Raw genomic sequence first — 59,853 nt, 5'->3', positions numbered from 1 at the left:
TCTTCTTTCGAAGATCTCTACCATCACTTGGACAGGAGTGCTGTATTCTGAATTACCGCGTCACCAACTCCCAAACCTCCTGCTTTTTTGGGGGCCTGTACAACTTCCCATTTCACTAGAGGCATCCCGTCCTCCTTACTCCACAAAAAGCGTTTCTATAAGGATATTTTTTTTTCTGCTACTTCCTTCGGCATTTTGTACAAGCTGAGATAGTAAATAAGCAGGCTATTAAGAACAGATTTAATGAGAATCAGCTTACCCGCTTTATTCAGAGACTTTGCTTTCCACAGACTTAGCTTTTCCTCTACCTTGTTAATCGCTGATTTCCATGTCTTGACCAACCTCGGATTCTCCCCCAAAGAAATGGCAAGATATCTGACAGGTAAATACACCTCTTTACACCCCAACAATCGACACATCTGTCGTGGCCAACTCTACTCACAATTAGCCGGGATCAAGCTGGACATGTCAAAATTAATACTCAGCCTTGACATCATCACAAAGCAGCCCAGCAACCACTTATAGTTTCTGAACGTCTCTTATTCAAAAGGGCAAAAAAGTATAGTATTATCTGCAAACTACAAATGTGACAACTCAATGTTATCCATTCCAACCAACAACGGAGCAATGCGTCCATTCTGCACCGCCTCTTTAATCATCCTATGTAGAACATTCACAACAAGCACAAATAGGAAGGGAGAAAGAGGATTCCCTTGTCGTAGACTCCTTTCCATTTTGAAGGGCTTAGAGGGGAGCCATTTATTAGGACCGGCATAGACGCAGAACACACACACTCCTTCATCCACTCCCTCCATCTACGACCAAACCCTATCTTCTGTAAAACAATATCCACTTGACTTGATCATAAACCTTTTGGAAGTCTAATTTAATAATTGCCGAGCTCTTTTTCCTCAACTTCAGCCACTGCACAATTTCACATGCAATCAAATTCCCATCATGTATCTTCCTACCCTGCACAAAAGCATTCTGTGTTTCTCCTACGAACCCTGGCATTATCTTTCGCATCCTCTGAACCAGGATCTTTGATATAACCTTATAAACACAACCCACCATACTAATCGGCCTAAGGTCCTTGATTTCTTTTTCCGACAAATTTCGGCGCTAAAGCCACCCAAGTAACATTCACATTCCTAGGTAAAACAGCTGACTAGAAAAATCCCATCACGGCTGGAGTGAACTCCCCACCAACATCCTCCCAACACTTCTTAATGAAATTCATATTATAACCATCACTACCTGGTGCCTTACTTGACTCACAATCCCAAACTGCATCCTTAATTTCCTCATTAGATGGCATCCATTCCAACTCTGCTGCCTCCTCCTCAGTTATTCGGTTAACCAGCTCATCACGGAACCCTATTACCGGCGAGGTCTCCTGATAATATAAATTCTTATAAAAGTCTCTGATAGCAACCTTAATCCTTGCCTGATTTCTCACTATCCTCCCATGAATCAGTAAGGACTCAATCCGATTGTTTCTCCTTCGAGTTAAGGCTAGATTGTGAAAATAGCAGGTGTTCTTATCCACAATCAATGGATAGTGGTTTGATAAACCTCTCGGACCTCCTCTAAGCCTTGTTTCAAGAAACTTTTCCAACCACTTCAAACTAACCAGAACTCTATTAATGCGGCTACACGACTGACCCCTAAACCATATAAACATACGATCAGCAAGTGCAAGGTCCAAAAGCTCCGTATCTTAAATCCAAGATTTAAACTCAGCTGCAGTCACGGTCAAAGTAGTAGCTCCTTTCATCTCTTCCACTTGAACAACCTCGTTAAAGTCTCCCAAATTATTAGGGAGAGTGGCAAAATTGTATTTTAGTAAAAAATTTTATGATTAGTAAAAATAAATATACGTTAATAATTTTATAAATTATTAGGGAGAGTGGCAAAATTGTATTTTAGTTTTCTATTTTTCATTCAAATTATTATTAAATTCAAAATTGTAACGCATTATCCATTTTTCCTCTATATATTATGTTTTAGTTTATAATGCTACACCTTAATTCTCTCTCACATTTTTAGCGGGAAATCATCCTAGTCTCTCTCGTTAGGTATCTCTTTTCGTGCTTAAACAAGTAACTTAATTAATATTTTTTTTTATATTCAATTATATTTTGTAATTTCATTATCCATTTCTTCTTTTTATTTTTCTTACTTTTGTAAGTAAAGCAACTCCATATTTTAATTATTACGAGCAATGATGTGTCATTTATTAATTTGAAGAAAATGTATTTCTTTCTTTATAAACTTTTTTAGTTTCCTGTAATTCAAATAATAATGGCAGAGATTACCCTCAGATGTTAACTCTGCAAAGTATGTGGTCACCGGTTTGACTACCATTGCGCATGTCAGAAATATATTTGAGTTGAGGAACCACAGTTGACCCTTTGTTTTTGTAGATGACATAAATCATCACAAGTCGGTCGTGATTATTCATGTCGTCTACAAAATACAGGGTCAACCGTAGCTCACGTATGTTCTTCAATTCAGATACGATGTTTTTGACATGCGCAATGGTGGTCAAACCGATAACCACATACTTTGCGGTGTTGCCATTGGGTCTGAACGGTGCCATTTTTATCTGAGTGACAGTATACGGAAAAAAAACGGATGAAAAAGGAAAAGAGATTTCATTTCAAATTAAGAAGTGATGCATTATTTTGCTCCTAATGATTAAAATATAGAGCTGCTATACTTATAAAAGTAAAAAAATAAAGAGAAAATGGATAATGGGGTTAAAAATATAATTAAATATAAAAAAAATATTAATTTACTTGTTTAAATACAAAGAGGGAGATACCTAACAGTGATTTCACCCAAAAATCTAGAAAAACGAAGACGAGTTGAGACTTCGGTCTGAGCCATTACTAAACAGAAAAAGAATGCATCGAGTTGAGACTTCGGTCTGGGCAATCATTAAACAGAAAAAAGAATGCAATTAACACGAAAATAGAAACGAGAGAGATATCTAAAGATGAGACATTTTTTAAATTCGTCCCTAAAAGATTTTTTTAATCAAATTGGTCCTTCAAAGATTACGGATTAATTATATTTGTCCTTTCAGTGACTTCATTGCAATTGCTTTTTTGGGTATGATGATGCTTGATCAAGGTGGTGGACATACCAACATTGACAATAAAACAGCTCAACTTTTTATATTAATTATTATTTATTACAAAATTATTTTACACAGTCAATTAATTATAGCATAGATAATATATAGTATATTTTAGGGTTTGGCGTTAAATTTTTATGAAATAAATATATTAGAAATTCAAGTTTGTTAGCCAAATCCTCTGCATTTTTTTATATATAGTGATCAGATATAGACATATAGTGTATTGGTTTTAGAAAATTTATCTAATTTTATTTTTCTCTATGAAAAAGTCTTTAAAGTTAATATTGCACAATTAATAAAGTCAATATTTAATATAAAAGAAAAAAATTAAAATTCTAATTAGAAAAAACATCTAAAATCTAAACACATCAAAATTTTATTTAGTACATTTCTTATTCAATTTATTTGACAACTTGCTATAATATTAATTAAAATTCATTGTTATAGTGTTGCTTTCTTAGAATTATTCTATTTCTTAGATGTTCTTTTTAAGAACATAGATATTTAAAACTTATGTTAACAGGTATTACAAATTAAAAGCGTTATCTATATTTTTATGTAAAATAACTAATAACTACTATGCAATTTTAGTCGAAAGTACAATCAATCTGTTTTGAATTTTTACTCATACAATTTACACCATATCCTTTTGTTATATATTCAGATCCAAGTCCAATCATAAATTTATTTGCGAGTTGAGAACATGTCTATCTTTACTTCTTTTCTACTCACGAGTGTCTAACTGTATTTGCGGGTTAGTAAATAAATTCAATATCATTATATAACCTGATGAGCATGCAAATTAAAAATTTAACATAAATAACACTATTATCTCACAAATAACACAATTATAATACAAATGTAATATCAACCGTCAATTCTCAAGATTAAAACTCTTATAGTTTGAAAAGGCTCTTCAAATAGTTGAGCATTAGTAGTTATAACCCATAAGGTTTTTAGGAATTTGTTGCTATAGATATAAATGAAGAGATAATGGACGTATTTATATATTACTAAATGGAATTGATTTGTATATAAATAAAAGCATTAAAGTATTAATTTATAACTTTGGATTAGTAGTTAAAACTTTTTTACATTAAGTGAGAAATCCTTGGGTTATTTTTTATTTCTGACATATATATATATAGGGTAGAGTAGGATTGAAACTCAACTCGCACCCTACCCAATCTGTACAAGAACCCGCATTCAACTTGACTTGTAACGGATTGGATTGGCAACTTTTTTTTTTCAAAGATAATAGGTTATATTTCATTAATTATTAAAAAATGAAATACAAAGATGTCCAAAAGCAGGACAGCATAATAAAAGGTGGGGATTTCCCAAAAACACTACATTGAAGGTATTCATCCAACGGTGTGTGGTCGAAAAACGAAGAAAAATCTTAAAGAAGAAATAATGATAAATCAAATTGAATGCACCTAAGAGCTTGTCTCATGGAGATGACGACCTAAACTGGAAATTCTTTGGATTTCACGGAGCAACTTGACAGAGCTTGCTAGAATGGCAGACGGTATAGAAGTAGAACCTTCAAAAATCAACTGGTTGCGAGCTTTCCAGCAGTTCCAGCAAATGATGGCAAGCAATTGAGGATTACGGTCAGCATTCTTCAACGGGTTAAGTATCTCTGTTGATGTAGTCCACCATGTCCAAAAGTCGTTAGAACCCTGAGGGGGAAGACAGTCACGAAGATAACTCTGAGACCATATGTCTTTACTTCTAGAGCAATCGATCAAACAATGAGTGACTGTTTCCGTTGCTTCATGACAGCAAGGGCATATTGGTGATATAGATGGGATGCGGTGATGAATCTGAGCAAGCACCGGAAGTCGGCCATGGAGAGCTTTCCAGATAAATAGCTTAATTTTGTGAGGCAATTTCAACTTCCATAGATCAATCCACGGCTTTTTCTGTTGCATATAATTAGGGCAAAGCTCCAAAGGCGGATGGTAAAATAAATAGCCAATTTTGTAACCTGAAGCTGTATCATATTGCTTGGATTTGTTCAAATCCCATTGCAATTTGTCCCTACTCTGCTGAATTTTAACTGCCAAAATCCTGTTTGCAACGTCTTGGGGAAATAATTCTTGAATGAGATTATGATTCCAATTTCTATCTTCAGTAATTAGATCTTTAACTCTTGGAACTAACTCAGAAATAGCATGTCTATTTGGCATGTCAGAAATCATTAAAGGATACGGAGGAGGCAGCCAAGGATCCTCAAAGGTTCAGATATTCTCACCAGTACCCACAGCCCAATTAAGACCTTTTTCAACAATCTTTCGGCCTTCCAGTATGCTCCTCCATCCCCAAGAAGGTAAGACTCCAATTCTGCCGTTATAGCATTACCATTGCTAAAGTATTTACCTCTTAAGATTTTGGATAATAAGGAAGTAGGCTATGTTACAAGTCGCCAAAACTGTTTGCCTAAAAGCGCCAGATTTTGGATTCTGAGATCTTTAAATCCAAGGCCTCCTTCTTTTCGTGGGCGAGTCATAGTGTCCCAGCTAATCCAAGCCATCCTCCTTTCAGAACCTTTTTGTCCCCACCAGAACTGAGAAAGTAGAGAGTGAATTTCCGAAATTAAACCATCAGGCAACTTGAAGCAAGACAATGTATAAATAGGAATAGCTTCTCCCACTGCCTTAAGCAATACGTGTCTACCACCTGATGAAAGAAGATTGTGCTTCCACCCTTGGATTCTTTTCCGAACCTTTTCTTTAATCATACTAAAAGAAGCCTTTTTCGATTTAGAGACTGTAGAAGGCAAACCAAGGTATTTATCCTGAGCCTCAATATGATTAATATTCATAGAGTTAGCCAGTAGTGTACGAGTAGTGGACGGAGTGTTGTGGCTAAAGAATACAGCAGATTTATTAAGATTTATCCTCTGGCCACTGATGCTTTCATAAGAATTCAATAAATGCAGGATATTTGAACATGCTTCAAGATTAGCCTTACAGAATAAAATGGAATCATCAGCAAACAGGAGGTGGTTGACCTTGGGACATCGCCTATGTATCTGAAGACCCTGAATTAGTCTGTTTTGTTCTGCCTTGTGTAGCAAGAAGGAGAGACCTTCTACACAAAAAAGAAAAAGATAGGGGGATAGAGGATCTCCTTGTCGAATACCTCTATTTGGTTTGAAGAAACCATAAGGTTGTCCTTCCACAATAACAAAATAAGAAACAGTTGTCACTAATTCTCGAATCCACATGATCCATCGGGAGTCAAAACCAAACTTCTCCAATATAAACCAAAGAAAGTGTCATTCCACCCTATCATATGCCTTACTCATATCTAATTTTAGCGCCATTTCATTTTCGAGACCCCTTTTTTTGTTCTTCAAGTAATGCATACACTCGTGAACAATTAGGATATTATCAGAGATTAATCTGCCTTTAATAAAAGCACTCTGCGTAGGGCTAATTAGTCTATTCATCATACTCTGAAGCCTATGTACAAATACTTTGGAGATAATCTTGTAAAAGACTGAAGATAGGCTTATTGGTCTTACCTGAGTCATATCTTTAGCATCAGAAATCTTGGGAATAAGATAGATTTGAGTGTGGTTAAAACCCTTCAAGATTCTGCCCCCAGAAAAGAAGCTCTTAACTGCTCGAAACACATCACCACTAAGTATGTTCCAGAAGCTTTGAAAAAATTTTGCTGTCATACCATCATCTCCTGGAGCACTTTGAGGATGAATGCTAAATGTTGCGCGTTTCACTTCCTCCATAGTCACTGGTCTTTGAAGCCTACGGTTCATGTGAGCTGTAACCTTAGGTTCAAAATCAGTAAACAGAGGTTCAGGGTTCTCATGACAAGTGGAGGAAAAGATGTCCTTGAAATAAGATTCAGCCACAAAAGCAATACTAGCATTTGAAGTAGCCACTTCACCATCACTGCCAGTTAATTGCCAAATTCTATTCCTTTGGGTTCGATTTCTAAATTTCTGATGGAAGAAAGCTGTATTCTGATCACCAGATTTGAGTCATTTGACTCTAGACTTATCTTTCCAATAAGATTCCTCATTTTGCAATGCTTTTTCAAGTTTGTCCTCTATTTCTGAAATGATGTCGCCTCCATGAATTCCTGCTAAACGAAGTTCCTCTAATTCCGACTGTAGTAAATCAATCTCCACCTTCGAATTAGATCTGTGTTCTTGCTGCCATTTGACAATCTTATGCCGACAACGCTTTATTTTTTGAGCTAGGATATACATGGCTGAACCATCAATCTGTTCATGCCAAACCTCTCTAACAATCTGCCTTATTTCATCATTGGAACACCATCTTTCTTGGAATTTGAATCGGCGTTTAGATCTCTCAGTTCTCGGATTAGAGTCTAAGAGAAGAGGGGCATGATCCGAGCTTGATTCTGACAGTCTAAGAACCGTTGCATTGGGATAGAGTTGCTGCCAATCAACTCCTACCAGGAATCGGTCCAGTCTTTCCTGTATCAACTCATCACCCCTCCGTCTATTTGACCAAGTGAATGGTCTTCCGACCATACCAATATCAATCAGGGAATTATCATCAATAAAACTATTAAAGGTTTCAATAGAAGAAGGAGATTTAGCACCCCCACCTTCTTTCTCCAATTGATTAGAAATGGCATTAAAACCCCCCATTAACACAACCTTACCATCGAACTGTTGGGTGACTGAAGTTAATTCAGCAAATTGAGCCATTCTATGTTGATCATTTGAACTGAGATAAACACCTAGAACACCATAGGGATCATTAGAACTAGCTGTCAGAACTGATGCCGCAATGAAAAATCTACCATGCTGTAAAATCTGAACAGTGCAACTATCCCTCCATGCCATTGCCAAACCCCCTGATAATCCATCCGGATCTACAATAAACCATTCCTTGAAACCACAAGATCTTAGTTTTCCTTCAACTTGTCGAGATTGATTTTTTGTTTCACAGATAAAACCAACCTCGGGGGAGTAGGATTTGCAAATCCCTTTAAGATTGTGGATTGTCAGAGGTCTTCCCAAACCCCGACAATTCCACGAGAGCAATTTCATATTTCTTTGGGTGCCACTTGAAGGCTGGCACCCTCCACCGTCATAGCAATTATATGAGGGTTCCGAGTCTCTGATTTGTTGCTCATGGTGTAGAGAAAATCAGAATTGGTATTCAATGATTCCAAACAAACATAAGATATATGGAATGAGTGAATTAGAAAACGGAATGAATTAAAAGAGGAATGAATTGGGAGAGAAAACGAAAATTAGGGAGTTAAGTGGAAAAGAAATTAAGAAAAAAAATAGAAGAAGATGGAAAAGAGTTTGACGAAGAAAAGACAAAGAAAGGTGTAACCATGGAGGCGGCGCAGTGAAACCCTAGCAGTCGGGCGCTAGATGAGGAGGACGTACTCCCACTGATGCTTACTTTTTTTTATGTGTAAAATTTGGAAAGATAGGAGCCTCGAACCCGCAACATCTTAATTGAGTATGGGGAGTCTATGCCATTTGAGCTATTACTCATTAGCCAAGTTCACTTATGCACACAATACAATGAAATTCAACATTTACTCCCAATATTTTTTACCCTTAATTTCTTTTTATTTAATCTCCGTCGTCACACAAAAACACACTCCATGGTGAGAAAGTAAAAATTTGGAAAGATAAGAGACTCAAACCCGCAACCTCTTGAGTATGGGGAGTCTGTGCCATTTGAGCTATTACTCATTGGTAATTTTATTCAATAAAAAAGTATTATTTTTATTATTAATATTTTTCTCATATGTGATTACAAGGTTCTTACCAATATATAGACCAAGAGTACACTAAGAGTACGCTCGTTATAAAATAATATCTTAATAAATTACATTGATTTTTTTCTAATTCTCTTTGATATTTTTCTAATTTTATTTCCTAATTATGATATTCTAATAATGAGTAAATTACAGTTGGAGCCTAATTTTGTAAACGACATGAATGATAATGGTCACATTCCTTTCGATCTTGGCCTTGAGCTGTGGACACTTGCCGCTATATTTGGGCGGAGATTGTTGTGTTTCCATCTCCCGGCCCCACCTCCGGAGACATATGCTTGCACTGTAGTTGTCTCCGTATTTTGTAGATAATAGGAATAATCACACTCCCGTTGATCTTGACCTTGAATTGTGGACACCTGTCACCGTATCTGGTCAGAGATTGTTGTGTTTCCATCTCCCAATCTTCATCCTCGAAGGATGTCCTGAAGACCATCTGGATGGTGGCGTATCTGATTAATTACAAAGATGTCTTGAGGTATAATTTTGCAAAAGAAGCTCCTCTATCATTTACTTTTAAATGAACTAGTCTAGAACTCGTGCTTCGTCCGAGTCATGTATATAATCTATTTTATTATATTTATAAATTATTTACTTACAAAAGAGAGATTTTTAATTTTAATATTGGATTTATAATAGTATTTTTAATAACATGTAAACTTAAATAAATGGTTTATTAAAAATCATCTATATTAGTAGAAAAAATCTTAGTAAAAAAAGAGTACGTACTCCGTACTCAAGAAGAATGAGAGTAGGAGAGAGTGGAGACGAGCGGTTGAGGGTGAATATAACAACTCGAATTTTTGAAAATCAAATAATGAGTAATTTACGATTTATTATATTTGTTAATAATTTTACTTGATAAAAATTATTTTTCTAAAAATAATTAAATTAAATTTTATGATACTTTAAATTTAAAATTCATTAAAATTTTAAAATAATTATTATTATAATAAAATACTTTAAGAAAAATAATAAAAATTATTATTATTATTATTATTATTATTATTATTATTATTATTATTATATAGGAAAGTTTCCAACGAAATCATTTGATAACAAAAGGAAAAGAAACATGACTTAATGTATATGTATACATGTATAACAAGGATACATGTTCTCTTTCATATTATTAAACCATGACACCTAATCCTATTACTAAGCAAATCCCCTTTTCTAATTATAAACCACCATCAGCCACCTCATTAGCTAAATTTATTATTCTTAATTCCATTCCATTGTGCCGAACCATTAAAGAAAGAAAGAACCATTAAAGAAAGAAAAGAACGGAAATGTGAATCAAATTAAACCTAAAGCGCCTTAATTAGGATTATTATTCAATGAATAATTTCCTTGTTCCTTTCTTCACCGAACTCAGAAGAAAGAAAATAAGAAAAGGAGAGACCGAAGGTTGCATGAAGAAACCGTAACCCCACTAAAATTTTCGACTTCGATTTCTTGCGATCCGTAACTCCAACAAAAAATCTAATCCGATAAAAGTGTTCGTATCTTCTTCTTCTACACGTTGGCGTCATTTTTGTTTGATGGAAGCTGGCGGTGACGTAGCTCCCCTTCCCCTTGAGTTCGACCAATTGGAGTTCTAGAAGACACAGACAATTTCTGACGCTTTTCTCTTCAGCAGTTTAGTCAGAAAACTTCTCCAAAGCTTTCGTTGATTTTGATTTCATACGGAGGTAGGGGTTTTATTTTAAAATTAATAGTTTTCAATTTAAGAATGTCCAAAATATAGTAAATAATTACAAATATGTTAGTAATCATAATATTATTGAGTTTGGATTTTTAGCTGTGAATAATTGGCTGAGTTTATGATTGAGTTTTTGGTTATGAAGGTGAATGGAAATTGATTTTTAACTAGAAGTAGTAATTTTGAGAGTTTATGAATGATTTTACTAGAATTGGAATCATATGTCGATTATTGAGAAAAGATTTTTGTTTTAAGTTATAATTGAGTTCGGTTTACTAAGAAAAAAGGGTTTTTATTAAGCATTATGAAGTTTGATTACCTAGAAACTGATTTAAGGGTATGATAGATGAGTGGATAGATGGTAATGCAGATGTGTGATTGATTATTTGGTGATGCGGAGGTATGTGTAATTAAGCGGTGATGCGGAGGGACATTTAATAATGTAGGTGATGCGGAGGCATGGATATGTAATTGGTGATGTGGAGAAATAATAAAAAGAAAGGAAATGAGAAATAATGAAGGAAATAGATACTTAAGAGGAAAGAAATGAGAAAGAATGAATATGATAGATGCTTGTGTATGTTAAATGAACCTTTGTGCCAAAGTGCTAATGCGGAAGTGCCCGCCTAACTAATAGCCTAAGGTTGCTAATGCGGGAAGGTTCGCCTAATTGATAGCCTGTTCTTACCGTGATGCCAAGATATCCTGACTGACATAGGTTCGCCCATGATGATAATTGTGCCTAACTGACACGGTAAATGAACCATATTCGGGGTTCTCCCCGAGTAACATCGGGTTACGGGTAGACAACCGACGCGTGAGCTCATGGCCTGCTTAGGACAAACATGCATCATATTGTTTGCACATTTGCATTTAATTGTGGTTGCTTATCTTGTTTACTTGTGATTGTGCTGTTGTCTTGGTGACTTGCTTGTGTACCTGACTAGACATTCTACTTGTACTGTGGACTTAATAATGTGGTGGGGGCTGATGTTTGTGGATTGGGTTTATGTATATTATTTGCGATGCTAGCTTATTTAGATATTGCGCCAATTGAGGAATATTGTTTAGGGATGAGGAATTGTTATTGTAACGGAGATTTTGTTTAAGTAATGTGGTTTAAAGAAATGAATTTACCCGGCTTTAGGTAAAACTTAAGAAGGATTTCAAGGGTTCAATAAAAAAAACTGTTTTGGGGTTATGAGTTAACTATTTGTATATTATTCTGTATATTTTTACGGCATTCGTTATCCTTAATGAGAACATGCGAGGACGACGTTCTCACCTCCCTACAGATCTTCTGTTTCAGCAATAGGTTCAGAAACCCTTGACGCGGAGCCACGACTGAACTACCAAAATTTGTGTACATATGTATTTGCATTTTCCGTGTTTGGTTTATTCTTAGATTTTATTTTTCCCTCGCCCTTGGTATTTTAAAGTGTTGTATTTTTTACAGAGGGGTAGGTTTATATTTGAGTCTTGCATGAATAGTTATTATGTTTTAATAGTAATTATGTGAGTATATGTTTATCGGACATAATTGAGCTTAAGATATATATCAAAATAAAAGGAATTTCGTTTTTCTTAAAAATTATCGACAAATTAACGTGTAGAGGCTCAATATTAAATAAATTTAGTAGGAAACTAAAGAAATAGAGGTAAGTAGCGCTCGAACTTTTAGTACGGTCATGAGGTGCTAGAAGTTAGGGTGTTACAGTGAAACACGGTGAGAAAGATGATCATGCCATCGGAAGAGATAAGGGGGGAGAGCGTGGGTGGGTGTGTATCTGGTGTTAAGGAGGGTTCTTCTCGAGAGGGTTTAGAAAAGCCATCCAAGCTCTCTTTTAGAGATAAGGTCATTGGTGCAGAAAAGTCTAAGGCCTTTGCATTAGTAGGTTTTACTAAGGAGGCAAAGAGCTGTCTAGCTGAACCTTATAAAGAAGCCATCATGATCAAGGTGCTGGATAAACATTATGGCTACACGGCTCTTATGCATAAGTTTCGGATAGTATGGCGCATCAAAGGGGGTTTTGATTTGTTGGATGTGGGGTTTGGGTATTTTTTGGTTAAATTTGATATTGCTGCGGATCGTGAGAATTCATTCTTGGTGGCCCGTGGTTGATACACGGCCACTATGTTGCAGTAAAGCCATGGGACATGAATTTTAGGCCATGCAAAAAATCCTTCGGATCAACGCTGGTATGGATTCGAGTCTCGGGACTTCCAATTTAGTGCTACCAGGATCAAGCAATGCTGCGAATTACTTCTGTAATAGGGGTTCCGGTGAAAGTAGATTTGGCCACTAAGCTTGTAGAAAGTGGAAAATATGCCCGAGCTTGTGTTCAAATTAATCTTGGGTTGCCTGTAATCAAACATATTATAGTGGAGGATATAACTCATGAAGTGGAGTACGAGAGTTTACAGCTGATTTGTGCTACTTGTGCACGGTATGGGCATGATAAAACGTTGTGCATGGAGAAGGAGTCCTTGGAAGGAAACGGTGATTCTTTTGGTGATGGAAAAAATAATAAAGCCCCGACACTAATGCCACACAACAATCATGAGATTCAAAAAGAGGCTGAATCGGAAGTTCGCAATTTGAGTGAGAATTCTCGTAATTTGAGTGAGAAATTACCTGATAGTCATGTTAATGAGGCATGCATGGATGATGGAGAGGGCTGGCAACAAGTTCTGCATAAGGAAAAATTCACAATGGGCCAGCCATCAGGTTTGAAGGACCAAGATGGAAAGTAGCACAAGTATGGTTTGAGAAGGATTTCAAGGCCCAATTTGCATGATGATGGAGGCAAATCAATTGGCATTAGGATGGGGAAGCAAGAAAAACATGAAATTGCGCCATCTCCATCGCACAGAACTCCTACACGTCGTGGAATTTCTCTACGGAAGCGTCCGCGGCCTTCCTACCTGCAGAACTCGCCAGTTGATAAAAATGGTGGCGCAACGGAGGAAACCTTGGTAGATGAAAGCATGGCAGGTGCAGTGCTAGGGGGTCCGAAGGTGGCAATTATTGAGGATCAGAGTGTGCCAGTACCGCAGGACAAACCACCTATTGAGGTTGGTGATTCTATTTAGAGTTTATGTTCTTATTTATTCTGTCCCTATTTTTATGGATAGTTTAAATATGATTATTTGGAATATTAGGGGTGCTTCTAATAAATTAGTCCAGGTGCATTGTAAGGAACTTGTTAGAAAATTCAGACATGTTTTCTTTATTGTGGTTGAAACTCACTCCACTTTTCAGCATTTAAAATTGTTTTGAAAAAGGTTGGGATATCACTCTGTTGGTATAGTAGAAGTAGAGGGGCATAAGGGAGGTATTTGGTTTCTATCCTCTATGAAGGGTGTATGTTGTAAGTTCATTGATGCTTTTGATCAGGGTGTTACTGTTGAGGTTCAATTTGATAATTTAATTTGGAGGTGTAGTGGTATTTATGGCAGTCCTCAATTTAATAAAAGGGTTCTCCTTTGGGATTATCTTGTTGCACAATCCATAATTTTTCAAGGATCTTGGATTGTTCTTGGTCATTTTAATGAAGTCAAATTTTCTCATGAATCTAAGGACTGTCAATTTTCTCATCAAAGAGCAGACATGTTTGCTACTTCATTAGAGGATAGTGGTTTGTTTGATCTGAAGACTATTGGGAGGCAGTTTTCTTGGTACAAGAAGGTGAAAAATTATGTTGACGTGGCAAAAAAGCTTGACCGAGTCTGTATAAATAGTAGTTGGTTATCTATCTTTCCAGAGGCTTATGCAAAAGTTTTAAATAGGCTTCAGTCTGATCATTGTCCTATTCTGTTGCGTTGTAAAGGTCGTCCTCAGCCTAAAGGGAATCGACCTTTCCGATTTGTTGCTGCTTGGGCTACTCATCCTGGATATAGGGATATTGTGAATCAGTCATGGTGGTCTGGTCATAGAGGATTCATGGCAAGCTTTCGGAAGTACAAAAGAATTCACTAGAGTTTAACTCGAAGGTATTTGGTAACATTTTTGTTAAGAAATGTGAATTAGAGCAGCATATTAATTATTTACAAAAGCATTTGGAAGTGGTGGATAGTATTTATTTGTGTCAGAAAGAGCAACAGTTGCTTGATGATTATAATAATACTTTGTGCAAGAAGAGCTCCTATGGTTCCAAAAGTCCAGAGAGCAGTGGGTAAGGTTCGGGGATAGGAATACAAGATTCTTTCATATTCAAACTCTTGTGCGAAGGAAGCATAATAAGATTCATGGCCTTTTTCTCAAGGATGGAGTGTGGAAAACTGATCCAGAGGTTCTGAGTCAAGAAGTAGAGTTTTTCTATAAAAGCTTATTCTGTCGTTTGGATGATGTTGATTTGGGTTGCCTTGGTGATGTGCCTCTTCCTTCTCTGAATGAAGAAGCTTGCAATAATCTTACGACACCAGTTACTATGGAGGAAGTCAGAATAGTTGTTTTTCACATGAATTCTTTTAAAGCTCCGGGTCCTGATGGGTTTCAAGCTTTTTTCTTCAAAGAATATTGGGAGATCATTGGTCTTGATGTTTGGAAGATGGTTAAGCAAGCATTCTCTGGTGTTACTCTTGATCCGAGAATGATGGAGACTTTACTGGTTCTTATTCCAAAGGTTGAGTCACCGGTAATTATGAAAGATTTTAGACCGATTAGTCTCTGCAATGTAGTTTACAAGATCGTCATGAAGGTCCTTGTTAATAGGCTTCGTCCTCATCTTGCGGAGATCGTTGGCCCACTTCAAGGAGGATTTATTCCGGAACGAGAAACTCCTGACAACATCATTATTGCTCAAGAAGTCCTCCACTTTATGAAGAAGACTAAATCAAAGAAAGTCACACTGGCCTTTAAGATTGATCTGGAGAAAGCTTATGACAGAGTTGACTGGAGGTTTTTAGCTCATACACTTAAAAGCTTTGGTTTTTCTACTCCTACAATTAATTTGATTATGAATTGTGTCACTGCTTCCTCCTTATCTATTCTTTGAAATGGGAATCATCTGAATGGCTTTACTCCTAGCCGAGGTCTTAGACAAGGAGACCCTATGTCACTCTATCTTTTTGTGTTGTGTATGGTGCGATTGGCATGCTTTATTAGTCATCAGATTGATTTGGGCTTGTAGGAGCCAGTTGCTATTTCTAGAGGGGGACCAAGAATATCCCACTTAATGTTTGCGGATGACTTACTTCTATTTTGTAAAGCTACAAAGAGACAAGTGCAAAATGTGATGTTAGTTTTAGAGACTTTTTGCAAAGCATCTAGGATGAAGATTAATGTGGAGAAGTCTAAAGCGCTTTGCTCCAAGAATGTCTCTGTAACAAGGAAAGAAGTTTTCACTGGGGTATCCTCTATATATTTGTCCAGGACTTGGGCAAGTATCTTGGAGTTACCCTTAGCCATTCTAGGGTGACCCGTTCATCTTTCAATGGTGTCTTGGATAAGATTCGGATTAGACTAGCAAGCTGGAAAGGGAGTTTACTCAATCGGGCTGGTAGACTCTGCTTGGTTAATTCTGTTGCAGCCGCTATTCCCACGTACCAGGTGCAGGTCTCTATTTTTCCCAAAGGAATCATTAGTAAATTGGAATCTATGATGAGGAATTTTCTTTGGAAAGGACAAGTTGATGGAAGAGGATTGAATCTTGTTAGTTGGAAGGTACTGGTTACTCCAAAAAAATATGGAGGTTTAGGGATTAGAGATCCTTATTGTGTAAATATTGCTTTTCTTGGAAAACTAGTTTGGACTTTTTCCAGCAGCCAAACAAGTTATGGGTCCAATTGTTGGATGCCAAATACCGATCATCTCTATATGACTGTTTTAGTTATCCTAAGAACAAGGACTCTCCCATTTGGAGGAGTCTTTGCAAGGTTTGGGAAGTGTTGAAGGATGGGTTTACTTGGTGTATTGAAGATTTGAACCAGAATTTTTGGTTTTCTAGCTGGAGGAGAGAAGGACGATTATCTAATGAGATGGATTATGTTCACATTTCTGATTCAAATCTCCGGATACAGGATATTTGGTCGGTTGGTAGGTGGCATTTGGATACTCTTTATTCTTCCTTATCTCAAAATTTGAAAGGTAATATTCTCTCTTACAATCCAGATGTGCAAGTAGGTGCGGAAGTGGGTTGGTATTAGTGTGGGTCTATTGCCAAAGTCTATGACTCACACAATGGTTACTTGTGGTTGTGTATGCAGCTGTTTGGTTGGGAGGAGCGGGAGAATTGGCTTTGGCTTTGACTTTGGCGTCAACTTATTCCGGAAAAGCACAAGTTTTTGGCTTTGTTGTGTCTTAATGAGGCTCTTCCTACTGCAAGTTTTCGCTTTAGAAGAGGGATGTCATCATCGGATAGGTGTCCAAGATGTCTTTCTAGCCAGGAATCGGTTTTACATTGTATTCGGGATTGTCCAAAAGCTCAGCTTGTCTGGCATAGGTTGGATATTTGTTGTCATCCTTTGGATTTGAAGAACTGGTTCTTGTATCATAGCAGAGAGCATCCGTTCAAGTTCTTTTTGGGATTTTGGTGGATATGGCGAGCAAGGAATAATGACATATTTAATCCTCATGAAACTTGGCTTCCGGAAAAAGTGATTTGTCTGACATTAACTTCAGAAAAGGAGCTTAGGAATATTTTTGAATTACAACGTATGTCCTTTTCCTCTACTCTAAATGGTTTTTGGAATCCCCATCCATTGGTACTTTTAAGATTAATTATAATGTTAGTTATTTTAGTTCGGGTGATAGTATTGGTTTTGCTTGTGTTATTAGAGATTGTAATGGGAGTTGGCAAAGGGGGTATTTGGGAATGATTGAGAGTAATAGTATTCTTCAAGGGGAATTGTTTGCTATTTGGAGAGGATATCTCTTAGCTTGGGATGTGGGTCAACGAGATATTATTTGTGAGACGGATTGTGTGGAAGCATTTAATCTTGTTACTCAAGATGGTTTTGGGTTTATTGATCCGTTGGTGCTCAAAATAAGAGATATCATGCATTAGAATTGGCGTGTTGACTTTCGTTTGATTATGAGAGATGCAAACACGGTGGCATATACTATGGCAAAAATGGCGATGAAGTTACAACTTTCTCATGTGGAGCTTCCTTCACCTTGGGAAGAGTTTAAGAGTAGTCTTAAACAGGACTGTCCCTCTATTTAAGCCGTTCCTTTGTTTTGTTTGTTTTATTTTTATTTATTTAGTTTATTTAAGCCGTTCCTTTAGAAAACTTATCCTCCAATTTGTGAATTTTAATTTTTTTTTATTTTTAGATCAACAAATCGGACTTTCCAATTTGTAACTATCTTCATATTAAATTAAAACACACCACTTCTCCATAACTGAGAATAATACAATAATAATTTTCATATAAAATAAATTAACCACAAAAAGATTATTACATATTTGTGAGAAAAATTAATTTACTTAGTATATAAATATACTACTTAGTTAATTTTTTTTGTTATATTAATATTCAATCTGATTATTTAATAATTTTTTTTAGTGACTTCTAATTTAAGATAGATAATACATACTTAATTGATAACTTTTAAAGGAAAGAGTATATATTTTAACAAATATTATTATTTAAATTTAAATTATCCTTTCTTACAAAGCAATTACCTAAAATGCTTCACAACTTTCATATAAAAAATTTACAAATTTGATAAATATCAATGTTTATATATAAAAGTATATTAATTAAAATCGCAAAATAGCAATAAAAATCTTTTCAAAAAATTTAAGACAATTTCTTACTAACGCTATTTAATTTTTTTAAAATATAGAATGCATTGAGTGATTTTTTTGTATAATATTCATAAGAGGTTGAAAATTATAAATGCCCCATTTTATAACAAAAAATCATGAAACTTAATGTCCCACACTAAATTCATGTTATTTCACAAACTACTATAACCAATCCATTTTATATATATAAAATACTAATATTTAATATTTGATACAAAATGAATGAGACCTCAAATAGAAAAAGGGTTTAAAAGAATTGAGTTTAAATACAAATCATTATAATTGCATTTCATTGGTTGATCATAGAAAGATAATTAATGCATTTATTCACTAAGATATTCAAGAAAAGAAAAAAAAAAGACAGGATCCAAATAACTTTTACAAATATCTCACAAAAAAATAATTAAAAAAAAAACAATAAACTAAGTGTCACATTTTTTTTGTCTAATAAATTTCAATAAGCATTAATTTCTCTGTTCAAATTAAGTTTCAATTTTTGTTTACGAATTTCTTCTCTAAAACATACCCTATACCAGGAAGTGCATCAACTGGAAGTTGATTTAAATGATCATCAACATCAAAATGTAAAACTCAAGAAGAGATGAGGTAATATTGATATTTTGACATATGCCACAATTCAACTATAATATCAAAGTACTTAAGCTGAATGTAAGAAGTAGATTCTCTTGTTCAAGTGAACTACAACAGCTAGAAATCACAAGTGATAATATGATGTTAGTTAATGTCACAAATAATAGAGTGTTCTCTGACATCTTGCTACTTTGAGCCCCAAGCGATACCAAAGGTTTTCTGGTTGGTGTTGTTGGCGGTAGCATTCTTCTTCCTTTTCTCAGAACTAGAGTGGTACGCGAGTCCATATTCCCTATGGGAGGAAGAGCGCTTCTGTTGGTTCGTGCTTGTTTTGGTGGAAAAACATTTTTTTTTTTTAATGAAAAAAAAAATCTATTTTCTATTTTAGTATGTTTAGCAAAATTTTAATAATAAAAGTAAAATCACTAACCCGAACTTGCCCTTTGGTCACTACAAGCCAAACCCACACAGAAATCAATTTCTAGCTATCCTAAATGTGCTCCAAAACACACTTGCCCTTTGGTCACTACAAGCCTAACCCACTCTCTACCCCAAACTGGGTTCAAATGTCAGATCTTATGCCTCATTAGCACATTGTAAGGCAAAATCTACATTAGGAAACAAAATAATCAACAACATATAAGGCAGTTAATATAACTAAAGCAGCACACTAATCATTTTGGGGTTGTAAAGACATGTATGTACTCACAGATTGGCATGATAGCAAGCAAGAGGAAGTGTGAGCAAGAACATGATGCAAAGAGCACAGAGTAATCCCTTCCCAATAAACTCGGGAACCATGAAGTAATTGACTCAAGACGATGCATCAAAAGGGTTCATATGACATCTTCCAAGTTAGATAATATCAAAACCTTGGATACCCTACCATAAAAAGAACAATTATTCAGATTCATGGAAGCTAAGAAAGTAGAAAAGAATGACGAAAGGAACAAACTTTAGGAAAGAAAATAGAAATAAAGAAGAACCCCACCTGGTAAAAAAAAGAGGCAAAAAAGGCAATGTTGAGAAGGAAACAAATAAGAAGCCAGAAGAGCAATTCCCAACCCATTAAAACGGAGGAATCAGAGACGTGGCGCAGTGTTTTCGGAGAAAGAGTGTGTATTTCACAAGTTGGCAAGTTTTTGGAGTTTAGAATCAGTGATATGCTTGGACTTTGGACACGGGAGATTGGGAGAGTTGGTGAAGACTCTGTTCATTGCAATTACTTTTTTGGGTATGATTATGGTTGATCAACAGATCAAGGTGTTGGACAAAACAACATTGACAATAAAAACAGCTCAACTTTTTATATTAATTATTATTAATTATAAAATTATTTTACATAGTCAATTAATTATAGCATAGATAATAATATATAATATATGTTAGGGTTTGGCATTAAATTTTTATAAAATAAATATATTAAAAATTCAAGTTTGTTAGCCAACTCCTCTGCATTTCTTGTATATAGTGATCAAATATAGAGTATTGGTTTTAGAAAATTTACCTAATTTTATTTTTCTTTATAAAAAAGTCTTTAAAGTTAATATTGCATAATTAATATTAAAGTCAATATTTAATATAAAAGAAAAAAATTAAAATTCTAAACAACAAAAATATTCTAAATTAAATTAAAAAATATCTAAAATCTAAACTCATCAAAAATTTATTTTTAGTAGATTTTATATTAAATTTATTTGACAATTTGCTATAATATTAATTAAAATTTATTGTTATAGTGTTGCTTTCATAGAATTATTCTATTTCTTAGATGTTCTTTTTATAAGAACATACGTATTTAAAAGTTATGTTAACAGGTTTTATAAATTAAAAGCATTATCTATATTTTAACTATCATACAATTTTAGTAGGAAGTACAATTAACCTGCTCTAAATTTTTACTCATACAATTTACAACATATTCTTCTATTGTATAAGGCTGGTAATGGATAGAATATGGTTAGAATTTAAACCCTAACTCTAAATTTATTTGAGTTTAAAACGTGTCAATTCTTACCTATCTTCTACCCACAAATATCTAACTATATTCGAAGATTAATAAATAGATGTAATATCATTATATAACCTGATGAATATACAAATTAAAAATTTAACACAAACAACACTATCATCCCACAAATAAGTGAATAGCATAATTATAATACAAACATAATATCAACTGTCTATTCTCAAGATTGGAACTCTTATGATTTGAAATGGCTCTTCAAACGGTTGAGCATTAGTGGTTATAGCCTATAGAGTTCTTGGGAGCTGGCCGCTATAGACTGTGATCTAAATGAAGAGATCAGGGACGTATTTATATATTACTGAATAGAATTAGTTTTTATATAAACAAAAGCGTCAAAGTATTAATTTAGAATCTTGGATTAGTAGTAAAAAACTTTTTACACTGAAAAATCCTTGGATCATTTTTCATTTGTGACATATTTTTATATAACATAACATATACATATATAGGCCTAGAGTGCAACTTGGTTAAATAGGATTGAAACTCAACTCTCACACATACAAATTGGATTGGCAACTCTACCTAATCAAGTTAGATGAGATTGAATACCTACATCTGTGTGTAATATAAAACTTAAATCATCACTCATCAAACTACATACAAATTTTGTTTTTAGCTTTTTCTTCAAAAATTACCTTCTTAAAATACATGAAAAAATAAATTTAAGAGAAATATTAATATCACCATAAAAGAATTCTTAGATACAAAATTGCACATTTTAAATTATAAATAATACACGAGAGAGAATTAATCGAATTTTTTCTTTTAGAGAGAGATAAATAGTGCATTACCCATTGATATAATTAGATTAAATATTTTCTGTTAATGTGAAAATTAAAAATCTGAGGATCAAATTTTTTGAGTTAAAAAAAAATCTTCTAATTATCATCCACAATTTCATAATACACCTTTGATCTCCATAATACAGCACACACTTATCCAATATTAAAAATGAAAAACGTCATTAAAACCCAATCAATAAAATTGTTTTTTATTCACTTTTTTTTTTCACAATAATAAAAACAGAAAATAATGACAACAAAAGAATAAATAAATCAAACTACATATATCCTAATTTTCTTTAAACCCAATGTTGGATAAGCTGGTCTGCAAACATTATCATTGATAGACCATACCTGGAATCAATCTATATATTATGTAGACAAAAAAAATAAAATAAAATAAAAAATTGGCCATAAAAACAAGTAAAATAAAAGTGAACTCTCGAGTTAAAATTTCGTGGAGTAAGGACAATCATTGATATTCAAATGGCAACACATCTGTACAAACTACTACTGTAGTTAAAACTTGGAAGATTAACTGACACTAGCAGTTCTCCCAAACGACATGCACGTACAAAAATATAAGAGTTCACCTGCATTATAAAGATGGGGTAAAAATGGTCAAAAATGGAAATTCAGGTCTATCATTCTTTGGATGCAATAGCCCATAATTGACACCTTTCATCCCAAAGTTCAAAAATAATACTAAATAATCAATAAAGGGCTCAAGCGTCCAAATTTAGCATCCTATCCAAACTTCATTTCCTACTGTTGCAACTTGTTATGGCCTGCAAAATTGTGTTCCAATAAGCAACACTACATCTACTTCACTTCCTACTCCTGAGTCCTGAGAATGATAGTTACTCCTTTGTCTACCACTGTTTTATGCGTGTTCCTTAATCCAAAACAAAAAAAAAAAAGTGAGCTTGTCACTATTACTACAAATTCCCACCAAACCAACAAGTAAAGATTAATAAAGATAAAAATACTGTCACTATTAGTCTATTACTACCAAAGCAGGGAAGCATTGTCATTCAAATTTGCAGCTTCACAAAACTGATAAGGATATACAGATTTCACAAGGTTCAGAGCAAGCACGCAAAAGAATATTCAAATAAAAGGGTTCAATACGAGAGTATGACGATGACATTTTCGTAAGGGGGATGATGACACTACTTCTATTAAATATGTCATGACCCAATAACCAAATACTCCCTTTCATTGTCTGGAAACATTGATGACACTACTTCTATTAAATATGCCATGACCCAATAACCAAATGGAAAAGTATTAAACAATGAAAATATTAAACATTTTACTAGGTGTGTGGATGGTTATTCTAATATTAAGATTTAGGTGGGTAATTTAGAGGTGTAGTGTGTTTTTATTTGATTGGGGTTGTTCATGTTGTTCAAAAAAGTCATTGGTTACCTAGCATTGCCCCAACCAAATACTCCCTTTCATTGTCTGGAAACATTGATCTTCTAAATTACCGCTCCAAATCGACAGTATTTTGACACGGTTGTAGTAATATTTTGTACATTCTCAAATAGACAGTTTAATTGCGAAACAGAGAGAGAAAAGCAGTTAATACTACTACTTGTAAATCACACGCATGGCATTAGATTATCGTAGAATTTCAACACTATGTGACACATCATGACTACCACCAAAATTTAATTTAAATAATCCAAGTGACATCCACAAACCTAATTAATCAGAACCTATCAACAAAACAAAACAGCACAGACATCAACTCCTGACATCTTGCAAGATATTGTTGACAAGTGTTCTATAAAATAAGATGATCACAATAAACATTCAGTTAGAAGTTTAACGTACGGCAAAAGGAAAAGAAATCTACCTCTTCATTCTCTGCTGCTATCAATCAGCAGCCCCTGCTTCTTTGACATCAATGGCAAAAGCATACTCCTGATCACATCCCATGAATGAATCACACATGAAGTAAAGGGTATAGGAATACACTTGAGTGGAGAAAGATCCATGTCATCCTCGATCAGAATACACTTGCTTGCTTCCAAATCACTCAATGTATTTTCCACAAGCTCTGAAAGGTGATCAGAAAGATGTCTGTGACTAACTCCTTGTAGATTGTAATAGTTGGGATTTTGTGTGAGCCGCCTGTACATGAATGTCCATGTAAGATAATCTACAGCATCTTGCTTATTCTCAATAACCCCAGCAACAATTTCAGCATTCAAGTTATCATGCAAGAAGTGATGAAGGTGGCTCTCAACAGGGAAAGCTTCATATAAAAATTTCTTGTAGTATTCCTTACGGGGTGCATGGCAGAAGATGACACATTTCCCAGAATTATCTACCAAAGGCCGGCTGGCATGACCCATCATCTGCAGAAGATCAGTAACAGGGTAATCTGACTGTGCATTTTCACGCCCATCGTAATACTGTGTGCCCATCACAACTACCAAGTGAGCTGACAATGTCACTCCCCAACACATAGAACTACTCAAAACACACACCTGAATCCAGCCAGCTTCAAACAGTTGGGTCATGATATCATAATCCAGATTGTTTAAGCCCTCATGCAAGTATCCCACTCCTTCTTGTAAAGTGGCTTTCAACATTTTATCACTAATCTTGTCAAGAAAAGGTTTAAGCTCTTCTGGGGACCACAATAAGAATGGCTTCTCTGCGCTGTCTGCCCCGGAGTATGTAATCAGATCCACAGCTGTCAGGTGCACATGCTTCCTTGTAGGCACAAATACAAGAGCAGGTTTAGCATTCTTGGCATGCTGAACAATTGCAGCGTAAGTTGGTTTCGTCATTGCTTGCATCCTTGCCTCAAAATTGGCAATGTCTACACCTTGAATGTGTATTTCCAAAGGTACAGGACGAACGCCGGGGGGGAAGTTGAAAAGACCATGGGAAGTAGCTCCAATCCATTCTCCTAGATCCTTGGCATTTGCAAGAGAGGTAGACAAAGCCACAATACGAATCTTGTTTTCAACCTGACTAGCAATATATCTCATCCTCGAAACAATGACTTCCAAAACAGGACCACCTTGACCTCCAATTAAGTGGAGTTCATCAATGATGAAAAGACTAACCTGCTGCACATGTTTCCTCTGTTTCCAGCGGCGGGATAAAGCATCCCACTTCTCTGGGGTGCTAATGATAATCTGACCTTTCTCAAGTAGCTTCAAGTCAGTTGATGTTTCTCCAGTCAATTGAACCACCTTCAATTCAAGACCATCTTTACCAAATTTCTTCTCCCAATCATGATACCGTTCCTTGGCAAGAGCTTCAATAGGTGCAATATAAACAACACGCATGACACTATCAGGCCCTTTCTGATGATTCCTCAAAATAGCGAATTCTGCACAGATGGTCTTACCACTTCCTGTTGGTGCAGCAACTAATACATTGTCATCAGAATTATACAGAACTGTGAATACTTGGGTCTGAACAGGATTGAAATGCTTGAAATCCTGATAAAGTGCTTCATACTTTCGATTTCTCAATGCAGTCACAGGCAGTGGTTGCAGGTCCAAGAGTTCAGTTGGGGGAGGGTACTTTTCAGGTAAGATAAGGTGCCTGAAGGAAACAGGTAGAACAGTCTGTGACCCAATCCATCTATCTGAAACAACATGGATGACGTATTGAGGAGGAAGAGGTTCGTAGATTGAAACTGTGAAATTCAGCGTATGATCCTCATCAATAAACTGCTTTTTCAGCATAAAATTCTCATGATGAAGGATATATTCACCATCATTGTCCTCAACAATCACCCAAAAGGGCTCAACATAACCATGAATTCTGTCATCCCATGCAAAATCTGGAGTTATTGTGAGTTCAACCCTCAGAACTGTCCGAGTAATAGGCTGCACATGAGCTGCAAGGTTCAGTTTTGGAAATTGATGGATATATTTGTGAAGCATCCTTCCCATCTTCGGAGCACGAATGAGTTCACCTATCTCTTGTGATGATAGGTCATAATACCTCTCCCACGCCAAATCTTTCTTCTCCAACTTCGTTAATACATCACCAGGGATACCATTGAACTGACGAAGAGGTGTTTGGACACTCCACATCCTCTTCGTCACCATCTTGCACAAGTTCAGAGCCTTTTCAGCCAACTGTGCCCATCCACGTTTCAGTACAATCTCAAAAAGAGCCCGCAAAAGGCGTCCAGCACTCTGAAAGAACAAATAATAAAAATCAGTACAATACTAACAAATTACAAGAGTCAGCAAGACTGGAAAATTTGGTGTCTTTTTGCTGTGTTTTTCTGTTTTTATTTATAAGAATTTTAGAAAATTTTCAAAATTAAATTTTGGAAAACATGGAATCTGCATTTTTTGAAGTGTTCTCTATGAAAATTTTGACAAAAACTGAGATATGAAAACATGGTGGCATGTCCCATAATTAAGCTGAACTTCTTTCTTTTTCTTTTCAACCTTCCTTTTAAATAGTCCCCCCACCCAAAACCCCTTTATCACTTCACCCTCACAGCTGGGAATGTTGCCCACTTTGTAAAACTGCTTCCAAGCCTTGCTGGCACTGCCTTCTGCTCCGTTGCCGGCCCCAAACATGCCCCAAGCGACCACTGTCAAGCATTTTTGCAACAGTTTCCTTCTTCCTTTTAATCTTCATATACATTAACAGTAATTTCATGAAATTGTGATTTTAAGCCTTTTTGGTATTTTTATCATTTCCTCCCTTTCAATTAATTGTAGTTGCATTCATAATGAGGTTAATTTCGTGTTAAGGAATTGATAATGGATATGAAAAGAAAAATCAGTTTGTATCCTGAGTTTGCATTTTAAGGGGAAAAAAAAAGATCAACATAACTGTACCAAGTTATAAAATACAGGCATGTACATTATAGGATTAAACATATTCTAATATCACAATTTCAATTTATTTTGAAGTTCATGTAAAATATTTTTTAGTTCATAATTTTTTAAAACAATGACATGTAATATGATGCATAATAAAATTAAGTTCCTTTTTTATTTACTTAAAGATATTTCACGTTTAAATTATTTTTAAATTGATATTTACTTATTCTAAAAGTTTTAACAACTTGAAAATTGGCAAATCAAACGGATTTTCAATGTTTTCAAGCTTTTAAAGACAGAAAATATAGTCAAACCAAACATGTTTCCTAGAACTTGAAAATATGAAAATAAAATCTGTTTCAGAAAATGAAAACATGTTTTCTTATTTCTTTAACCAAATTGACCATTAATATCTCAATAGAATAGAACACAGTCTAACCTGAGTTATGAAAACCATATCAGATGTTAGTGAAAGCCCTTCAAGCTTTAACTGTGAAATGTATGTTTGAAGCAAAACATTGATTTTCACACTTGGCTCGTCCAAACTCTCCTTGATGGGAATGGGAACACGGTCTAAAAGCTTTGCTAGCTCCACCTTCTCATCCTGCCTTACCGTCACATACTTGAATTCTTCACTCAGTGAGAACAATCGGCATAGCTCTATGTCTCCCATCGTAGGCTTCAAATGCTCGTTATATGTGGAGATGGTTCCATGTGTTATGTAGTAGTAACTAGCAATGCGACCCAAGTCAGTGACCTGAAAATACCCACTCTTCCTGTCATACTTCACCAAATTATTTCTATCCAAGATGGTTGCAGCTGTATGAATCTGCAAGATTTCAATCAGAGAGATTAAGATTAGCCATTTAACCAGTAAAAGACAGGAATGGGCAATACAAGAATACACATCCAAAACAACTGCATTAACATCACTCAAATTCGTCCACCATATTATCGAAAGAGAAAATCCCAATTCCAGGTAAAGGAAACCAGGCAATTTTTGGTGGTGAAAACAACAAGTTTTTCCTCAAGTGAAAAATAGAATGGAAACCATGTGGCGTCTTTGTAATTAATTCTGGACGCACGAAATAAAAATACAAAGCATTTTCTGAAACTAAACAAACCTTATGTTTCTCAGCCTATAATGAACTAGTAACCACTTTAAACAATTCTACACAAACCATGACTTGACAAGCATAAACATGACTAGAGAGACATTACATACATTCACAAACAAAAAACAGATTAACAATTAATGGAAAGAAAAAGAAAACCCATGACAAATAAACCAGTGTTGGGTTAAAAAATAAAAATAACTAAATAAAACAAACCAAAGAAAGGCAAAGAAATCAGTTTGGGTCAGCTAAATGATGCATAACGACACCATGAAAGCATATAATGCAGTGCAACATCAAGTTTTTCTTGGCCGATGAAGATCTAGTACCCATTAAATAATTCTACAGAAACCATGACACTGACAAGCATAAACACGACTACAAAGCCGATCCATATATATGTTGCACGCGAACGCCCACACAAACAAATGAAAAGGGAAGGGGGAAAAGGTTTTAATGAATAAACAGAAAAAGAAAGTGTCAAGTTAAAACATCTTTTTGGTTCATGTAATAATGCATTATGATACAATTAAAACTTATATTGCAGTGATACTTACCAAATCAGCTCTTCTTTCCTCCAAATTTATATCTCTTGTCAGCACATCAGGTTCTAAACCATAAAGTGAAGGATTACGCAACATGCGGACATATAAGTAAGTATATGCAAGCCAATCACAGGCTTCTCTAGCATTTTGGACAGTACCAAGAACAATTTCTGCATTCAGCTGATCAGCCAACTTGGACACAAACTGGCTCTCAATAGGAAGTTGCTGATTCATAAGTGAGAGGTAATACTGCAACTCACTATGGCCAGTAACAATTATTCCTTCACCATAAGAGTCGTACTGGGGCCTTCCAGCACGACCCAGCATCTGCATCACATCAAGAGGGCTCAGTTCAGTCCATGCTCCCTTCTCCGAATTGTAAATCTGTGTTCCCTTAATTATCACCGTGTGAGCTGGAAGATTCACACCCCAGGCAAGGGTTGCGGTGGATACCAAAACTTGCACATGCCCATCAGCAAAGAGATCCTCAACCAGCTGACGATCTGTCCTGGTCACACCGGCATGATGAATTGCAAAACCGTATGGCAGAAGATCCTTAAGATCATTGCTCTTCACAAGGTCAGTATGAGTATGAAGAATCTCCCGACTTGCACTATCTTCTTTAAGGAATCTACCAAGAGTATCTTTTGCAAGAGCAGTATCTCTGATGGCTTTAGCTGTTTTAGCAGTTTCTTTCCTTGAATGTACAAATATAAGAACTTGATGTTTTCCTGCCACAGCCATAACTTTCTCATAGCAAATATCATTCATCAACTGGAACCTCTGAAGTGGCTCCTTTACTGTGATTCCAACATACTGTTGAGAAAGAGGAACAGGCCTATAACTATTATCAAAATAGAACAACCCCTTCTCCAGATGAACTCGTAAAAATAGTGCCACATCTTCGTAATTAGGGAGAGTAGCAGACAAACCCACCAACCGAATATGCTCTTCTGTGGTTTCAATCTGCCTTACTGTTCTAGCAACAATGCTTTCAAGAACAGGACCTCTATTATCATGAAGAAGATGGATCTCATCAATGATAACTAGTTTCACAAGTTGTGTGTAAGTACGATCTCCTGACTTCCGAGTGATAATATCCCACTTCTCAGGTGTTGTTACAATAATTTGAGTCTCCTCTATCTGTTGTCGGGTTAGCGATTGATCTCCACTGAGCTCCCTAACTTTAACATCATAACTCTGCAGCCGATTGGATAAATTCCCAACAACCTCAGCTACAAGGGCTTTCATAGGTGCAACATAAACAATTTTGTATGCACTATGATCAGTTGAACCATCATCTGGATTTCTATGCAGGGCAATCTGCTGGAGAATTGTGAGGACCGCCACATTAGTTTTACCAGCCCCAGTTGGAGCACAAAGAAGAAGATTGTCAGGCTTGAAAAGAGCAGTCTCGTAAACCTGGCTCTGAACCCTATTCAACTGTGTCATTCCTTTAAAGGCTGGTTGTGCCCAGTCCGGCATAGAAGATATCTTAACAAGCTTCTCATTCTCCTTAAGTGGTTTAGCCTTCAAAGCCGGCACATGAATTTCTTCATAACCCTTGTTGAGATGCCTATAGGACCCATCTGGAAGGTCACACTTCTTTTTTGCCATAAACAAACCATCTTGTGCAAAAGCAAGGTTATCTAGATCAAGCATCTGACGCTGACCTTTCAACCATCCACACTCTGCATCTCTATCAGCAAGCCCCCTCCTGCTCCTCTCACTGTCCCTATCCCCATCACCGCCGGTATCATCCCTCAACCGACGTGCCTCTTCCCTTATACTCTTCTCCAAGTTCTTCTGCCTCTCTTTCGCAGAGGCCCTTGTTGCATGCAACTGCTCCAAAATAGGCTGCGAATCTGTCCCCTTCATTTCCTCCTCAATCTTCTCTGTTTCCTCCTGCTTGAACCGTGCTCGAGTTGGCACGTACTCGTGCTGCTTGAACCGTGCGTGTGCCTCGGCACCACCACCAAGGTGCGACATTTTTCTCTACTCTCTTTAAATCCAAGTTAAAAAAAAGGACAAAAACCCTAACCCTGCAAAATCAAAATTGAAAGCAAAAATGGATCAGAAAAGTATTGGATACAACCAATTGAAACAAAACCAGCAACATAAGAAAGACAATAAGATTGAAGCAATCGAAAGAAGAAAAAGTAATAATAAATGTGTCCGACCTTGGAAACGGTAGCCTTGTTGGAGAGACGAAATAGGAGCAATGCTGGAGAAAGAATGGCGGCCATTCGGATGTTCCTGAGAGAGAGAGACTGGGGACTTTGGAAGATTAGAGATTTGGAGTAGGGTATTGGCAGGTAAGTGAATAGAGAATGGGTGGTGCCGTAGTGTTAAGCACGAAGAAGATGGCGGTTTATTTTGATGGCACGATGCATGGAATGTTGAAACTTGGAACCCAAGACACGACCTGTATTATTGTGGTAGGTAAAAAAATCTTCTAAAGTGTGAGAAAGAAAGATTAGATGAATTAAGAATTTGTCGATACTATCTTTTATTTTTTAATAAATTTTAATTACTAAATTAATTTTTAAAATTTTATTTTGTTAGATAAATTAGTCTCACATATCATATTGCTTGATTATAAAAAAATTGGTCTAAAAATTTTAAAAATTGATATATTTCTATTAAATAATAACAAAAACTAATTTGCTCTTACATAGAAAATATTTTATTTATTATGTGTAAAACAAAATTATATTATTAAACATAAATCCAATAGTACAAATTTTTGTATTATATAAATTTAATCTATTCCAATTAAAAAAATATATCTACTCAAGAAAAAACACAAATAATAATAATAATAATTAATTTTGTAGCTTATTAGTTATTAGTATATCCAAAGTCAAACCTTATTTCTCAAATATAAATAAAACTATTAGCAATCATTAATTATAAAAATTTTAATATTTATTTATTTTTGGAACATATAAAATTTATAAATTTATATTAAATAAAATAATAAAAAATTATATATAACAAAATCATGATAAATATTTACAGATATTAGTTATAAATTTATAAACATTATTAAGTTTATTTATTTTTAATAGTATTTAATTTAAAATAAAGATAAAAATTTATATTCAAAATACTCTTTATCTTTTTGCATAATTTTAGTGAATAAAAAATATTTTATTTTTTTTAGTTTTATATTAAATTTCTTAAATTATCTTTAATTTTGTTATATTTTTAAAACTAGCATTTGACCCATGCAAATTTCACAGGACCACAAAATTCCTTTTTATCATGAAAATTTGTATTTTCTGAAAAAATTTACCAATTAATTTAGTTGTATAGATTAGTATTTTTTTATTTTCTCCATTTTTATTTGCTTGTTTAAAATTATTAGGCCTTGATGGAGATTAGAAACCTTCTTTATAACATTGTTACTTTATAATTATATTTTGTTATTATAAAATATAAATAGTCTTTAAAATATTTAATTTATAAATTAAAATATTAAAACAATAATTTAAATAATAGTATATAATTTAAAATTTTATTTTTTAGGTTTTATATAAAGTATATTTTTTGTTTTTAAAATTTGCTAAAATTATAAGAACAAGCTAATTTTAATGTCTCAATTTTATATCAAAGATTGTTAAATCTAAATCTATCCTTAACAGCTAATTTTTTAAAAAGGAAAAGTATGATATAACCATTAGTGTTACCTTTTTCCATCAACTGAAGCTTTTGAGATGAGTGATATCATGATATGGTATTAGAGTTCTAGATTCGAAAAGTCAAGATTTCGATCCTTGGTGAACCCCAAAATCAATTTAATCTTTTGGGAAGATGTTTATTATCCCTAGTACCTAGATAGTATGGGGGATGTTTATTTTGTAACTCAATAGCCCATTGTACATATTGTACAAATAGTCCATTGTCTCTCTAACGGGATCCTTTTAAAAAACTTTATAACTAATTTAATAATAATTTCATAAAAACAACTTTCAACACAAGTAAATTAGACATAATTATCATGTATTATTCTTGAATTGGTCCTAATTTTTTTAAAAACTTCTATAACAAAATTAGACAAAATAAAACTTAAAAGTATTTTTAAAACTTTTAGTAAATTTTAGGATAAAAAATATACTTTATCTTTTTAAAAGGTTATTCTGACGCAAGTTGGATTACAAATCTTAGTGATAACAAATCCATTTCAGGATGGATTTTCACCATAGGTGGTGGAGCAATAAGTTGGGTCTCAAAGAAACAAACATGTATTACATATTCTACTATGGAGACTAAGTTTGTAGCTTTATCAGCTGCACGTAAAGAAGTGGAATGGTTAAGAAATTTGTTATATGATATAAAGTTGTGGCCACAGGTGTTTATTCAACGAACTCTTTCACTCAGATGGTGCAAGCGGAAGCCCTTCCAACTGAAGTTACAAGTTATAGTTTCACGCGGGCCATTTGGAAAGGGTTTGTCCCTCCAAGGATTGAGCTCTTGTCTTGGTTTGTGCTGATTGGAAGGGTGAATACTAAGGACCGGTTGTGTAGACTACGTGTTATTGATCAGCATGATACGCTGTGTGTGCTATGCTCTAAGTCTGAGAAAACTGTGTTCCATTTGTTTCTTGGTTGTGATATCACCTGGCAGGTGTGGTGTGCTTGGCTGCAGGCGTTTGGTAGGAATTGGTGCCCTCCCGGTAATCTCAAGGAACACTTCGAAAGCTGGATAAACATGGCAATCTGGAAGGTGGAGAGAAAGAGGTGGTTCCTTGGGTTCTTTGCTGTTATCTGGACAATCTGGTTAGAAAGGAATAGCAGGCTGTTTCGAAATCACAGTTCCAGTATGCGGGAAATTATAAACAAGTCATTTGCGCATGCAGAAGAATGGATTGGCGGTGAACCCTTTGGTTGTTGACACAATATCAAATTTAATAAGGCGTTGTTTAATTTATGTTTTCACGAACCATGTGGCTTTGTACTTGCTCCACTCTATTGTGTTGAGCTCCCTTTAATTCAAAAAAAAAAAGTTGTGGCCACAGCAGACGACAGCCATTTCAATCTTCTGTGATAGTGAATCAACCATGTCTCGAGCATATAATAAGGTTTATAATGAAAAGTCTAGACATATAAGTTTGAGACATGAGTTTGTGAGGCAACTAATAAATGATGGTGTAATTACCATCACTTATGTAAAATCGCAAAGAAATTTAACAGACCCTTTGACTAAAGGTTTGTCAAGGGATAAAATCAAAGAGACTACTGCTAAAATGGGATTAAAACCTATTATTACTAAACAATGGAAACCCAACATTATTCTAGTAGACCACTAGTTTCAAGGTTTAATGGGTAATAACAAGTTATTTAGTAACTGAAGTACTAAAGTATAGGATTTAGTGTTATTTACACTAAATTAGGAGGGTGGGTTAAAACTCTAAATGGAATGATAATATTATTTATCAAAAGATTCCATCTATATGAATATAAGAGTGGTGCTACTCTAATCGAGAATTTTAGAGGTTTTATTCTCGTAAATATTCATGAAATCAGGATTAGCACAAGGCCATATAAGTGCTTAAAATTATAAACTCTTGAATTTGGAGGGTATAAGTAATGTGTATGATTTTTGGTACTAGCATATGGAGTATAGGTTTAATCGATTAGACACCTATTATTTTGTTAGAACTTTAAAATTTACACTAAAAAAATATTAAATCTTAGTGACATATTCTTTATACATATACTTGTATGATATTTAAATTTTGTAAATAGTAGAGGATCGAAAGATATTTATAAATTTGATTAATTAATATTATTAATATTATTGATATTATTATTAATATTAATAAACGGTAGAGAAAGGTCATCACACAGCATCTCATTGCACAATTTGTGTAGCATTTCGATAAGGCCTTCTACTCTCTTTGCCACGCTCTGAGAGTATTTGAGGACAAAATAATTGCGCAAGGATCATAGAGATTCAAGGGCTCACTCTTTTTCAAAGGAAGGAATGCAATAATATGTGAAAACGGCGAAGAAGACATCGAAGATGAGAGGATTGCCGAATTTGTTGGAGGAGCAGGCATGTCCCATGGGTAAGCCACCAGCTTTCCATCATTGACAATCTTGAAGAATTGTACTCGGAGAGGATGAGGTCAACGTATATTTGTTGTAAGGGTTTCTCCCAAATCCTTAGATTGGGTATCCTACAAATCCCTCTAACTAATATTTCAGTGACACACTCCGCATCATGATCAAGAGCACAAGATGTGACCCGTGAGTATACAGCAGGTCGCTCGGATTCGAGTAGGATGGATGATTGCCTCTGACGAGCCTCCTCCTAAAAGAATGTCACCTTCTACCTGAGATCATCTCAGTCTCAAATTATGCCTTATGACACTTTGATCGAAACTGACAAACCATCTATTTCAAAAACATGAACTTAAAGCACATGAATGATTTTATATCCAATACGTCAATTCCCTTTTGAGCTTGAATTATGAATAAGGATAAGGTACAAAAAAAAATATTTATTTTCATTAATTAATAACAGTTGAAATTGTCCAAAGATGACACAATACCAGAACATAAGAATGCATTTATTAAAAATCATTTAATTATTATTAAATAATTAAATAAAAAAGAATATAAATAATATCTCTATAGCTCTATTTTTGTATGGCTCTGTTGGAATCAAAGGCCATTTCTCATAACTTATAAGAAAGTTCTTGAAATTTCTAGCAATAACTCCCAAAAATAAGCCACTAGATTCACCAATCGGTTGACTATACTCATTCCAATGCACAATAATTTTAGTCTCACGAGACAGTACGCACACATCTTTCAACCTTAAGTGACATTCCTTAATCATTCCATTTGTATCTATCAAATTATTCAAATCGTATATCATACATTATTATACTTCCTTCCTTATACATCTTTTGATATACAGTGCTATAATTGAACTAAATTTTATAATGTACCTTCCAAATCAACTGTCCAGTACTTGTTGGACTTTCTTCCTAATACATTTAATTGAACATGTGGAACTTCTGAACCAGTAAATAAAATAGGTTCATACTATATAGATTGACAGAATTCAAATTAATCAACGGATGGTGAATCATTAAACACATGAGTCTATATTCTCATGTGAAGAAACAATCTTTTTCTTAGATATTTATGCAACGTATCAAGAGATATTAAAATTAATATATCAATGAGAGAATGAAAATGAAATAACAGTATTTAATAAATCTTGAAACACCTTATGCATACTCAAAAAAATTCCGTGATCTTTTAATCCACGACTTATCCATAACTTCTATAGTATTAACGTGTTTTTTTTTTCTAATTTAAAGCCATGTGTACTACAAAAATATTTTTTTTTTTGAAAAAAAAATGCTGATCTGCCAACCATAATGAAAGAGATATTACTTACTTGTTCTTAAAAAAAATCAGCACATAAGTAAAATAGAATAAATAAGTTTGTTGTTTCCAAAAAAACAACTTTGACTGCCAAAGAAAAATAATAAAATTAGCTTTAGAATTAAAATCAGAAAAATGAATGAACATGAATAAAAGCTAGTGTTTGAAACACTCTAGGATTGAACTCAATGGTATATGTTTATTGGTGGCCAAAATTATTAAATTAGTCATAGACTCATTGCATATGTATATAGATGCATAAATATTATTCCTGCTATGAAATACCCTGTATTCGACATTTCCAATTAAAATTTAAAGACAAGTATACTACTAAATACCGTTCTTGTCATTCATTCTCTCAAAGTTTTCAAATTGGTAACCTTCTTTATTTTATTCGCTATGATTTATTCTCTCATTTGCCAAAAAAAGTCATTTCAACAGAGACAAAAGTTCCTGCACTGTTGAAAATATTCTATGCTAAAAATAACGCACTTACCTTCTCCATTCTGTCTCATAAAAAATTAAACGTTACATTTATAATAAAAAAATAAAAATAATATAATATGACACAACAAAAAATTAAAAAATATTACAAACATTAATAGAATTAAAAACTTGCAAGTTCAACCTCAACTAATTTACTTTGAATTAAGTCCTTAAAATTGATTTATTATTTAGTCAAATCACAAGATTGAATTTCAATAATTTACGTACATAGCAGAGTGTTTGGAATTAAAATTAAAATAAGGATATAAAATTGATTTTGATATTTGTTTAAAAAAAGCTAATTATGTATTAGGCTGAATATATTGGCTTAGGCTTTAACTCTAAAGAGAATAATGTAATCTAGATAAATAATAATAAAAAAAACCTAATAAAATTGACCCTTTTTTCAAGAATAATTAGAATATTAATCAATGTACTTATGCTTTCTTGGAAGAAATTCTTGGAAGATGTTGCTTTCTTTGTTACAGTATTACTTTTTTCCTTCCTTGCCTTGCTTCTTTTCTATATGATATCAACAAAGAATTCCCAATGTGTTTGGAGAAACCAAAAGATAAAAATTGTTTCAACAATTACTTATCTGCATATGAGAACAACTAGGGAACCAAAAGCATATCAGCAAAAAATCAGTTAAAATGTGTTTGGGTTTCATGAAAAATCGAATTTTGGTTTGTGTTCCGTGATCTCACGAGCGATTTTCAAACATATTATTCAAAAAGTGATTTTAATTAAACGATTTTATTTACTTTTTGGCTGGTCACATTTTGGTTCCATATACTTTTCCTATATGTTAGGGTTTGGCATTAAATTTTTATAAAATAAATATATTAGAAATTCAAGTTTGTTAGCCAACTCCTCTGCATTTCTTGTATATAGTGATCAAATATAGAGTATTGGTTTTAGAAAATTTACCTAATTTTATTTTTCTTTATAAAAAAGTCTTTAAAGTTAATATTGCATAATTAATATTAAAGTCAATATTTAATATAAAAGAAAAAATTAAAATTCTAAACAACAAAAATATTTTAAATTAAATTAAAAAAATATCTAAAATCTAAACTCATCAAAAATTTATTTTTAGTAGATTTTATATTAAATTTATTTGACAATTTGCTATAATATTAATTAAAATTTATTGTTATAGTTTTGCTTTCATAGAATTATTCTATTTCTTAGATGTTCTTTTTATAAGAACATACATATTTAAAAGTTATGTTAACAGGTTTTATAAATTAAAAGCATTATCTATATTTTAACTATCATACAATTTTAGTAGGAAGTACAATTAATCTGTTCTAAATTTTTACTCATACAATTTATAACATATTCTTCTATTGTATAAGGCTCGTAATAGATAGAGTATGGTTAGAATTTAGACTCAACTCTAAATTTATTCGTGAGTTTAAAACGTGTCAATTCTTATTTATCTTCTACCCACAAATATCTAACCGTATTCAAGGATTAATAAATAGATGTAATATCATTATATAACATGATGAATATGCAAATTAAAAATTTAATATAAATAACACCGTCATTTTACAAATAAGTGAATAGCATAATTATAATACAAACATAATATCAACTGTCTATTTTCAAGATTAGAACTCTTATGGTTTGAAAAGGCTCTTCAATCTGTTGAGCATTAGTGGAATAGTGGTTATAGCCTATAGGGTTATTGGGAGCTGGCCGCTATAGACTGTGATCTAAATGAAGAGATCAGTGACGTATTTATATATTATTGAATAGAATTAGTTTTTATATAAACAAAAGCGTCAAAGTATTAATTTACAATCTTGGATTAGTAGTAAAAAACTTTTTACACTAAAAGTGAAAAATCCTTGGATCATTTTTTATTTATGACATATTTTTATATAACATAACATAAATATATATATATAGGCCTAGAGTGCAACTTGGTTAAATAGGATTGAAACTCAACTTGTACACATACAAATTGGATTGACAACTCTACCTGATCAAGTTAGATCGAATTGAATACTTACTTCTGTGTAATATAAAACTTAAATCATCACTCATCAAACTACAAAAACTCAAGTACAGTCGACTTCACGTGAAGTTGATAGTTGAGAGTCGTTAGATGATTTGACTCTAACAGTTCTCAACTATCAACTTCACGTGAAGTCAACTGCACCTGAGTTTCTACCTCTCAAAATACATGAAGAAATAAATTTAAAAGAAATATTAATATCACCATAAAAGAATTCCTAAATACAAAATTGCACATTTTAAATTATAAATAATACACGAGAGAGAATTAATCGAATTTTTTCTTTTAGAGAGAGATAAATATAGTGCATTACCCACTGATATAATTAGATTAAATATTTTCTGTTAATGTGAAAATTAAAAATCTGAAGATCAAATTTTTTGAGTTAAAAAAGAATCTTCTAATTATCATCCACAATTTCATAATACACCTTTGATCTCCATAATACAGCAAAACACACTCTTATCCAATATTAAAAATAAAAAACGTCATTAAAACCCCAATCAATAAAATTGTTTTTTATTCACTTTTTTTTTCACAATAATAAAAACAGAAAATACAAAAGAATAAATAAATCAAACTAAATATATCCTAATTTTCTTTAACCCCAATGTTGGATAAGCTGGTCTGCAAACATTATCATTGATAGACCATACCTGGAATCAATCTATATATTATGTAGACAAAAAAAATAAAATAAAATAAAAAATTGGCCATAAAAACAAGTAAAATAAAAGTGAACTCTCGAGTTAAAATTTCGTGGAGTAAGGACAATCATTGATATTCAAATGGCAACACATCTGTACAAACTACTACTGTAGTTAAAACTTGGAAGATTAACTGACACTAGCAGTTCTCCCAAACGACATGCACGTACAAAAATATAAGAGTTCACCTGCATTATAAAGATGGGGTAAAAATGGTCAAAAATGGAAATTCAGGTCGATCATTCTTTGGATGCAATAGCCCATAATTGACACCTTTCATCCCAAAGTTCAAAAATAATACTAAATAATCAATAAAGGGCTCAAGCGTCCAAATTTAGCATCCTATCCAAACTTCATTTCCTAGTGTTGCAACTTGTTATGGCCTGCAAAATTGTGTTCCAATAAGCAACACTACATCTACTTCACTTCCTACTCCTGAGTCCTGAGAATGATAGTTACTCCTTTGTCTACCACTGTTTTATGCGTGTTCCTTAATCCAAAAAAAAAAAAAAAAAAAAAGTGAGCTTGTCACTATTACTACAAATTCCCACCAAACCAACAAGTAAAGATTAATAAAGATAAAAAAACTGTCACTATTAGTCTATTACTACCAAAGCAGGGAAGCATTGTCATTCAAATTTGCAGCTTCACAAAACTGTAAAGGATATACAGATTTCACAAGGTTCAGAGCAAGCACGCAAAAGAATATTCAAATAAAAGGGTTCAATACGAGAGTATGACGATGACATTTTCGTAAGGGGGATGATATGACACTACTTCTATTAAATATGTCATGACCCAATAACCAAATACTCCCTTTCATTGTCTGGAAACATTGATGACACTACTTCTATTAAATATGCCATGACCCAATAACCAAATGGAAAAGGATAGGTAAACAATGAAAATATTAAACAATATGAACAATGAATGTATCGGATGTTCATTTTACTAGGTGTGTGGATGGTTATTCTAATATTAAGATTTAGGTGGGTAATTTAGAGATGTAGTGTGTTTTTATTTGATTGGTGGTTGTTCATGTTGTTCAAAAAATTCATTGGTTACCTAGCATTGCTCCAACCAAATACTCCCTTTCATTGTCTGGAAACATTGATCTTCTAAATTACCGCTCCAAATCGACAGTATTTTGACACGGTTGTAGTAATATTTTGTACATTCTCAAATAGACAGTTTAATTGCGAAACAGAGAGAGAGAAGCAGTTAATACTACTACTTGTAAAACACACGCATGGCATTAGATTATCGTAGAATTTCAACATTATGTGACACATCATGACTACCACCAAAATTTAATTTAAATAATCCAAGTGACATCCACAAACCTAATTAATCAGAACCTATCAACAAAACAAAACAGCACAGACATCAACTCCTGACATCTTGCAAGATATTGTTGACAAGTGTTCTATAAAATAAGATGATCACATCAAACATTCAGTTAGAAGTTTAACGTACGGCAAAAGGAAAAGAAATCTACCTCTTCATTCTCTGCTGCTATCAATCAGCAGCCCCTGCTTCTTTGACATCAATGGCAAAAGCATACTCCTGATCACAGCCCATGAATGAATCACACATGAAGTAAAGGGTATAGGATTTCTTTCCAGCATCAGCAGGAGCAGCAAACTCCAGTTTGGCTTTTAGCTTCCGCTGAAGCGAAACCCGTTTAATGGCAAGCAACAAGTTGTGTTTGGTGTCACCAACAACAAGCCACCATCCCTCCTCCTTGGATTTTGGATACCTGGGAGCATCAACAGGTCCTACTTCTGCCTGATCCCGTTCGAGAGTGACTTGTATTGTGACATCTTCCCCAGCCCGCACATCACTGTCTATCACCTCATATGACAAATCAATATTGGGGAACCGATTACAAAATCTGGCAATATCAAACAACTGGGAATCTGGCATGCCCAACAACTCCCGCCTTTTATCATCGTCCATCTCTAATAAATCAAACACAGTTTCTATACTCTTCCCTGGGTTCTCCTGGCATTTCTTAGCCAGATCCTTAGTAAAGTGAGGAAGTTGTAATAGCATGGAGTCACGTTCCCACATTCCTTGAGTAACCATTTGACTAACTTCCATGGCAAGAAGAGCCAAGCTTAGCCAACCATTACTTGATATTACATCTACCATTGCCTGAAGCAATCTATTTGCAGAAAGAAGAACCTCCCTCTGGTCCTGTGCAAGATTTCCCCCGACAAATTGCCTAGAGAAGTGGGACTGCAGCAAAGCATTAGCTTTAACATGTGGGTCTGTGACTCGGGGGTTTTCAAAGGAAAACCTTTGGTGATTGATTAATCTGCGAACCACCTCTTCCTCCCCAGGTCGTATTGGAAGCTGAGCATACTCAGAAGCTGAAGACAGAACCTCCAAAAGACCCTTCATTTTTGTCTTTGAAGTCAAAGATGATGAAAACCGCTCAATTGTTGTGTAACTGATGTAATAATATGAAGCAATCATACCAAGATTGAGTGGAGAAAGATCCATGTCATCCTCGATCAGAATACACTTGCTCGCTTCCAAATCACTCAATGTATTTTCCACAAGCTCTGAAAGGTGATCAGAAAGATGTCTGTGACTAACTCCTTGTAGATTGTAATAGTTGGGATTTTGTGTGAGCCGCCTGTACATGAATGTCCATGTGAGATAATCTACAGCATCTTGCTTATTCTCAATAACCCCAGCAACAATTTCAGCATTCAAGTTATCATGCAAGAAGTGATGAAGGTGGCTCTCAACAGGGAAAGCTTCATATAAAAATTTCTTGTAGTATTCTTTACGGGGTGCATGGCACAAGATGACACATTTCCCAGAACTATCTACCAAAGGCCGGCTGGCATGACCCATCATCTGCAGAAGATCAGTAACAGGGTAATCTGACTGTGCATTTTCACGCCCATCGTAATACTGTGTGCCCATCACAACTACCAAGTGAGCTGACAATGTCACTCCCCAACACATAGAACTACTCAAAACACACACCTGAATCCAGCCAGCTTCAAACAGTTGGGTCACGATATCATAATCCAGATTGTTTAAGCCCTCATGCAAGTATCCCACTCCTTCTTGTAAACTGGCTTTCAACATTTTATCACTAATCTTGCCAAGAAAAGGTTCAAGCTCTTCTGGTGACCGCAATAAGAATGGCTTCTCTGTGCTGTCTGCACCCGAGTATGTAATCAGATCCACAGCTGTCATGTGCACATGCTTCCTTGTAGGCACAAATACAAGAGCAGGTTTAGCATTCTTGGCATGCTGAACAATTGCAGCGGAAGTTGGTTTCGTCATTGCTTGCATCCTTGCCTCAAAATTGGCAATGTCTACACCTTGAATGTGTATTTCCAAAGGTACAGGACGAACGCCGGGGGGGAAGTTGAAAAGACCATGGGAAGTAGCTCCAATCCATTCTCCTAGATCCTTGGCATTTGCAAGAGAGGTAGACAAAGCCACAATACGAATCTTGTTTTCAACCTGACTAGCAATATATCTCATCCTCGAAACAATGACTTCCAAAACAGGACCCCCTTGACCTCCAATTAAGTGGAGTTCATCAATAATGAAAAGACTGACCTGCTGCACATGTTTCCTCTGTTTCCAGCGGCGGGATAAAGCATCCCACTTCTCTGGGGTGCTAATGATAATCTGACCTTTCTCAAGTAGCTTCAAGTCAGTTGCTGTTTCTCCAGTCAATTGAACCACCTTCAATTCAAGACCATCTTTACCAAATTTCTTCTCCCAATCATGATACCGTTCCTTGGCAAGAGCTTCAATAGGTGCAATATAAACAACACGCATGACACTATCAGGCCCTTTCTGATGATTCCTCAAAATAGCGAATTCTGCACAGATGGTCTTACCACTTCCTGTTGGTGCAGCAACTAATACATTGTCATCAGAGTTATACAGAACTGTGAATACTTGGGTCTGAACAGGATTGAAATGCTTGAAATCCTGATAAAGTGCTTCATACTTTGGATTTCTCAACGCAGTCACAGGCAGTGGTTGCAGGTCCAAGAGTTCAGTTGGAGGAGGGTACTTTTCAGGTAAGATAAGGTGCCTGAAGGAAACAGGTAGAACAGTCTGTGACCCAAGCCATCTATCTGAAACAACATGGATGAAGTATTGAGGAGGAAGAGGTTCGTATATTGGAACTGTGAAATTCAGCGTATGATCCTCATCAATAAACTGCTTTTTCAGCATAAAATTCTCATGATGAAGGATATATTCACCATCATTGTCCTCAACAATCACCCAAAAGGGCTCAACATAACCATGAATTCTGTCATCCCATGCAAAATCTGGAGTTATTGTGAGTTCAACCCTCAGAACTGTCCGAGTAATAGGCTGCACATGAGCTGCAAGGTTCAGTTTTGGAAATTGATGGATATATTTATGAAGCATCCTTCCCATCTTCGGAGCACGAATGAGTTCACCTATCTCTTGTGATGATAGGTCATAATACCTCTCCCAAGCCAAATCTTTCTTCTCCAACTTCGTTAATACATCACCAGGGATACCATTGAACTGACGAAGAGGTGTTTGGACACTCCACATCCTCTTCGTCACCATCTTGCACAAGTTCAGAGCCTTTTCAGCCAACTGTGCCCATCCACGTTTCAGTACAATCTCAAAAAGAGCCCGCAAAAGGCGTCCAGCACTCTGAAAGAACAAATAATAAAAATCAGTACAATACTAACAAATTACAAAAGTCAGCAAGACTGGAAAATTTGGTGTCTTTTTGCTGTGTTTCTCTGTTTTTATTTATAAGAATTTTAGAAAATTTTCAAAATTAAATTTTGGAAAACATGGAATCTGCATTTTTTGAAGTGTTCTCTAAGAAAATTTTGACAAAAACTGAGATATGAAAACATGGTGGCATGTCCCATAATTAAGCTGAACTTCTTTCTTTTTCTTTTCAACCTTCCTTTTAAATAGTCCCCCCGCCCAAAACCCCTTTATCACTTCACCCTCACAGCTGGGAATGTTGCCCACTTTGCAAAACTGCCTCCAAGCCTTGCTGGCACTGCCTCCTGCTCCGTTGCTGGCGTCAAACATGCCCCAAGCGACCACTGTCAAGCATTGTTGCAACAGTTTCCTTCTTCCTTTTAATCTTCATATACATTAACAGTAATATCAAGAAATAGTGATTTTGAGCCTTTTTGGTATTTTTATCATTTCCTCCCTTTCAATTAATTGTAGTTGCATTCATAATGAGGTTAATTTCGTGTTAAGGAATTGATAATGGATATGAAAAGAAAAATCTGAGTTTGCATTTTAATGGAAAAAAAAAGATCAACATAACTGTACCAAGTTATAAAATACAGGCATGTAAATTATAGGGAAAATTAAACATATTCTAATATCACAATTTCAATTTATTTTGAAGTTCATATAAAATAGTTTTTAGTTCATAATTTTTGAAAACAATGACACGTAATATGATGCATAATAAAATTAAGTTCCTTTTTTATTTACTTAAAGATATTTCACGTTTAAATTATTTTTAAATTGATATTTACTTATTCTAAAAGTTTTAACAATTTGAAAATTGGCAAATCAAACGGATTTTCAATGTTTTCAAGCTTTTGAAGACAGAAAATATAGTCAAACCAAACATGTTTCCTAGAACTTGAAAATATGAAAATAAAATCTGTTTCAGAAAATGAAAACATGTTTTCTTATTTCTTTAACCAAATTGACCATTAATATCTCAATAGAATAGAACACAGTCTAACCTGAGTTATGAAAACCATATCAGATGTTAGTGAAAGCCCTTCAAGCTTTAAATGTGAAATGTATGTTTGAAGCAAAACATTGATTTTCACACTTGGCTCTTCCAAACTCTCCTTGATGGGAATGGGAACACGGTCTAAAAGCTTTGCTAGCTCCATCTTCTCATCCTGCCTTACCATCACATACTTGAATTCTTCACTCAGTGAGAACAATCGGCATAGCTCTATGTCTCCCATTGTAGGCTTCAAATGCTCGTTATATGTGGAGATGGTTCCATGTGTTATGTAGTAGTAACTCGCAATGCGACCCAAGTCAGTGACCTGAAAATACCCACTCTTCCTGTCATACTTCACCAAATTATTTCTATCCAAGATGGCTGCAGCTGTATGAATCTGCAAGATTTCAATCAGAGAGATTAAGATTAGCCATTAAACCAGTAAAAGACAGGAATGGGCAATACAAGAATACACATCCAAAACATCTGCATTAACAGCACTCAAATTTGTCCACCATATTATCGAAAGAGAAAATCCCAATTCCAGTTAAAGGAAACCAGGTCATTTTTGGTGGTGAAAACAACAAATTTTTCCTCAAGTGAAAAATAGATTGGGAACAGCGTCTTTGTAATTAATTCTGGACGCACGAAATAAAAATACAAAGCATTTTCTGAAACTAAACAAACCAGTTTCTCAGCCTATAATGAACTAGTAACCACTTTAAACAATTCTACACAAACCATGACTTGACAAGCATAAACATGACTAGAGAGGCATTCCATACATTCACACACAAAAAACAGATAAATAATTAATGGAAAGAAAAAGAAAACCCATAATATATAAACCAGTGTTGGGTTAAACGATAAAAATAACTAAATAAAACAAACCAAATAAAGGCAAAGAAATCAGTTTGGTTCAGGTAAATGATGCATAACGACACAATGAAAGCATATATTGCAGTGCAACATCAAGTTTTTCTTGGCCGATGAAGATCTAGTACCCTTTAAATAATTCTACAGAAACCATGACACTGACAAGCATAAACATGACTACAAAGCCGATCCATATATATGCTGCGCGCACAAACAAATGAAAAGGGAAGGGGGAAAAGGTTCTTAATGAATAAACAGAAAAAGAAAGTGTCAAGTAAAAACTTATAAAACAAAACCAAATAATGACAGACATCTTTTTGGTTCATGTAATAATGCATTATGATACAATTAAAACTTATATTGCAGTGATACTTACCAAATCAGCTCTTCTTTCCTCCAATCTTATATCTCTTGTCAGCACATCAGGTTCTACACCATAAAGTGAAGGATTACGCAACATGCGGACAAACAAGTAAGTATGTACAAGCCAATCACAGGCTTCTCTAGCGTTTTGGACAGTACCAAGAACAATTTCTGCATTCAGCTGATCAGCCAACTTGGACACAAACTGGCTCTCAATAGGAAGTTGCTGATTCATAAGTGAGAGGTAATACTGCAACTCACTATGGCCAGTAATAATTATTCCTTCACCATACGAGTCGTACTGGGGCCTTCCAGCACGACCCAGCATCTGCATCACATCAAGAGGGCTCAGTTCAGTCCATGCTCCCTTATCCGGATTGTAAATCTGTGTTCCCTTAATTATCACCGTGTGAGCTGGAAGATTCACACCCCAGGCAAGGGTTGCAGTGGATACCAAAACTTGCACATGCCCATCAGCAAAGAGATCCTCAACAAGCTGACGATCTGTCCTGGTCAAACCGGCATGATGAATTGCAAAACCATATGGCAGAAGATCCTTAAGATCATTGCTCTTCACAAGGTCAGTATGAGTATGAAGAATCTCCCGACTTGCACTATCTTCTTTAAGGAATCTACCAAGAGTATCTTTTGCAAGAGCAGTATCTCTGATGGCTTTAGCTGTTTTAGCAGTTTCTATCCTTGAATGTACAAATATAAGAACTTGATGTTTTCCTGCCACAGCCATAACTTTCTCATAGCAAATATCATTCATCAACTGGAACCTCTGAAGTGGCTTCTTTACTGTGATTCCAACATACTGTTGAGAAAGGGGAACAGGCCTATAACTATTATCAAAATAGAACAACCCCTTATCCAGTTCAACTCGTAAAAATAGTGCCACATCTTCATAATTAGGGAGAGTAGCAGACAAACCCACCAACCGAATATGCTCTCCTGTGGTTGCAATCTGCCTTTGTGTTCTAGCAACAATGCTTTCAAGAACAGGACCTCTATTATCATGAAGAAGATGGATCTCATCAATGATAACTAGTTTCACAAGTTGTGTGTAAGTACGATCTCCTGACTTCCGAGTGACAATATCCCACTTCTCAGGTGTTGTTACAATAATTTGAGTCTCCTCTATCTGTTGTCGGGTTAGCGATTGATCTCCACTGAGCTCCCTAACTTTAACATCATAACTCTGCAGCCGATTGGATAAATTCCCAACAACCTCAGCTACAAGGGCTTTCATAGGTGCAACATAAACAATTTTGTATGCACTATGATCAGTTGAACCATCATCTGGATTTCTATGCAGGGCAATCTGGTGGAGAATTGTGAGGACCGCCACATTAGTTTTACCAGCCCCAGTTGGAGCACAAAGAAGAAGATGGTCAGGCTTGAAAAGAGCAGTCTCGTAAACCTGGCTCTGAACCCTATTCAACTGTGTCATTCCTTTAAAGGCTGGTTGTGCCCAGTCCGGCATAGAAGATATCTTAACAAGCTTCTCATTCTCCTTAAGTGGTTTAGCCTTCAAAGCCGGCACATGAATTTCTTCATAACCCTTGCTGAGATGCCTATAGGACCCATCTGGAAGGTCACACTTCTTTTTTGCCATAAACAAACCACCTTGTGCAAAGGCAAGGTTATCTAGATCAAGCATCTGACGCTGACCTTTCAACCATCCACTCTCTGCATCTCTATCAGCAAGCCCCCTCCTGCTCCTCTCCCTGTCCCTGTCCCTGTCCCCATCACCGCCGGTATCGTCCCTCAACCTACGTGCCTCTTCCCTTATACTCTTCTCCAAGTTCTTCTGCCTCTCCTTCGCAGAGGCCCTTGTTGCATGCAACTGCTCCAAAATAGGCTGCAAATCTGTCCCCTTCATTTCCTCCTCAATCTTCTCTCTTTCCTCCTGGTCCTGTGCCCTTGCCAACTTGGTACACCACACTATCTTCAACCTGTTCCTTAAAAGGAACTTAATGAGACTGAACTTATCAAACTCAAGATGGATCAACAGCTTGTTCTCAACTTCTCTGTCATCACCTTCAGCCAGAATCTTTAGAACCTCTTCGGCGAGTTTCTGGCACTGCTGTGGATCAATCTGCTGCTCAAACGCCTGTGAAATCTTCCTCTGCAGCCAATAAGCATCTATATCCTGTACATTGAGACTCATTCCCTCATTTGCATCCTCCATATCTTCATCGTCAATACCACCACCCATTTGCATACCACCTGTTCCATTAGGTTCGGCAACATCATCCTCGTCCTCTTCCTCCTCCTGCACCTGATCAAGATCACTCTCATCATCATCATCCTCGTTCTCCTCAAATTCCACTGCCACACCAACATCATCATCAAGGCCATCATCTCCATCCATAGCCGAGGTACCATTAACAGCATCAGACCCCTCCTGAAAGTCTGTAATAAGCTTCCCAATAGAAACCAGCTGGTCAAACACTTGATTAGGAATAGGATTCAAAAGCTTCTCAATTTCCTTCTTCTTGTCCGGATTCTTAACAGCATCATTCTTGAGCACTGCAAGAATCTCATCAGCCGCGCCGCTAACAATGCTGAGAGGCTGCCCGCCAAGCTGCTGTTGAATGACACTCAGCATGGCCTCATAGGCAGCCCTAGTCTCTTTGGTCTTGGGCTGATACACGCCTTCCTCAGTGGCAGTGAGGACACTCTCTTCCAGGAGGCGCCGGCGCTTGCCCTGTCGAGACAGGGGCTCGGTCAAAGGGTCACGCTCCTTCTTCTTCTTCTGGTTAGCCTTCTTAAGTTTCTCATCCAGCTCAGCGGGCCTGCCACGGTAGGCCCGGTCACCAAAGCTCCTTGGGTCGATCTTCCCCCACAGTGACTCGGGTTCACCAGTGGGTTCGTGGGTTTCGCGGGGACGTGAGTCGGTGGTGAGGACCAAGCTCGAGTTGGCACGGTACTCGTACTGCTTGAACCGTGCGTGTGCCTCGGCACCACCACCAAGGTGCGACATTTTTCTCTACTCTCTTCAAATTCAAGTTAAAAGAAGGACAAAAACCCTAACCCTGCAAAACCAAAACTGAAAGCAAAAATGGATCAGAAAAGTATTGGATACAACCAATTGAAACAAAACCAGCAACATAAGAAAGACAATAAGATTGAAGCAATCGAAAGAAGAAAAAGTAATAATAAATGTGTCCGACCATGGAAACGGTAGCCTTGTTGGAGAGACGAAATAGGAGCAATGCTGGAGAAAGAATGGCCGCCGTTCGGATGTTCCTGAGAGAGAGACTGAGAGAGAGACTGAGGGGACTTTGGATGATTAGAGATTTGGAGTAGGTTATTGGCAGGTAAGTGAATTGAGAATGGGTGGTGCGGTAGAACAATCACGAAGAAGATGGCTGTTTATTTTGATGGCACGATGCATGGTATGTTGAAACTTGGAACCCACGACAAGTAAGTAAAAAAATCTTCTAAAATGTGAGAAAAAAAGAAGATTACACGAATTAAGAATTTTTGGACACTATCTTTTATTTTTAATAAATTTTAATTACTAAATTAATTTTTTAAATTTTATTTTGTTAGATAAATTAGTCTCACATATCATATTGTTTAATTATAAAAAAATTGGTCTAAAAATTTTAAAAATTGATATATTTCTATTAAATAATAACAGAAACTAATTTGCTTTTACATTGAAAAATATTTTATTTATTATGCGTAAAATAAAATTATATTATTAAATATATATGCAATAGTAAAAATTTTTGTATTATATAAATTTAATCCATTCCAATTAAAAAAATATATCTACTCAAGTAAAAACACAAATCTTTACCTTTATTTTTATTTTTATCTTTATCTTTATAGTAATACAAATGGGGAGCTCATATTCTGATGTGGCGCTCATACGTTGAGTTTGAAAATTTATTTACTTAGTGTCGCCACTAGAAATTTTTAGAATTATATTTGTTATGGTTGCAAAAGATATTTTATATTTAAATTTCATTAACTTATCAACATTTTTTTTTTGGTGACTAACTTATCAACATTTAATTTAAGTATAATTTAAATTTAAAAAACAAATTTAAATTTGACTATATAAAAAACAAACAAGCCTCTAGGGGTGTCCGCGGCTAATTTGTTTTTTATATTGATTAAATATATGTGTAATACATTATTATTGGAAGCAGGGACGGACCCAGGGTATATAGGAGGGGGGCACTTGCCCCACTAAAATAAAAAAAAAATTATATATATATATATATATATATATATATATATATATATAAATATTATATATATATTTGTTCTTGATATAATTACATTTTTTGCCCCCATAAAAATTTATAAAATTTTGTCTTCAGATTTATGTTATAAATATTTTTTATTAAATTAAATATATAACAATATTATTTTGTTAAATTTGATTTAATATAAAAATAAAAAATAAGTAAATAAATTAACTCAATAAAAAATTAATAAATAGTGTTAATATAATTTTTAAAACTAATTAATTACTTAATTACCCAACTAAAATTTAGTTTTCTAAATATAAGTAAAATTATTAATTTTTTTTCTTCAAAAATGAGTTGAAATAAGAAAAAATAATATCTATTTATTAATTAATATTTTTTATTTTAAAATTATAAAATACTTTTTAATTTTATCTCTTAAATAATCTTACTTGCAACAAATATTTTATGTCATAAATATTATAACAAATAAATTTTCTAATCCAATGGATGGTAATTAATATTTGAAAATTATAATGAGTAGTAGAATAATTGTTTAAAAGCATAGAAGTTAATTTTGATATGTTAAAATATGTATATTTTTTCATAGTCATTTAATTATATTTATTCTTTTAGATAACTATTTAGGTGATAAATGTAAAAAAAATATATTTTTTAATTATAATACATAATTAAATAGATGCATAAAATCTTTAATCTGATAGTGTATTAAAATTAAATTAAAAAATATATAAAAAATGTAATTATTTAAAAAAATAAAAATAATTATAAATTGAGTTTCTATTATTTTATATAAATATATTTTTTATATACAAGTTTTTTTTGGTATTTACTATTTATATATAAATTTAGTTTCAAATTATAAATACTAGTGTATTAATAAGTGCTAACGTGCCAACTAATTCACTCTTTTTTTATTAAATATGTATAAAAATAAATAAAAGTAAAGTTAGTTAGAATGACAAGTTATTTAAAATTTAATTAAGATGTTTTAAGTTTAAAATGACAAGTTAATTAACTAGATATTTTTGCCCCCACTCCTAAAATTTTCTGGGTCCGTCACTGATTGGAAGATTAGGTTTTTTTTTTTATACGGTGTTTTATTTCGATTTGTTTGATGAAAAAAATAAATTACAAATCAGAGGGTCCGATTTGCTTGAAGAAAAAAATAAACTCCAAATCGGAGGGTCTGATTTGTATTTTTTATTTTTTTTATTTGTTAAAATAAAAATCGGACGGTCCGATTTCAACAATAAAAAATTTTTTATTTTCAAAATCACAACTCGGACCATCCGATTAGAATTTTTATTTTTTTTTTTATTTTTTTCTTAACTCAAAACGTACCCTCCGATTTCTACTAAAACACTACTGACACCACATGTATGAAAAGTATCCCTCATCTCTACAGTGTTGTATCGCTCAATCCTCTCCTCCATATCAAAAATAAAAAGCGGGTGTCCGCGGATCGGATCGGATCGGATATGGCCGAAAATTCGATCCGATCCGCACAATTTTCATCGGATCGGATCGGATATGATATCCACACTTTTTAGTGTCGGATCGGATAGGATATCGGATATATCCGCATAATTAAACCTTCTCTTTTTAATCATATTTCTATATAAAAGAATTTGATAAAAATATTTCTTTCATGCTTTTAAACTTATTTATTTCTAAAATATTTTTAATCAAACTCTCTCTAAATAACAAAAATAAAATAATACAATATATGAATAGTAATTACTAACTAAAACATACAAACAAGTAAATATAATACCAAACATATATATATTTATTTATTTTTTAATTATTATAGTGCAGAAGTGTGGATCCGCGGATCGGATACGCGGATGTAGAGCAGATATCCGCGATCCGATCCGCAAAGAGCGCGGATCAGATCCGATCCAATCCGATCAATTTACGGATCGGATCGTATCCGCAATTTTCGGATCGGATGCGGATATTTACCGCAGATATGCGGATACGATCCGATCCATGGACACCCTTACAAGCGTCTTAATTCAGTGAGTTTTTTAATTTAAAAAAATTAAATAAATAAGATGAATATATAAAAATGATCTATGTAAAACAAATTGAAATTATCTTTTTTTGTTAATTTTTTTCCGTTAAGGATATCATCTGAAAGTAATTGATTGTACTAAATAATAGAGATGTTGTATTATGTATATCTAATTCGTACTTTTATTGTTGACTCATAGTTAGAGTTTTACGTAATTGAGTTTAATTTGAATTTAACTTAAATTTATAGATAAAATAAATAAATTTAAGTTATAAACTTTAATAACTAACTAATTTAACTAGTTTTTTCGAAAATCAAAGAGAGTAAAAAGAAATATTAGGAAACTACAATAATTACGTGAACTTATTTATTGTTATTAGTTATTAAGTGAACTTAATTTTTTTTAAATTAATAATTTATTAGCTTTTTCTTTAAATAAAAGAGTAATATTATTATAATTAAAGTGAAATGTAATTATAATTTAAAAATTCAAAAGTAATTTTTTAAGCAAATAATTTATAAATAATTTTTTAAATTATCTCAACAATATTAAAATTAAATATCTAACAACTTAAGAAAGTATATTTAAAAATTTAAAAACTAGCAATCTAAGCAAATAATTTAAAATTTAAAAAATAACAACCTAAGTAAAACAACTTAAGCAAATAATTTAAAATTTAAAAAATAACTACCTAAGCAAATAACTTATAATTTATAAATAAAATTTTAAAAATTTCTAATGACGACACCTAAGAAAATAATTTTCAAATTCAATGTATGAGTGACACATCAGCAAAAAAAACTCATCGACTTCCAATTCAATAACATTGTAAATAGACTTGTGATATTTTCAAGAGTTTTCTCACTTCCAATTCCAACAAGATATTTAATAATATCTAAAATAGATTAAGATAAAAAGGGTTTGTTGTTAATAACTATGCCAAAAAAAAATCGATAAAATAAATAATTTTATCAACGAATATATTTTTAGCGGGTCGGGTTCTTGGGAAGGGCGGGGCGGGGTCGGGTTTATGTAATACCCGCTCTTACCTGCCCCGCTATATATATACTATATATAATTTTAATATATAATATGTATAATATATGTAAAATAATTAGTAAATGATTAATAATATTATATCATATTTAATTTTTTACTTTAATTTATGTTATGTATGTGATGATGTTTATATAAATTTTGAAATTTAATTTTATTTATTGAATTTTAATAATTATAGGGGCGGATAGGGGCATGGCGGGTTAGGATTCAATGTACCTGCGGGTAAAAGCAGGGCGGGTTCGGGTAGAGCAAAAACCCGCCCCGTTGCCACCCCTACTGGCTGCAAGCTCATGTTCTCCAATGCCAAACGTGGTGCTTCTAAGGTTGCATTGGCCACAAGATTTCCATCCTTAATCTTGACAGGGCTAACCTCAGACAGAAGGTTCAAGCATAGTGGTTGACATACCTCTTGAAGCAGGAAGTTATGAGACCTACAATACCCTAAAAGAAATTGTTCAGTTACATCACTCGGACCCGTTTCAACATGGCAGGTTTTTCTCTTCGACCCTCGATATTGAGGCATCCAGGATTTTACAAGATACTCAGCTAAAGGCCCACATTTCGACGGATCATAAGCTGAAGCCTGCATCATTTCAATCAAACAATTTAACAAAACAAGATTGACATCAATCAATTGTACTAAAGAAAGATCAACTGAAAAGGTAGATGATTATACATACAAGATATCCAGGTAACGATGATACATCAGATTGGGGACGACAAAACTTCAATTTCGAGCTGACAATCTCATTGGTTATCATAGTGGTGTATTGTTCTGACAAGTCAATCGTGCCAGATGCCCTCTTAGACTCAAACCTCAGTAGAGTCAACCAATTTAAAGCATCACTTAAGGCGCCCAAGGCAAGGAGATGGCCTTGGTTGGTGGTGAGATCGCAGGAGAGACCGAGAGAGCAATGTGGGTGCAGAATGCTGCCAAGTTGAAGAGAACAGAGGCCTTCTCCAAATGGATGTTATGCTGAGAAGAGTCCTGTTGTGGGTTGATGGCATTGTACCAAACAAAGATAGGTGGGTTGGGTGAGGTATTCATAGGGAAGAAAGGCTCAATCATGCAAAGGCATTTGAAATAACGGATGAGGCAGTCACGGCGAAAGGGTAGAGAAAGGTCATCACGCAGCATCTGATTGCGCAATTTGTGTAGCATTTCGAGAAGGCCTTCTACTCTCTTCGCCACGCTCTCAGTATTTGAGGACAAAGTAACTGCCCAAGGACTCAGAGATTCAAGGGGTCACTCTTCTTCAAAGGAAGGAATGCAAGAATATGTGAAAAAGGCGAAGAAGACAAAGAAGATGAGAGGATTGCGGAATTTGTTGGATAAGGAGGAGGCATGTCCCATGGGTAAGCCACCAGCTTTCCATCCTTGACAATCTTGAAAGGATTGTACTCGGAGAGGAGGAGGTCAACGTATATTTGTTGTAGGTTGGGTATCCTGCAAATCCCTCTAACTAATATCTCAGTGACACATTCTGCATCATGATCAAGAGCACAAGATTTGACCGATGAGTATACAGCAGGTCGCTCGGATTCGGGTAGGATGGATGATTGCCTCTGACGAGCCTCCTCCTGAAAGAATGTCACCTTCTGGTAAAGATGAGTTACCCAGGTTTGGTCAAAAGAGTAGACATGTTTCCGTGCAGCCGAATCATTAGGTATCAGTTCTTATGCTCTATGATAATGCTCATAAACCTACATCGTCATCATCATCATCATCATCAGCATCATCATCACTAGAATGAAAAAATAAATGTAAAATCAATCAAGAATTCAAGAGTGAAGACTGACCGATGAAAATGCTAGGGCACATCGGTGTTGTTGGAGAGCCTAACTGGCGTCGTTGTTGTTGAGCTGTTGCTGTTAGGCCTCCATTCAATCGATGCAACCATAAAGAGGATTCCCTCATTGGTACATTGTAAGGAAAAATCTACATTAGCAAACAAAATAATCAACAACATATAAGGCAGTTAATACAACTAATGCAGCACACTAATCAGTTTGGGGTTGTAAAGACATGTATGTACTCACAGATTGGCGTGATAGCAACCAAGAGGAAGTGTGGCAAGAACATGATCCAATGACCTGTTCGGAGGCAAAGAGCACAGAGTAATCCCTGCCCAATAAACTCGGGAACCACGAACTAATTGACTCGAGACACGCATCAAAAGGGTTCATATAATATCAAAACCTTGGGCACCCTACCATAAAAAGAACAATTTTTCTGATTCATGGAAGCTAAGAAAGTACAAAAGAATGACGAAAGGAACCAACTTTGGGAAAGAAAATAGAAATAAAGAAGAACCCCACATGGTAAAAAGAAGAGGCAAAAAAGGCAATGTTGAGAAGGAAACAAAGAAGCAGCCAGAAGAGCAATTCCCAACCCATTAAAACGGAGGAATCAGAGACGTGGCGCAGTGTTTTCGGAGAAAGAGTGTGTTTTTCACAAGTTGGCAAGTTTTTGAGAGTTTAGAATCAGTGATATGCTTGGACTTTGGACATGGGAGATTGGGAGAGTTGGTGAAGACTCTGTTCATTGCAATTACTTTTTGGCGGGTATGATGATGGTTGATCAAGGTGCTGGACAAACCAACATTGACATTTGACATAAAACAGAATAGATAAACTAAAAAACAAATAATTTTTTATAAAAAAATAAGTAATTTTTTATAAAATTGGATATTTAAATTAATTAAATAATTTTATTTAAATTAAATAATATTATTTAATAAGGTTTGACAACTTTTTAAATTTTTATGAAATAAATACATTAGAAATTCAAGTTTGTTAGTCAACTCACCTAAAAGGTTTGTTAGCCAACTCCTTTACATTTTTTTATATATAGTGATTAGATATAGTGTATGGTTTTTACAAATTTTACCTAATTTTATTTTTCTTATAAAAAAGTCTTTAAAATTATATGCATAACTAATATTAAAGTCAATATTTGATATAAAGAAAAAAAATACTATTCATATATTAAAATTAGCTACTAAAATCAGCTATCAATGTATTTATGTATAAATACATATATGGTTTAATTTATTTTAATATATATTTTATATTTAAACATGTATTTTATACTAGAAGTTATTTTTTATGGCTGATTTTAGTGTAAACATAGTATAGTCGAAAAAAAATCAAAATTCTAAAAAAGACAAATATTTAAATTAATAAAAAAACATTTAAAATTCAAACTCAATAAAAATTTATTTTTAATAAACTTCATATTAGATTTATTTAACAACTTGTTACAATATTGATTGAAACTCATTGTTAGAGTGTTGCTTCCTTAGATATTAATTTATCCGATCCTATTGTACTTAAGTAAAAGCCAAACATGCAAACAAAATCTTAGTATGAATGTCTTAGTATCTAATTATGTACAAAAAGTGAATTTAGTGGTTATCACTGTGATGCTAAAATGCCTTCTACACTGTTAATTTTTCAATCACTACATAAAAGCAATAACAAGCTTCATGCAAAGTCATCATTCTACTAATGTTGACAATTAAATATAATAAATTAAAAAAAAAAAAAGAAAACTGCTTGGCAAACTAGAAATTAAAATAACATAATCCACCAGATCATCATCAACATTTTTTATTTATTGACATGATATTATTGTATGATGCAGTATACTTTATTAACAAAACAAACAACTTAAATTCAAAATCAGAAACTCAGAAGAACAACTATGCGGTATCTTTGCTAAAACCAAATTTAACACAATATTAACGTAACAAATGTTCTGTGCTTTGAATTTGAAGGAGCTTGTTAAATGGCTTCTGTGTGACATATTCTCTACATTTACTCATTAGTGGAAAACGTGTAGTATGTATATATTCCTTACTTCGTTACCTTGAATTTATTTATTCTCACTCCACAATTCGCTTTTCTCCGCCACAATGTACTCATCATCTTCCTCCTTCACGCATTGCATTTTTTATTTTTCTTGAGCATTCCTTCTTCACGTTTCAATTGACTGATCAACCTTTAGGTTTGTTTTCCTACCATTCTTCCAGAATTTTCTGTTTTATTGTCATATATTTTGTGTGTGAGGTATTCCTTTATTCAACTCATCCCCTGTTAGTTTGTCACCTATGTTATATTATGATATTTAAAATGTTTTGCTAAAATCAACCGCCATGTATTCGTATATATTTAATTAGCAAATCTATCATAATAGCATAAATCAAACACTTTCACAGCAGTATAATCAAATTCTTTTATGAAATTTATTCCTGTACTCAATAAAAATGACATGATGGTGTGTGGTTCTTGACTCAGGCAATAAGAGATGATTGTTTGCTCTTCATCAATGAGCTTATACTCAATAAATGCTGTTATGCTCAAAGGCCATGCTCATCAGATTCTTATGAGTAGCAGCATCTGTGGAGTTAGGCCTCAAGAAACAGGAACATCAAATTCATGTTCCTTCAGCTTGTCCCCTGAGAAATCACAGATAAACCATGCAGCTGCTCAGTCTATTTCCACAACAACATTGTCTAGTTCCACTGTCATGGGGAAACATAATCATTATGTGATTTCATTGGCATGCCAAAGTATGAACATGAGGCTTTTGGTATCTAAACCAAAAGCACTACTCCCTAAAGTTAAGAGTACTATGGGATCTATGACTTGGCCAAGTGGCTTTCTTCTTGAATTTCTTATATGCAATTCAAATTCTAAACCTACAAATTCTGATGAGTGCAATGAGTCAACTATCAAATTCTCACATGGCAAGAAAGTTTACACAGATTATTATGTTATAGGTATAAGCTGCACATTATTCTGCCCTATAAACAAATTAATTAATAGACTAATAATTAAGAACATAAGCATATATATACACATTTGTGATGTGTCAGTGCATTGGTGAATGAGCAGGAATACCTGGAGATGGAAGGTGTCTGTTTCGTTCTGTTGCTCATGGAGCTTGTTTGAGATTTGGAAAACTGGCTTCCAGTGAAAGACTTGAGAGACAGCTAGCAGATGAGTTGCGGGGTCAGGTATTAAGTTTCAATATCTTCATGCATGAACATGATTGAATCTTGCATCAGGGACATAATTGAAGCCATAATTCTTGTTTGGCAGGTTGCTGATGAGTTTATCAAAAGAAGGGAAGAGACAGAATGGTGAGTTTATCAAAATTGTTTTGTCCTTGTATGAATGCGTGACAGACACAAAACGTTTCATCACATGTTTAGGTTTGTAGAAGGAGATTTTGAAACATATGTTTCACAAATAAGGAAGCCTCATGTGTGGGGTGGTGAGCCTGAATTATTCATTGCTTCTCATGTTTTGCAGTAAGTATTTTTTTTTTTCGTTTTCTTTTATCAACAAATGAAGTACTAATTTAATCAAATTTTGGATGTTAATGATTATTATATATGCAGGGTGCCAATCACAGTGTACATGTATGATGAGGATGCAGGTGGATTGATAAAAATTGCCGAGTATGGACAAGAATATGGCAAGGAAAATCCAATTACAGTTCTTTACCATGGCTATGGTCATTATGACGCATTGGAAATTCCTACAACAAAGGGTCATTGACCAAGATTCTAGCATTTGATTTCATATTTCTAAAGCTGTGACTTCCTCGAAAGTCAAAAACTCAGTTCATATTAGGCTAGTGTATATTACGGTGATTTAGTGTGTGTTTGGATTTCAGTTTGTAAACGAGAGTTTGCATAAAATTGATTTTGCAAACTTGATTTTGATGAAAAGTAAGTTTGTGTTAAAGTGATTTATGTTTGGTAATTTTTATATCAAAATAGATTATAGTAAAGTAAATATTGTTTGGATTACACTATTCAAAATTGCTTTTAGATAAAAATTACTAAAATAGACATCAACTTAAATAAATTTTTATATTATTCTATTATTTTAATTTAAATATTTAAATAAATATTATTAATTAATTTTATAATAAAATTAATATTTACTTACTAAAATAAAAATAATATATAAAAATTGGTAAAATATATTTTTATATCAAAAGCAAAAATAATATATAAAAAATATATCAAAATATATTTTATTATATTATATTACTTATAAATTTTTAGTACTCTTGGTACTCTTTTATTTAATATTATTTTAAACTATAAATTTTAATTATTTATAATTTTATTCTTAGTTATAATTAATATTTTATTTATTTTTTTTAATGGGATTAATAATTTATATTATAACAAAATTATAATAATAAATTAATATACAAGAATTATATTTACAAATTTTAATAGTCAAACAAAAAATATTTTTTTTATACAAACTCAAAAGTAAAAATTTAATAAAAAATATAATTATATATTTAAAATATTTGAATACTAAAGAGATTACAAGTAAAGAAATAAAGGGTAGAATTAATAAAAAAAAATAAATTCAACACTAACGTGATTTTGTAAACGCAGAAGCTACAATTTCTAACTTCTTGTAAACGCAGGTTAAGAGGCAAAATCACTTATGGGTTCAGAGTTTTAAAGAGTTGCCAAACATAAAGATGATACGTTCAAAGCACCTAAACGAACTTTTCTCTTCTCCAACGTGAACCCCAAACACACCCTTAGTCAGTTTGGTGAGGTAGCTTTTTGCAACGTTAGTTTGGTTA

General features: G+C 34.1%; 4 protein-coding genes, 1 long non-coding RNA gene and 1 pseudogene across 5 annotated transcripts; 2 read left to right on the top strand and 4 right to left on the bottom strand.

Annotated features, from left to right (window-relative positions):
* Nucleotides 1-18,997: 18,997 nt before the first annotated feature.
* On the bottom strand, nucleotides 18,998-20,214 carry LOC148554449 (uncharacterized). Its single transcript, XR_015886226.1, has 3 exons — nucleotides 19,995-20,214; nucleotides 19,713-19,885; nucleotides 18,998-19,611 (listed from the first exon to the last, which is right to left on the bottom strand). It is a non-coding gene; the product is annotated as an uncharacterized LOC148554449 (long non-coding RNA).
* Nucleotides 20,215-22,412: 2,198 nt separating this feature from the next.
* Nucleotides 22,413-30,603, bottom strand: LOC107646274 (DExH-box ATP-dependent RNA helicase DExH12-like). The gene is made up of 5 exons (XM_021105391.2): nucleotides 30,478-30,603; nucleotides 28,310-30,339; nucleotides 27,077-27,466; nucleotides 23,679-25,992; nucleotides 22,413-22,709 (listed from the first exon to the last, which is right to left on the bottom strand). Exons 2-4 carry the CDS (start codon nucleotides 30,284-30,286, stop codon nucleotides 23,683-23,685), a joined length of 4,677 nt encoding a protein of 1,558 aa, XP_020961050.1. The 5' UTR covers nucleotides 30,287-30,339; nucleotides 30,478-30,603; the 3' UTR covers nucleotides 22,413-22,709; nucleotides 23,679-23,682.
* Nucleotides 30,604-32,680: 2,077 nt separating this feature from the next.
* Nucleotides 32,681-33,193, top strand: LOC107646272 (uncharacterized). The gene has a single exon (XM_016350467.1). The coding sequence runs from the start codon at nucleotides 32,681-32,683 to the stop codon at nucleotides 33,191-33,193; it is 513 nt and encodes a 170-aa protein (XP_016205953.1).
* A 5,754-nt stretch (nucleotides 33,194-38,947) lies between these two features.
* Nucleotides 38,948-49,287, bottom strand: LOC107645445 (DExH-box ATP-dependent RNA helicase DExH12-like). Its single transcript, XM_016349468.3, has 5 exons — nucleotides 49,093-49,287; nucleotides 45,927-48,968; nucleotides 44,682-45,071; nucleotides 40,424-43,605; nucleotides 38,948-39,415 (listed from the first exon to the last, which is right to left on the bottom strand). The coding sequence occupies exons 2-4, from the start codon at nucleotides 48,900-48,902 to the stop codon at nucleotides 40,444-40,446; spliced, it is 6,528 nt and encodes a 2,175-aa protein (XP_016204954.1). The 5' UTR covers nucleotides 48,903-48,968; nucleotides 49,093-49,287; the 3' UTR covers nucleotides 38,948-39,415; nucleotides 40,424-40,443.
* Nucleotides 49,288-53,397: 4,110 nt separating this feature from the next.
* LOC107646271 (uncharacterized) lies at nucleotides 53,398-54,935 on the bottom strand (annotated as a pseudogene).
* A 2,191-nt stretch (nucleotides 54,936-57,126) lies between these two features.
* LOC107645443 (OVARIAN TUMOR DOMAIN-containing deubiquitinating enzyme 4-like) lies at nucleotides 57,127-58,910 on the top strand. The gene is made up of 6 exons (XM_016349465.3): nucleotides 57,127-57,234; nucleotides 57,525-58,009; nucleotides 58,125-58,246; nucleotides 58,332-58,372; nucleotides 58,445-58,543; nucleotides 58,634-58,910. The coding sequence occupies exons 2-6, from the start codon at nucleotides 57,535-57,537 to the stop codon at nucleotides 58,791-58,793; spliced, it is 897 nt and encodes a 298-aa protein (XP_016204951.1). The 5' UTR covers nucleotides 57,127-57,234; nucleotides 57,525-57,534; the 3' UTR covers nucleotides 58,794-58,910.
* The last annotated feature ends 943 nt before the right edge of the window (nucleotides 58,911-59,853 follow it).

The sequence above is a fragment of the Arachis ipaensis genome, chromosome B6 (assembly GCF_059453495.1).
Source record: "Arachis ipaensis isolate K30076 ecotype BB chromosome B6, ASM5945349v1, whole genome shotgun sequence".
NCBI classification, from domain to species: Eukaryota; Viridiplantae; Streptophyta; class Magnoliopsida; order Fabales; family Fabaceae; genus Arachis; species Arachis ipaensis.
This window is presented reverse-complemented; position numbering and strand designations above follow the sequence as displayed.

Bases quoted from the DNA above. Each gene is read 5' to 3' on its own strand.
- LOC107646274 (XM_021105391.2), bottom strand. From the start codon at position 30,286: ATGTCGCACCTTGGTGGTGGTGCCGAGGCACACGCACGGTTCAAGCAG. The intron at 27,467-28,309 runs GTAAGTATCACT...GAAATCTTGCAG, and splicing joins AGGAAAGAAGAGCTGATTTG to ATTCATACAGCTGCAACCAT. The intron at 25,993-27,076 runs GTTAGACTGTGT...TTGTTCTTTCAG, and splicing joins ATATGGTTTTCATAACTCAG to AGTGCTGGACGCCTTTTGCG.
- LOC107646272 (XM_016350467.1), top strand. From the start codon at position 32,681: ATGGTGCAAGCGGAAGCCCTTCCAACTGAAGTTACAAGTTATAGTTTC.
- LOC107645445 (XM_016349468.3), bottom strand. From the start codon at position 48,902: ATGTCGCACCTTGGTGGTGGTGCCGAGGCACACGCACGGTTCAAGCAG. The intron at 45,072-45,926 runs GTAAGTATCACT...GAAATCTTGCAG, and splicing joins AGGAAAGAAGAGCTGATTTG to ATTCATACAGCTGCAGCCAT. The intron at 43,606-44,681 runs GTTAGACTGTGT...TTGTTCTTTCAG, and splicing joins ATATGGTTTTCATAACTCAG to AGTGCTGGACGCCTTTTGCG.
- LOC107645443 (XM_016349465.3), top strand. From the start codon at position 57,535: ATGATTGTTTGCTCTTCATCAATGAGCTTATACTCAATAAATGCTGTT. The intron at 58,247-58,331 runs GTATTAAGTTTC...CTTGTTTGGCAG, and splicing joins CAGATGAGTTGCGGGGTCAG to GTTGCTGATGAGTTTATCAA. The intron at 58,544-58,633 runs GTAAGTATTTTT...TTATATATGCAG, and splicing joins ATTGCTTCTCATGTTTTGCA to GGTGCCAATCACAGTGTACA.